This window comes from Papaver somniferum, chromosome 3, assembly GCF_003573695.1.
Source record: "Papaver somniferum cultivar HN1 chromosome 3, ASM357369v1, whole genome shotgun sequence".
Taxonomy (NCBI): Eukaryota; Viridiplantae; Streptophyta; class Magnoliopsida; order Ranunculales; family Papaveraceae; genus Papaver; species Papaver somniferum.
In genome coordinates, this window is record NC_039360.1 from 218,568,526 (window position 1) to 218,628,601 (window position 60,076).

General features: G+C 36.0%; 4 protein-coding genes across 5 annotated transcripts; all 4 read right to left on the reverse strand.

Annotated features, from left to right (window-relative positions):
• Window positions 1-9,479: 9,479 nt before the first annotated feature.
• Window positions 9,480-10,334, reverse strand: LOC113360672 (zinc finger BED domain-containing protein DAYSLEEPER-like). The gene has a single exon (XM_026604157.1). It carries the CDS (start codon window positions 10,332-10,334, stop codon window positions 9,480-9,482), a length of 855 nt encoding a protein of 284 aa, XP_026459942.1.
• A 1,677-nt stretch (window positions 10,335-12,011) lies between these two features.
• LOC113358696 (putative clathrin assembly protein At5g57200) lies at window positions 12,012-15,916 on the reverse strand. Of its 2 annotated transcripts, none has more exons than XM_026602336.1 (15): window positions 15,681-15,916; window positions 15,489-15,558; window positions 15,148-15,245; window positions 14,855-14,993; window positions 14,603-14,727; window positions 14,399-14,491; window positions 14,268-14,318; window positions 13,991-14,056; window positions 13,836-13,901; window positions 13,664-13,744; window positions 13,479-13,559; window positions 13,236-13,409; window positions 13,056-13,131; window positions 12,784-12,905; window positions 12,012-12,686 (listed from the first exon to the last, which is right to left on the reverse strand). In XM_026602336.1, exons 1-15 carry the CDS (start codon window positions 15,768-15,770, stop codon window positions 12,279-12,281), a joined length of 1,740 nt encoding a protein of 579 aa, XP_026458121.1. In that variant the 5' UTR covers window positions 15,771-15,916; the 3' UTR covers window positions 12,012-12,278. The 2 variants fall into 2 exon arrangements, with proteins under 2 accessions (XP_026458121.1, XP_026458120.1); XM_026602335.1 differs by having other exon boundaries at window positions 13,649-13,744.
• Window positions 15,917-16,095: 179 nt separating this feature from the next.
• LOC113358697 (benzyl alcohol O-benzoyltransferase-like) lies at window positions 16,096-17,737 on the reverse strand. Its single transcript, XM_026602337.1, has 2 exons — window positions 17,218-17,737; window positions 16,096-17,128 (listed from the first exon to the last, which is right to left on the reverse strand). Exons 1-2 carry the CDS (start codon window positions 17,692-17,694, stop codon window positions 16,166-16,168), a joined length of 1,440 nt encoding a protein of 479 aa, XP_026458122.1. The 5' UTR covers window positions 17,695-17,737; the 3' UTR covers window positions 16,096-16,165.
• A 1,506-nt stretch (window positions 17,738-19,243) lies between these two features.
• Window positions 19,244-21,007, reverse strand: LOC113362131 (cytochrome P450 71B36-like). Its single transcript, XM_026605109.1, has 2 exons — window positions 20,064-21,007; window positions 19,244-19,964 (listed from the first exon to the last, which is right to left on the reverse strand). Exons 1-2 carry the CDS (start codon window positions 20,988-20,990, stop codon window positions 19,350-19,352), a joined length of 1,542 nt encoding a protein of 513 aa, XP_026460894.1. The 5' UTR covers window positions 20,991-21,007; the 3' UTR covers window positions 19,244-19,349.
• Between the last annotated feature and the right edge of the window lie 39,069 nt (window positions 21,008-60,076).

Below are 60,076 nucleotides of genomic sequence, written 5' to 3' on the forward strand. Positions count from 1 at the left end.
GAGGGCGGTGGGGCCCATTAATGCCCCACCCCTAATCCAATGCAGAGAGGGTGACATTGAGCCGCCAGATCCCCTCTCGGTGCCTATCACGGTACTACACTTGGGTGAGTCTACCATCACTCTAAAAAATAATGCTTTTCATTGTTCTAAGCATTTCTCCATACACCGTACAAGGCACCCATCATTAGGGGTATTTATAGTAAGAATAAAATAGGAAGAAGTGATTACTCATCACTTTACATTTCTAATTAGTATAAGACACGTTCATGTCTTAGTGTCAAACAAGTGTTGCCTACGGTGGGATCATAAATGTGGGCAATAGATGTCTTCCACTTGGTACTTCGTGGGACCCGCATGAAGATGTTAAGCTGGTGGATCAGCCTGCCATCATCATAATCTTTCTACATCCGCTTAGTTTTGATGCCGAGCCTAAAACCTGAAAGACTCCTGGATGGTCCAAAGAATTTGATCACCTCTGGCAGGTAATTTATCCCTTCGCCTCTTTTCTTATCATGTCATGATCTATAAATCTTATTGTTTTCTTTTCATGTATATTCTACGGAAGTAAAATCCTAATAGCGCGTTTGGATATAAATCTTTTACTGACGTCCGTTTTTCCAAAAATCAGAAGTTAGAAGTAAAATTATTTTACTTTATAAAAATTTAATTTTTCAGACTTCTAGAAATTGTTTTGAAATATGACATCCAAACTAACTTATGACTTTTCGATTGCTAGAAGTCGAAAAGTTACTTCTGATGTGCAATTATAGCGTGTTTGGATACACATCCAGAAGTAACTTTTTGACTTTTAGAAGTCAAAAAGCAAGAAGTCAGTTTGGGTGTAGAATTTCAGAGCGACTTCTAGAAGCAGAAAAGTCGACTTTTTGTGAAGCAAAATATCTGGACTTCTGACTTCTGCTTCTGACTTCTACTTCTGGAGAAGCAGAATTGTATCCAAACGCGATATTATTGTTTACTCTTATAATAACTTCAACAGCTTCTTCAAATTGCAGTGGTGGTCTTGACTACTGGTATCTTTTAGCTCAGTCAATATCGATGGGAAACTTGCTCAGCTGAAGAAAAAAACCAAGTCATAAATCAATATCTGGATGATGAGTGGGAAAACGCTGGTTGCTTATTATATTCCAAGTTTGAAGATTTTGATGCAGAAGTGGAGACCTTCAAAGTAAACTCTTTGCTCCTATTCCTATTTGTTTGGAAAATGCATGCATCAAAATTTCAGTAATGAGATTTTTCTTTTCTTGGTTATTAGAAGCTTAATTTGAAGTTTCATGCAGACCGGGAAAAACACGAAAAAGGTTTCTCTTTAATCCAACTTAAACAACACAACATAACGTTTAGTATGCTTGAGGTTATTCGAGTTTTAGTTAAAGTTTATATTTCATTCTGTTTGATCATTTGTTAGTATAGTTTGATTATGTGCAAACATGTAATAAGTCTAGTGTGGGACAAGCTAAATCCTCTTAAACATAATTCCAAATATACTGAATGGATTACAAAACGTTTTGGAAGAAGGAATGAACTTATGGAATGTCTCAAAGAAGAGAAGAGTAATATGAAGTCCTTAATCTTGTCTTTGAAGCAATCTGGAGTTCCATTCACAAAGGTAAAAACTTCCAAGAGAAAGAGAAGCCAGGATTTGAATTTTGTTGGGTTTCAGAGCCATCTACGTGCTAATCTTGCGGAAACATATTAGCTAACTAGAAACACTTGATCTCTCGGATTGCTCCTTAAACCTTACTATGATCTAGGATAAGAAGAAGAGAAAGAGAACCAAATATATGCAAGCCATAAACAAATCAACAAGAAGTAAAGTACTCACGGATTTAACGTGGTTCAACAATATACACAATGTGTGTAATATTGTCTACATCCACCAAACGGCTACAACCTCTTTATTCATTATAGAATCACCACTGAGAATTACAAAACTGATTGACTAAATCAATCCATCGACTCACCACAACGTGACCGAACACAAGAACTCTCACAAGCACTCTATAAGATACAAAGCAGCGTCTTCACCCATACGAGATAATGTTTACCACATTATCTACCACAACGAGACGATCTTCTATGCACACCCTAATATAGATTATCATGGACGCCTTCAGCTCTACACCAATAATCTTATCCAACACTACCAAGATGATCTTCTCCTTAACAAGATGTCTTACCAACATCTCCACATGAATACTCCATAACGACATATCTTCCAACATCGATAAGTATCCCATAAATGCCATAATGATGTACTTCACCATTACATCTCTCACATAACCACCTCAATAGGTGGGATGAATCCCTCACATCTCTCTGAGATTTACATTGAGGATTCCATGACTAAAAGACTTAGCCTACACCTACTTATATAGGAGTCACAAACTTGGTTCCCAAGTATTAACCTCATTTGTTTAGGAAACCAACTCATAATAGGAAACCATGGTCCATTAGGCAACCCATACTATATATGAAAGTTGACCCAATTTAGGAAACCCACCGTTTCCTTACAATTCTCTACCTCGGATCATGCATTCATGCATGAGACGATCAACTATTATCCCTCTATCTTCTGAACATCGATTGCACCATCACTGGTTTCCTACATATCCTCAATAGGAATCAAACCAAATTGTAGTTCATCCAAATTGTTCCATAGAACCTCCACCAGAAGAGAGCAAACCAAACTTGAACGTCACCAACTCAGACTTAACAATCCAACCTACCGGTGATTGTACAAATATCCACCCACGGTGAAAAATCTGACCATCTCAACAACTGTCATCATATGATCATCCGTTATGCAACATCTTGAGAAACACCTTACTCCTTTATGTTCACAACTCGACATTGATCGGTACCATTCTAGGTATATTGCATGCCAACTAAATCAGACCATACACGATCGTTGTCCATATGCTACCAATCGAACTTAGTTACAGTCATTACGCGCCTTTGAGCCTTCGCTACCTCTTGAAACTTTCTCCACCATGAACGCAGCTCCATCTCGGCCTGCCTTGCTCCATCTCGGCCTGCCTTGCTCCACCTAAGTTAATGTTCGATTATTCTGAGCCACTAATTCCAAGTTGCGCACCACACCTGTTAGGGATGACATCCATAACTACTCGATAAGCAAATGAAACTACCACAGTAGCCTCAATGCGTCTGCCTAAGCATTACCTTAGAAGAACCATAGTATTCATCTTCGTATCTAAACTCCAGCCGAGTCAATTGCTTATTTAAACAACTGATCACATACTTGCTCCTTTCCACGAGCATGTCCACCAAGGCGAGTTAATGAGATACTTTGTGTTAGTTTGTAACAAACCAACCTTTATGTTAGCTTCCAAGAAACTAACCATCTTGTATGTACCAAAGCATATTGAGCATGACCCTAACTGCGCATCAAATACAACCAATCCACGGATCATTGCCACTGCGTGCCAATCTCGATCCCATCTCTATGAATCTTGCTTTACAAGCCTATCTCCGATTGGATCATGATTCTACGACCATATTTACCCAATTGAGTTTTACTCCTTTTAAAAAAGCTCATCATATCTTCAACCATTGCATACATACCAAACACGTGTCCAACTTCACAAAGACTTCGACAGCTGACTCACCAATATTCTTCTGCACCACTTCAGCAACCTCAACGGGCATTGACAACAATGTCCATTTTACGAGATTTACCATAATTGTCAAGATAGTCTTTTATCAATTTCTTAAGCAAGCATGAAGTTTCGACTTCGTGACAGTCAAACCATAACACAATCGGACTCGGATAGAACTGTGACCGTCATCGAAGAATTTATTGTTACCCTTGTAACAATACATAATGTCACACATTCTATCTTGTGCATATCCCTTTTCCAATCTTGCTCCAAAAATGTACACCAACGTTCGAAATATGATAATCCGTCCTCACACAAAGACCCAATCACACCCAGCCATAATCTGAAACCTTCGGTAACTTCCTCAAGATCCAAGAAATTCAAGACGCTGTTGTTTTTATAACTTGACGGAAACTATATCGTTGCTGAACAAAATTTTTCAATAGAAATTTCTACCTCCATCTCTACAGGCTCTGTCACTATTGAAATCAATTTCAATAACTATAGCAGATGAGCAAACCCCCAAATATTATCATTGCTATAATGTTTCTCTCTCCAACAGAAAGTCTCACACTGATCATCGGGAAATCAAATAGCCAATGCATAATAAAAGGTTGATGGAAAAACACGCCGAAATTGTATCCCACTCGAATTCATGCACCGTGTTTTCTCTAAGTAGTATGCGCTGGCTCCCGTAGCCACACCACCATAAACATTGTAGTATTGTATCTTTATTCTTTAAACTCTTGAAGTGTCCAAGCGATACCTTTTTAATTCCTCACAATGGGTCTTTACCAAAATAAGAACGTATCCGAAACACAAATAAACAAACCTGTTTCTCACAATGGTCTTGCACTTCAGCCAGCTCCGATCGACTTCAAACGGTGTACAACCAAAAATAACTCTTCGACTGAACTTCATCGACAAGAATCAAAAGATCACAAACTATCAAGCTTCTCCATCGGAAACAGTACGAGAGAAACTCCAAAACATTGTTCTACCCGAAACAATGTCAAACTTCAACACAGACAAACAAACCCTAACAAACTGTGTCGACAAACTGCTTCTTATACAATAAGAAGAATTTATAGCTCCACCACAACCAATATCACATCTCATCCAACGATCACTGTCATGCAACTTATTTGTAACCACACGCTTCAAATACGAAGACTGAAATCAAACTCTTCACAACTGGAACATATCAAACCCTGGCCAACGGAAAATACTTCCAAAATGAAACCTACAACGAGATTTTCCCATATCCTTATCGTAACAAACAACTAAGGCAGAACGCGTATGAATCCATCTTCACATTCTTCAACTTCAGGTTAAATACAAGCAACAACATAATCCAATAGATGACGATTGATAACCAAATTATTGTTTCCTTGGTTTGGAACAATAATGAGACTTTGACATGCTTATATTCCTTCTTTACTTCCACAAATATACAAATCAATATTTGTATCCCAACTACGATATTCTTGCCTTCTTGTGTCTTTCCAAGCAAACACCGATTTATTGAAAACCAATCTACGCAGGTCTTTCAAACAGTTCCAAGAATAGTACGAAGTATAGAATAAATAAACTTACTTGAAACCATGCATAGGGTTTACGCTCCACTAAGTATCAATGTCAAATCTCCAATATATGTTGGAAATTTTGGGTTAGACAAGAGGATGAAAACAGAAACAGAAAATGGTGTACCCCTGACTTCAAGGCTCTTTAGATTCTTTTAGACAATAATTCGACCTTTCCCAATAAATTTGGCGAGTACAAACGGTCTCTCGAATTATGCCTTCAGGATTCAATGAAGCCCTAACACCATAATCGAATTCAAGGATTGTACTTCCTTGACCCGACCAAGAATCACACTGTATAAGGTTCTGATGATGCTTTTTAGAGAAGAAGAAAACAGATTGTTTTTGATGTATTGGAATGGGAGAACATCTTCGCTACTTATAGTGATATTCATGCCTGTTGGTAGTGTCGTTTCATCACCAACAGACGCTTCCAAAAGCCATTAATGGTGGCTTATGGGAAGAGACGCGTCTGTTCAATTTTAAATGGAAACTTCTAGGTTTTACAAAGTAAAACCAGAAAAAAATATAGAGCACCATAAACATCAAGACAACAATTCTTGACCATATCGAATGTAGATCACCTGATATAATCCCATTCCTTTCGAAGTACACTTCACTTTGCTTTGTTCCCAAAACTGATGAAATCAAATCTCATATTAACTTGAAAACATCAAACTCTGCATCTTCGGAAGCTGTAACATCAAATCCTCACATACTTGATGAAACCAAATCCGTTGTCTTTGATATTTTTTTCCAATACAGAAAACCTAAAACTTCTCTTTAAATCTTCTACCTAACCTAAAGCTCTGATACCAATTGTTGGAGCAATTGGTAAATAACATATTGCTCTGGTACCAATTGTTGGGGCAATTGGTATCTAACATATTGCTCTGATACCAATTGTTGGGGTTCAGAGCCATCTACATACTAATCTTGCGAAAACATATTAGCTAACAAGAAACACTTGATCTCTCGGATTTCTCCATGAACCTTACTATGATCTAGGATAAGAAGAAGAGAAATAGAACCACATAGATGCAAGCCATAAACAAAGCAACAAGAAGTAAAGTACTCACGGATTTAACGTGGTTCAAAAATATACACAATGTGTGTAATATTGTCTACATCCACCAAACGGCTACGACCTCTTTATTCATTATAGAATCACCACTGAGAATTACACAACTGATTGACTAAATCAATCCATCGACTCACCACAACGTGACCGAACACAAGAAATCTCACAACCACCCTATAAGATCCAAAGTAGCGTCTTCACCCATACGAGATAATGTTTACCACATTATCTACCACAACGAGATGATCTTCTTTGCACACCCTGATATAGATTATCATGGACACCTTCAGCTCAACACCAATAATCTAATCCAGCACCACCAAGATGATCTTCTCCTTAACAAGATGTCTTACCAACATCTCCACATGAATACTCCATAACGATATATCTTCCAACATCGATAAGTATCCCATAAACACCATAATGATGTAGTCCTTCCACCATTAGGTCTCTCACATAACCACCTCAATAGGTGGGATGAATCCCTCACATCTCTCTGAGATTTACATTGAGGATTCCATGACTAAAAGACTTAGCCTAGACCTCCTTATATAGGAGTCACAAACTTGGTTCCCAAATATTAGCCTCCTTGGTTTAGGAAACCAACTCATACTAGGAAACCATGGTCCATTAGGCAACCCATATTATATATGGAAGTGGATTCAATTTAGGAAACCCACCGTTTCCTTACAAATTTAACAAATGAGAACGAAAAATTTGTTTGGATTAAGGAGAAGAAAAAAGAATGTAAGGTAAGAAAGGCTGTATAGGCGTATACCATTCATGTTTTTCTGTATATCTACTACTACCTCAGTTTCAGAAAAATAGGATGGTTTCATTAGAGCTGTCAACCGGGCAAGCTAGGGTCAACTCGGCCCTAGATTGACAAGCCATGGACGGGTTAGGGTCAGCCCTAGCCCTATTACTGTTCATGTACAAGCCCAAAACCCCAACCCTATCCCTAGACGGGTTGGCTCTGACGGGTTGCGGGTTGGCTGGTAAATTTGACTTTATTATTTTTGTGCTAAAAATATGAATATGGTAAACAACCACAAGTCTAAATACTAAAAAGTGCATACTGAAAATAGATTACAGATTCCACAATACAACTAAAACATGATTGAAATGAACCAAATCAAAGTTGTGGAGTGGAATACATATAGACATAGTTACATACATATATAAAACCAAAAAAAAAAAATACAAACTTCCACTTTTACTGCCCACCAGTTTACCACAGTATCACCTACTAAAAGTCTAAAACACTTCATCACTAGTGAAGAGGAGACCATAATAACAACCAATTCCTGCACAAAAAGTATCATATTCATTAATAAGGAATTAAGGATATAGGTCCAGGATTGTGATTCATATAAGAATCCTCAAAGTGACAGTAACTATTATCTATATTTGTCCTTTTATATACAAAAGTGGACAAACTGAAGTACTGAATTGAAGCTACCGTCTACTGAACTGACTTTGAAATCTTGAATCACAACCTAAACCCTCATATGCAGTCACATATACAATATATATCGTTAGTGTCTCCCTTCATATTTATACAAAAAATAGGAGACAGTGATATCATATGGAAGTCCAAAATATTTCCTAAATCAGTGCCCAAAAAATGTTCTTTTTCCATGTATCTTTGTAATTGTGTGTCTAGAAGTGTATCACTTCAAGATGCTCCAGTATGAATCTGTAATTTCCAGCAAAAAGTATATCAAACAAAAGGATGTGTTAATGTAAATAAATAGAATTTTCATAATTACCCGTTTTATATCGCTGAAGTACAGATACTAATTAGACGCATAAGAACTTACTGCCTCATTGTTGTTTGTTGGCTCAAATGCCAATACATCCTCACTAATATCATTATCTTTCACTTCCTCAACATCAGTTGATGCAGCTCCTACATATAATTGAAAATAAGTAATTATCAATCTCATATATATTGTTAAATAGACTTACAACTAATTTTAAATATTACTCAAGACACTTAGTCTCTTACCGATTCCATATATCCAATCACGAGTTGTTATCAATGCCTTGGCACTTTCAGGTGATAAGGAGTTGCGATATCTGTCAAGTACCCTTCCCCCAAGGCTAAATGCAGATTCCGAAGCAACAGTTGAAATAGGAATTGATAAAATATCGGTTGCCATTCTTGTAAGATTAGGGCATCGTAGTTCTTGGATTCTCCAATACTTCAAGATGTCAAAATCAGTTGACATTGATCCTGATGACTCACTTAGATATTGTTCTAGTTCTGACTTGTCAGATTGTTGACCACCATTTTTTTTTGCAGCGGCAAATTCCTGCATCAAAAAACTTCAACAATTAACTACCAGTTCTATATGGACAGTTATAGAAATGTTCAAGCAGTTAAAACTTAAAGAAATATCACCTGCATAAAAGCACTTCCATTGCGTCCAGAATTCCCACCATTTACAGTACCCGAATTCTGAGTTTCATTGGTTGTCGAACCTCTTAAAGTTGACGCCGTATGATACTCTTTATAGAGTGCCGCCATCCTTTTTCTAATAATATCAACTTCCTTCTTCATTTCACGCTCAACAGGATACACCTTTTCTAAAGTAAACTCTACAAATTCAAACTTCAATCGAGGGTCTAAAACGACTGTCATTGCCAATATTGGACTCAATTTTTTCCAATACTTGGCAAATTTTTCTTGCATTTTCTTCGCCATGTTTCTGATGAACTCAATGTCATTAGTTGTCTCTTGATCTAATAATACTTTAATCTGACAAACCCCATCAAAATAAAAATTAGAAGTAGGATACTTGTTTCCAGAGAATAGAGTCGTGAGGTCATAAAAGACCTTGAGAAACTTCGTGACCACTTTGATTTGCTCCCATTCTTCCCCATTAGGAGACTCTGCATAGTCAGGGTCCACCAACCTCAAATGAGTGAAGACTTTTTCATACGAAATACAACTTTGCAACATAAGATAAGTAGAATTCCATCTTGTCTTAACATCTTGTCGAACACCCATCTTTACTGACATTCCTAAATCGCTGACAGTATCCAAGAAATTTTGTTTTCTTCTTTGTGAACCTTTAAGGTACTTCACTGCTAACCTTATCTTGATTACTGCTGGATCAATCTCTGTCAGTCCATCTCTTACAATAAGATTTATTATGTGAGCACAACACCTTATATGAAAGTTTCTTTCCCAGTATCCGACATAACATTCCTTGCAATGAATCGACTCTTCATTATCTTAACACATGAAGTATTTGATGCAGCGTTATCCAAAGTGATGCTGGTTACTTTTCCTTCAATTCCCCAATCATTTAACATCAGAAATAACTTATCTGAAAGTGCTTGACCAGTATGGGGTGGTGGCAGTGGAGAAAAATTTAAAAGAAACTTCTGCAATACCCAATCTTGATCAACAAAGTGTACTGTTAAACTTATGTATCCAGTGGTGCTGACGGAGGTCCACATGTATGATGTTAGACATATTTTACCTGGAGCACATTGTAATTTCTTGCGAATAACTTCTTTTTGGAACTTATGCATTTTAAGAATATCAGACCTTGTAGTATTCCTTGATATGGTTTCAACATCGACATTCAGATAACTACATAACTCCCTAAATTCAGTCCATTCTACACAATTAAAGGGGAGATTTTTACCAATAATTAGTCTTGCAACTAAATCCCGAAACTTTGATTGATCTATTTTGCGTGCACGAGTAGCCAGTTCTCCATTATTTGTAGATAACAAAAGTTGCCCTACATCTTGCATCTTCAGTCTAGGGCACTTCTTTAAATGCCTTGACATAGTTGATGTTCCTCCTTTCTGACTGTCATAAGCATATTCCTTCCCACAATGCTTGCACGTAGCCTTTTCTTTACCATCTTTGTCTCGTGACCAATCAAAATCATTCCATATTTTTGATGTAAATTTCCTTTTCTTTGAAGCATGCTCTTGAATTGTCATCGACTCTACTACTGTGATATCCTCTTCACTCATGACATCGTCATGGTCTTCTTCAAGTGACATTTTAGGAAGCTACATAAAGAATTCAAAAATCAAAATTAGTAAGCCTTGAGCTACATCACAGGGGACTAGAGCTGTCAATAATTAAAATCCCAACAAGTACACATCCCAAACTGGCAAAGGCAAAGCCAACAAAAGTATGCTTTTTTACACTTTCATGTAAGCCAAAATAAAACATGTGCTTTCTGATCTGACATGCTGCATATGGAGTTCATTTCCATTTTCAGAATCAGTAAACCTTTGTAATTCAAATAAATATTCACAAGCATAACGTAAGCAAGCTATGCATTATTAATTTATTATAGATTGACATTAAGAGATAGATTGACATTAAGAGACATGAGTTAACAATAAATGACACAAATTCGTGAAAAGGGGATTGGGGTTCTAAGAATCATTTCCACAAACACCTAACAGTACTTAAAACAAGTTATGCATTAAAAACTTAGAACTACTCACCTAGATTAGGAAAGTAGAAGTAAAATCATCGGCCAATTTTTCCTATTCTTCTTCAACGGTAGTCTAAAGAAAGCCCTAACCCCTGAAAATCAAACAGATAGTTAGAAAATTTAAAAAAAAAAAGATCATTAAAGTTAAACTTAAAGATCAAAATCTAATCTATAACTTAGAAGTGAAAAAACAACCTAAAGGATAAAACTTGGTTATTTGATTACGAGTAAAGCCCTAACCCTAACCCCTGAAAATCAAACAGAATAACAGATAGTTAGAAAATTAAAAAAAAAAAAGATCATTATAGTTAAACTTAAAGATCAAAATCTAATCTAGAACTCAGAATAGAAAAAACAACCTTGTTTAGTTTTAAGTTAGAAAAAGAGACGAACACGAATACCTCTGCCTCCAGTCCAGACTCCAGTCCAGATCTAAAACTTGAAGAGAAGTTTTCTGATTTCTCTTTCTTTAGAAAACTTAGATAAGAATGAGAAGTACCCGGTTACCTGGGTAGCAGGTGAAATACTACCGATACCTCCGATAACAGGTTATTATCATAATTTTACGGGTTGGCTGGTAACCCGCGGGTTAGACCTAGCCCGGCTTGTTTTCTATTAGGGTCAGATATAACAGACCTAGTCCCGCCCGTTTAGGAAACAAGCCCAGCCAAGCCGGGTTGAAACAAGCTGGGCTAGGGTCAACCCGCGGGCCGGGTTACTAATTGACAGCTATAGGTTTCATGTACAAATTACACAAGAAACCTGCCTATTATTTTGAAACGGAGTATTTTTCTTGAATAAATTTTTAACTTATTCAGTTTGATTCTGGTCATAGGGTTTAAATAAGAAACTAAAGTGCGCATCAGATGAGGTATATAAGTTATGTGATCCTGGCATTGATTGTATGCAAAAAGCCGGATATGTCTTTGCCTACTTGGCCCCGAAGAACCCAGCAAATCGAAATTTTTTATCTGAAAACGTTGATTTACTGGTTAAAGGTGACAGCCCTTTTTCTTACAATGTCTAACATGATTTCTCAGTATTGTCCAACTGGAAACGGTATAGATTATCAACAATTTGTCAAAAATACAAAAAGTGCAGGTTGGCGGTTATAAATTTGATAGACCTGTGTGTGCTAATGGCCTCTCATTTAGAACCTGTGTGTGCACATGGATTAGTTATTAACCACCAAACGAAATAAACTTTGCCAAACGCATTATTGACAAAAGAATTATGAATAAATACATTAAGTTACCAATGTTTAAGCAATGGATTTTAGCATCTGTTTCAGATGTCAGTATAGGAAAGGGTAAAGTAACTACATTTGCTATTTTGAGAATACAATAAGAACCCCTTTAGTTAAAACTTTACAACAACAAGAAAAAAAATGAACACATTTTCCACCTATTCTTTTCACCTCTTAAAACTTCCTCAACGAATAAAAGAATCAATGCAATGCCATTAAAAAAAAACAAAAACAAAAAAGAACTAGCCATTATTAGATCAATCGCTGGTGCCCTTGTGGCGGCGCGGGTTGTTGGGGGAACGTAAATGGATCACCAAATGGGTTAGACGATCCCATTTGTTGTTGCGGATACTGTGGTAAGTACTGCTGTTGTTGTGGCATTAACATCAGAGGTTGCTGTGGTTGATGGTGTTGCATTTGTTGTTGGTGAAACATCATTTGCTGTTGCTGTTGTTGTTGAGCCATTAAAGCCATCTGAACATTAGGTGGAGGGGCTACATTGTTTGACATTGAAAATGGATCATATGGGCTTTGCATACTACCTCCCATTCCATAACCATAACCTATATTTTGTTGCTGTTGTTGTTGATGTTGCTGCTGTTGTCTCCTCGTCGCATCCTCGTATAAGCTGTTAAGTAACAGTTGATCGAACCCGCCGCCCTAAAAATGATAAAAATGAGACCTTGAACATGATTTACACTTGTTTATAACACTTGCAATAAATTTCTGAACTTCAAAAAGGACAAAAGTGACATACCAATTTGCTCTCAGCAACATGGGCGGTGTTGCTGCTAGGATGGGTAACAAGTGCTAGCTCCCATCCTGACCCATTTGTGCCTCTGAAGTCTAACATTCCTGGATTTGTCTGAGGACCACCTCCTGTAAAGTTGTCAATAAAATGAAGAATCAGTGACATAATCCTGAAATAAGTATAAACATAAACCGCGAACCATGGAGATAGCTTAAAGAAATGCGATCACATGCGAAACAACACATTAAAGACGATAAAAGGAGAGGAGAGATGATAACCTGGCGGAACAATGGCAAGGGCAAGTGCATTGCTTTCTTCAAGTTCAGCAGCTTTGGGATTTATCTCACTTAGCCCCTGTATAAAACCAGAGTTGGTATGAGAGAAAATGGTTTCCCGAAGAATTATTCGAACTGAAATATGGCAGGACAAGGAGAAATATGAGAGAAACGTAAGCTAACCAGAAAATCTCCTGTATCTATAAGAGGAGCAGGTTCAGGTTCAGGCTCGGGTTCTGGTTGAGGCGGTTCTTCCTCTACAACTGGTTTTTGTTCTTCTGGTTCTGGAGGTTTTTCCTCCTCTGGTGGTGAAGGTTCTTCTTGTTTCTCCTCTACTTGTTCTTTCTCATGATATTCCTAATTTGACAAATTGAAACATTAGAATCGAACCCGCCATAGAAACATAAGTATGGAGAAAATACTAACCAGTCTTTTATTTGAAACAGACCCGGTACGAGGTGCTTCTCTTATGTAATCTTCCATTGCTGCAAGACATGATGGAGGTGGCTGCATTGGAAGAAAAAAATAGTTCAACGGATGCAAAACTTAAGCAGGAAATTTTGACTAATTAGCAGAACTTGCGAGTTATATAATACCAAATGAAGAAAAACCTGTCTCAAAGTTGGAAACTGGAAGTTCCTAGCCAAATCCAACCCCTTGCAGAACTCGTAAAAATCAGCAAGGTGTTCAGCCTGCGCAAACAAAAAACAAATTAGGATCATAAATAACTTTCAGAAGTCGACGATCCTCTTTTCTTATGAATGCTAAAATGGTTACACAAACCTGTTGACCAGCTCTTTTGTAGATATTGAGAGCTTTAACCGCATCGTGTCTTGTCATGTCAAAGTACTGCAGCAAGATACAGTGAAATGGTTATGCACGAAAAGTTAAGTTGAAAAGGAACGGCACTAATGGGATACTGAAGTTTTTAAGCTTACCAAATCCATGAGATTGATAATGCCATCATTGACAGCACAATATAATTTGAAGCTCTCTTTTAGTACCTAAAATACCACACCAAGTACAAATTTTGAGATATTGCATTGCTACAACTACTCTTACCAAATGAGTTTTCGGGGTTTAAGATTAGCAACAGAATTAGAGTCAGAAACATGAAAAACAATGTTTTGTAAGAGGTTTTGCTATTTGTGTAATCTAACTGCGTACACCAATGATAATAAAGAGAAATGTAGGCAGGTTCAGCAGCTTACGGACCAGAGCCAATGCGTACTGAATAAGATAGTTATGATATGCTCCTCCTTCAGGCTGCAAAAGCGAAAGAACAAGTGAGCTGTTGGTATTGCAAAGTCAGAAACTGTGAATAGGAGTTTTGTACCAGTAATTACCTGGCAACCAATAAGCCGGTATAGCAGTTGCTGCAGTGCAGGGAGGTGTTCCAATAGATCTTCTCTACTTAGAAGCCTTGTTCTGCTATGACCCTATTGACATATTTCGGTTTGGAACATAAAGATTTTAAAAATTGAAATTACTTAGGAAGCAAGTCCATGCTTATTTTGAATCCGTAGTTATTGTGAATAGGGAGCACAAACCTTGGCCATTTTCTGTGATTTAGTCCAACGTTCTGCCTCTATGTCATATTTTAGAATTCTAAAACACTCCAATCTTTCTTCTAGAAAGAGAGCATATGTTCGAACCCATGCAGAGCAATCCCAAGCTGCATCACCAAAAATATAGTCCATTTAAGCTTTTTGGTATACCAAGGGTTAGATTGTGTCAAGGGATCCTATCCCCTTTACCAAAAACTTCGACACAAATTAGGAAAAAAGAAGAGAATCACTTACCAAGAGGACTGGAATCATCCTTGAAATTGGATATTTGAAGAACATGTCCTCTATGTGAGTAGTTCAACAACTCTTCTCTAAACGTTGGATCGCCCTCTCTCAATGTCCTATGAATAACTATCAATGTCTTCAATGCAACCTGTGAAGAAAAAAAATCAAAAAATCGGCTTAAATTGCAGATTGGCGACACATAAGTTAAGTTAAAAAACACCAACCAAATAAGGTAAATGAAAGTAATAACAATGAAATTGATTCCAAAGACACAAGTATAGAAAGAGAGAAAAGAAATATACGATCCAATTGCGGGTCTTATTCAATCTTCTTGACAATGCATGAATACAGTAAGCTACATCCGCCCGTGGACGAACAACAGAAGTCGCGGAAAAGATTTCTGCAACAACATAGAAAAATCAACAAATGTAGCTTCAACCAATAACTCCACAGAAATGAAATGCACTGAAAAATAAGCCAATGACAAAACCAATAACGCGAAAAACATAGTCATTTTGTTTCATGAATCAATACATGCAAATACAATCAAATCATTACAAATCCACCTCCTTGTTAATGTAAAATCAAAATCTCAAATCAAAATTGGAAAAAAAAAAAAAAACATAAAAGAAAAGGAACTCACTTCTAACATGTCTTTCCTTTGGAGGACTCTCCACATGATTTGTTGCTTTGACAATGGCAATATCCAAATCCTTGAATGATCAGCCAAACCATATAACCAAATTAAATCCAAAAATAAAATAAAAAATCAAATGAATTCACCAAAAGGGGTTCTGATTTGATAAATAATCAAAATAATGGGCATTGCTCAAACCTTGAATTCACTATTGACCTTAGCAAGGCCAACTTTGGTGGAATCTTTGAGGGCTCCATATGCTTTTCTCAAGCTCTGAAGCGTCCCCATTAACAAGTAAGACCCCACAGAAGGATTTAAATCGACGATACAACAAATCTATAATACAATTATGAATCCCAGAGAGAGAGAGAGAGAGAGAGAGAATGATTTCTGGTTTTTTTCTTTATTTTCTCTGGTTAATTTTGGATTTTGTGTGAAAAATCAAACAACAACCAACCACCTCTATTCTATTCTCTCATTTGTTACACTCTCTCTCCGTTATGTCTGTTTCGTTTGTGTTTCTGTTTTTCTCTCTAAATTCCTCCAAAATGTGCGCCAAGAACTAACGACATCCGACAAGGGTGTTTTCGTCAACTTTCTCAAATTATTCTGGAATATTCTGCTTGCCGGATACTCGTTACATAAATGCAAGTCCGGTTTTGTGCACACATATAATTAATTTTCTACAGTGCAGACTTTCTATAAATTAAGCTCGTGAGCTGGGAAGTCTTGGGATGAAGGCCTTGAACACTTGGTTTTATCATGGTCATGCTCTGGATCTCAACAACAAACTTGTTCATGGCCAGCCTTGGCAAACCAACCGGAACTAGAATACCTTCGTCTCCTTTGTTGTTCCTATAAGACATGTAAAAGCTTGACATCCAAAGAGTTGCGCATTGATTATCTATGGCGCATCCACCGTATAATTCCTTTCCCCATCCTAAATCAATCATTTCATCTGGAGTTTTTCTCACATCTGAGACGAAATAGGTCCCCTCTGTAGAAATGATAGGTCTCCCTTTTGTCGCCATAAGATCTGCTGTTGATCTAATGTACTCTCCATTCACTTCGTTCTTAGCCTTCTTCACTAAGTCCACAGCAAAACCGAATGGATTACGACTCAACTTCTCAGTTGTTGACACTGCTGCAGGATACACCATCGTGTTCCCGTAATACCCTGCCGGCAGTGGTGGTTTAATTTTCCAACGTGTGTCAACAGCCATCACTACACGTACTCGAGCCTTGGGATCCGAACCGAGTGCAACTGTGCGGCATCTCCACAAACATGCTGTAAGCAATTCAAAGGCACTGCACGCCTGGAGATGAACTGGTAACTGCGCTCTTAGAGCTCCTTCTTCTTTGCCGGTAAAAAAGAAGTAACGGTAATCTATCTCCTGTGGAATTAAGAGAGGGAGCGTGTTGTTGTCTGACATAGTCGCATCGTATTCTCGATGATCAAAGGTGACTTGTGGCGGGTCTCGAGCATTGAGTATGTGTCTTTGCCAAGCCGGAGGGATAGACGGAGATACTTCGCCTCGAACAATTTCGCCCAGAGCTATCATGAACCGGCCTAGACCTGGACCGCCAAAAATGGTGTGGTTAAACTGAACACCAAAGATGAAACCTCCGCAGATAAGACGAGTCACCTGTCACAGTTTACAGTTAGAAATTCAGAATGAATGTAGAGACAACCAAAAATTTGGCCATCTCACCTGAATTTATATAACCATCTCACCTGAATGAACAACAAAGGAGAGTTCAGGAAATCTTGATAACCAGGTGGGACATATAGGAGTTCTTCCAAACAAGGAAATGGTGGTTTTAAGGCATCACCACCACCCAATCGGTTTAGACAAACATCAGCATCAGCCTCGATAAACATTATACCTTCACCAGTGCATTCCACAATTAACTTATCCCCGGGGGCTTCCCTAAGCCTACCGGCAAGTGGGTAGTAGAAAACGAGTACCTTGGCTAATGCTTTCCTAATAACATCCACTGGGTCTTTTCCTTTACAAGTACTAGCCGTAGAAGCATCATCAGTCTTGCTTGGATAGAAGAAAATAGCAGGAAAGTGGAAACGATGACCTTTTCGATCATCGATGTCTGATAGGTACTTAAATTCATGAGGTGTGGGTTTAGACGGAGCTATAAATTCGGGTTCTCTCCTGTGTACCATGAACACAGGAGATGAAGTGGGCAAAACCTCCATGTTCTTCCTGCGCTGTTTCTAGTAAACTGAGAGTTTGGAGAAGAAAGATAAAACAGGTACAGAGACATACAGCTGCTTCAATGATCTCTTTATCTATATAAACCTTTTTGTGTTTGGCTTCCCCTTTGGAGCCCATCACCCTTTTCTCAAGTTGTTACCCTTGGGGAGTAGGTGTAGTGGGAAGGAGCAGTAAGTTTAAGGTAAACCACGAGGTTGTAAAGACTGAAGATCCCTCCAAAACCTGAAAATATTTAAATACAAAACTGCTCTTTGTCAAGGTCAGCTGATCAGGTAGCAAAGTAACTTTATATCGAGGAGTTTCTGTCTTATCACTTGACATTACTCGCGCTGTATCAACTTGCCAACTATGAACATACTTTCTTGAAATTTTCCCTTCCTATTATTTTACAGACATAGAAAAAGAATACACACCCGGTCAAAAATTTAACTTGTCATGTACTGATCCGAATTTTAACTGTTATATAAGGTTACTCTTACTCATAATGGGGTTTGAACATTCTACAAAATGATTAAATTCTAATCAATTTTTATTTTGAGAGCACAAAAATATAACACTAACAAGAAAAAAAGAACACAAATTTGGTTAAAAAGACCAAAATAAATAATTTATGGGTGAAAAAGACATCTAGGTTTTGATACTGTTTAAATGGACAAAAATGTTAAAATAGTCAGGATGTAAACAGTTTCATCCTATCCGTTTTCAAATATTTTTTCTTATTTTTAATTTATATCAGGATGCATCCAGTTTCATCCTCGCTATTTTTTAAGTTTAAGCGGGGATGAATCCAGTATCATCCTTGCTATTTTCTTTTTGTCCATTTCACCCATAATAATTTTTACTCGTCCATTAGAACCATGTTTTAAAAATATTTGGACAAATGACCCATTTTCCAAAAAAAAAAAACTACGTGTACAACCATAAACGTTATTACTGATTTGTCACACCTTTATTAGAGCAAGTTTTATGGTGGAATCCATCCATCTTCCATCTTCCACGCCACCTCAGCAATTGGAACTGTGGATGGAAGCGCAAGTGTAATGGTGAAATAGTAGAAACGCTATTCTTAATGGAGCTAAAAAAACGCAATTAAGAATGAAGCTAAAAAAACGCAATTAAGAATGGAGTTTTTTTCAGCCGTTAGATTTCAACAACTCATTTTAAATCTACGGATAAAAAAAAACGCAATTAGAATGGAGTTAAAAAAACACAATTAAGAATGAAGCTTTTTTTTCAGCCGTTAGATTTCAACAACTAATTTTAAATCTACGAATAAAAAAAAACGCAATTCTTAATTGCGTTTTTTTTAGCTCCATTCTTAATTGCGTTTAACGCTATTCTTATTAGCGTTCAGATGGATTCCACGAAACCATGGAATCTTGATTGGATTTTCTGTGAAAGACCCAATTTGGAAACCACTAGACTTGACATTCCACGATTTTTCCACACTTGAAATAGTTTGGATTCCACCATAAGACTTGCTCTTAAATCGAAAGTAAAACAGATTCCCACACTTTTATTACATCGAAGTTTTAAAGTTTAAATGGACATGAAAAGAACTTCCTACACATGATTTCCCAATATGATTCAGACCATTTGGTTCTTGAATGAGATAAATCACAGTCAAAAACAGAAATCATGGAGAACAATTATACTTGATGGGTACAAGTAAAAGAGGTATTTTCTTCCGAGCGTTAATACCCATTGATTCTTCCATATCTATGTCTTCTTTGTTCATCCCACTTGGCAATACCCAGTCAAAACTGTATAGTAAATTTGCGAGTACGAGCTCCACCATTGCGATTCCTAAGTTAATCGCAGGACATACCCGTCGACCTGCTCCGAACGGTAAGAACTCGAAATCTGACCCTCTAAAATCAATAGAGTTATCGATGAACCTCTCAGGGAGGAATTCATCTGGTTTCTCCCAGTACTCAGGATCTCTCCCCATCGCCCATGTGTTTATAAGGATCATCGTTTTAGATTTTAGTTTGCACATGTTAACCTTACCGTTCTCAGTACTTGGTTCCCGGATCAGTATCGGAGAAGATGGGTGAAGTCGTAGAGTCTCTTTCACTACCATTTTCAGGTAAATAAAATGTTCAAGATCAGCTTCGTCCACCTTTCCCTTCGTTCCTAGGAACTTCCGGATTTCTTCTTGCACTTTTTTCATGGAGTCAGGGTTCTTAATCAGTTCTGTCATTGCCCAAGTAATCGGAATAGAAGTATTCTCACTTCCACTCAAAAGATTCTGAAAGTTCAAGAAAATAAAAAGATCAAACTAAGAAAAATACATATATATACCGATGTGATACAAAATATATATCCCTAAACGAGTGTACGTACTTACCGTAATAGTTCCCTTGATATGAGCTTTGGTGAAACCAAATGATCCAAACTGCTCCTTTTCTAGTTTCATTAAAGCATCTATAAGATCTTCCTCATGCTCCAATTTCGACCTCGCATCAAGCCTGAGATGATCGTTGATGACTTGTTCGTAAAAGGCATCCAAATCGTGGAAGCTCTTCTCAAGTTTTGCGTGCGATCCAGTGAGCCTGTCGATAATCCAACCTACCATCGGGAAAACGTCGGTCGCAGAAAGCCTACCAACCATTTCAATAGCTCCGAAAAGAGTTTCAAATTTACCATTTGCTAATTCTCTAATCTCGTAACCATTTCCGAAAACAATCCGAAAGACGATCTGAGCAGAAAGTGACCTTACTTTCTCAGATAGATTTATAGGAGTATTAGAATAAGATGACTTAGAGACACCATCAACCATATATGCAACTTCCTCTGCTCTCACAAACCCGAAATATTTCACTTTCTTGACACTAAGAAATTCAAGAACACATTCTTTTCGTATCTCTCTCCAGTACTCTCCATAAGGTGCAAATATGACGTCTAGATAATTGTACGAAAGACGTTGAATGCTAACCAACAAAGAAGATTTAATTCGAAAATCAACGTCATTGGTTTTCAAGACTTGTTTCGCAGATTCGACCGAAGAGATTACGAGTACAGGTACACGACCGTAATACAGAAGCATGTTAGGACCATATCTTTGAGAGAGTTCCCATAAAGCACGGTGAAGTGGAGGCTTGCGGATTTGGTATAAGTGACCCAAAATGGGATGCTTTGGAGGGGTAGGAAGAAACTTGTAACTGTTCAAATCCTTTGGTTTACTCAGTAGTATCGGAAGAGTCAGACTAACAATGATGAGTAGAAGAAAGGGTATGATCAACAATGAGGTTATTGGAAGAAGAATAGACTCCATTAGGAAAAGTTAATCTTGTTTAGTCATTTTGGATTTTTTTTTCTTGTTTTGTGTGTTCATCATTAATTTTGCATGTTATATAAACTTTATTACAATGAGCGAGGGTCTTAGATATCAGCCGTAGAAGTCTTGCACATTATTTTATATACAACGCCCTATGTCTGGGGTGTCCGTACATATTGGTTTCTCCTTATTTTCTTCGTGAATATTTTCTACCAATCACTTGATTTCAGGCAAAATGAGAAATGAGGTGATCTTGTTTCTAATTTAGTGGAGAACTGTTGAGGATCCTGTTGGAAAATGGGTTCAAATAGAGGATGAATTAAACACTGAGAAATTGTTGTACTTCTAATTTTTAAGGTTCGAATAGATTTTTTTTAGACAATTATTTCTATCTGATGTAGTTTTGTAGTGGTAAGTAAAGTGTTCGTTGCTCGGATTTGAAAAGATTTTTAAAACAAAAATATATATAAAATTTGTCACAGGATCAAGAAATACTAGGACTCAGGATTCCACCAATTCTTACACTCATGCAAAACAAATATTAATTCTAGACAATTATAGCTTATATTGATAACAAATATCGACTCTTTTCTTTGCGAAAATAGATTTTATAAAGTATTAGATGTAAATCATAAGCATGATGCATCAAGAGTTCCTAGACTAAGCATACATCATCAGATAAATCACAAATAATCAAGAAAAATCATAAATCAACTCATAATAGTGCAAATAGTCATAAAAGAATTAAATAGAATTACTCATGCATAAAGAATGGTTTCCTCCATCTCCCAGTATTGGGGTTTAGCTACTCATAATAATCATGTTCTCAAAATACATACTTGATGCTCAAAATATGATTAAAAGAGTGAAAAATATAAAACAATGAAACTACGACCCTCTATAAGCGTCCAGAGAAGAACGATACGTACTTCTGATGAAGAACAATACTTCAGCGCTGCGGTTGAATAACGACGCAAGTCTGCTGATGCTAGCACTGTTTGAAGAACGACGGCCCTGGAGGGTCCGTTCTTCGTCTTCTACTTCCTCCTCGAGCAGCAGCAGCAACAGCAGGAAACTTTTCCTGCAACTCCTGTTCTTCGCTCCTCCGGTCTCTCTCTGGTCCCTGCTCGACCCCAAATACTTGATAATCTTCTCTCACTTCGCACCAGCCTTTATATACCCAATCAGCTCCAAAAATCCCGAGAAAATCTCCTCTTCTTCCTTTCTTCCAAGTCACGACTTTTCTTTTCTACACGGCTGCTGATCCTTGTTCAAACTCTTCGTACGCGTCTTCTGTTGTTACCAAACTTTCCCAAGATATAAGGGAATCGAATAAGAGAAGATATCCTCCCTAATCCTCCACGCAATTGCCAAAACTGGACCCAACAGAATCCCGTGAAAACAGCATTCCCTGTTGAACTTTGTTCTCTTTTCACAACTTATCCAGCCCAATTTGCTTCGTGAAATCACTTACACTATCCATGTTTAGCTTAATCACTTTCATCCCAACTGTTTCCAGCGATTGAATCTCTTCAAATCTGCTCCAAAATTCGAACCCTAAAAATTGTTCTTCGCTGCCCATAGTTTCCCGCCAAAACGAATGTTTGAAAACGTGAAGAAATGTGACCTTCCCCTATCCAGTCCCGGTCTCCCTTTAGCAGATGCCTGGAAATGGGTCACCCCTTAGTAATTAGGTTACCCGTTATCCAAAGTGAGAGTCCGTATAGTAATTTTCTCCCACGAGCGCAAAAACCACTTTTTAGCCAATTTCGCCGCAAAAGCTTATTTCTCCAAAAATACCTACAGGGACATAAAAAGCCATAATAAATATAAAATCGAGCACTAATAATATATACAATTGAGATTATATAAGACATAAAAATGTGCCTATCACTATCATCCCAATATTAATTGGCGATAACAACAGGTATGCGAAATAATGCCTTCAGGATACAATGAAAGCTCTACAACATAAAATTGGATTCAAGGTTTGTACCCCTTGACCCAATAAAGAGCACACGAGAGAGGTTTCTGATGATGCTTTAGAAATAGAGAAAACAGGTTGAATTGATGTGAAGAGTGGGAGAACATCTTCGCTACTTATAGTGATATTCATGCATGTTGGTAATGTCGTTTCATCACCAATAGACGCTTCCAAAAGCCATTAGTGGTGGCTTATAGGAAAAGACGCGTCTGTTCAAGTTTGAATAGAAACTTCTAGGTTTTCCAAAGTAAAACCAGAAAAAAATTCCACGAGACGTTGTCTCGGACTCTGCTAGGGGGCGTTGTCCCCTAGACCCCCACGAAAACTCTGCGTAGCGGAAAACCTTGAAAATATCCAACAGGTCCTAGGTAAGTTTGGTGCATATGCACCACTAAGCTAAATGAAACCCATTTAGTCCGCGCCTCAACCAATAAATTTCAAACATATTTTCATTCATTATTTATCTAGCAGCATCTAAAAAAGTCAGAGACGTTTCTAAATATCTATCTCATCACTATTATTTATATAAAAATTGTAAATTGTATTTACAGTTTATAGCTATTTCTCTTCACAAAATATTTATGATTTGGTATTATCATTTGTACAATATTTTGTTTTTAATTACCTATTATAGTGGCATTTTTTTTGAAACTAAGAGAAAAAATATGTTGAAAGCTTATAGAGTTACATGACTCGCTTCCTCCTCAAGTTGTACAGTAATTATACTAGAGTGATTCAATAACCAAACATTGTTTATCCTATCAACTCTTGCTAACTTAGACAACATATCCGCTGACTTATTCTTTTTCTTTGGCACATAAACACATTGCCAGGAGATAAAAAACTTAAGAAATTTTTTGACATCTCTAAGTAAATTATGAATTCACCAGTCACAATCAGACTGATCATTATTAACTGCTTCTACCACCAGCTGAGTGTCTAGTTCAAAACGTACTTTCTGCAAATTCATCTCTTTTGCCCATAAGATCGCCTCCCACAGACCCCTACACTCTGCATGCTCTGGACTTGAACCGCAGCTAGATAGATGCATTTTGATCCTTGGTGAGTACCTGCAAAGTCACGAATAATTAGACCAATTCCACCCTTATTATCAAAAAAAGAACCATCATAATTAACAGTAAGAATCCTCTTGGAGGAGGTGACCAATGCACATTAGTTCTGATTTGTCTAGATGGGTTAACTGAGTGTCTATTAGACATTTCAGTAAACTCTGAGATGTATTTTCTGCATCTTTGGATAATAATTTCTGGTGTAAATGAAATCCCTTTAAAAACTTTGTCGCAGCTCTGCATCCAAATGCACCATGCTACAATTTGTATTCTACATATTACTCCCTTCATCTATATGACCAACTTGCAAGTTTGTAAAGTGAGAGCAGAGACAATCCTTGAGGACAGTATTAGGTTGAATGTGAAGACCCATTACTGCAAACCGTACCAATTTCACCAGAGAGCAGTCCAATATACAATGAAAAGAAGTTTCATATTCTTGAATGCAGACAGGAAAAATGAAATATCCATCTTGAATATCATGAAACAGTTTATCTTTGGTAGGAAGAATATCTTTCACACACTTCCATAGAAACTGATTAATTCAGGGAAGAAGGGGTAACTTCCATAATTTTCTGTAAACTCTTTTCATACCTGCATCCACTGTCTGAGTTGCATTTTTTTCTTCAAACATCTTTCTATAGGCTGACTTAACTGAGAATACACCATTCTTTTCCAAAGTCCAAACCATTTTGTCTTTATAGTTTGGGAAAGTAGAGATGCTGAGAATTAATCTGGCAGTTTGATCTTGAAATAGAAAGAAAAGCAAATTAGAGTTCCAAGAACAACAATCTGAAGTAAACAGTTGATGGACAAACTTATATTGAGTATGATTGGTAGTACCCACTTTTGGGAACTGGAGGATCTTGTAATCCCTGCACCCACTTATGTTTCCAGATTAGAATCTTGTGCCCATTGACTAGAGACCAAAAACTATACTTGTGAGTAAATTCCACTTCAGAACTGATACTAGTCCAAGACCATGTAGAGTTAGTTTTCTTTTTCATATCAAGAATCTGTCCTTCAGGAAAATACTTTGCTTACTGAAATTTTGCACAGATTGAGGTTTGATCGGTGCATATTCTCTATGAAGATTTGGCTAAAATATCTCTATTAAAAAGATAAAGATCCCTAAATCCTAATCCTCCTTCCTCTTTGGGAGAGTTCACACTTTTCCATGTAATGAGTTGTCTACCTTTGTTTGTTTTCTTTTTCCTACAGAATTTTTGTTGAGTGGAATTCATTTGTCTGATAGTTGAGTCAGGGAGCTTGAAACTTAACATATGATGAACAAGAATTGCATTTGTAACATTTCTAACCGTTACTGACCTTGCTGCTTCAGACATGTTGGTATCTCTCCATCTTGTAAGTCTAGATTCCATCTTAGAGTTAAGAATATAAAAAGGAATTTTCTTATTCCTACCAATAAGGAAGGGCAAACCTAAGTATTTCTCTTCATTAAGAGCTAACTGTTTTACCTGAAGAATATTACTTATTTTCTAGCAATATGAATGACTCATGTTCTTACTAAAATAAAATGCAGACTTGTTAAAATTTATAAGCTTTCCAGAACAAGAACTGAAGTCCTCAATAACTTGAAGTAGTTTCTTGTTTGATCCAAGTTTGATTTACAAAACATTAGACAATCGTCTGCAAACAAGAGATGGTTAATCTTTGGAGCAGACCTTGAGATTTTCATGCCTGTCAGTTGTTTTGTAGTTTTATAATAATTTAAATTCCTTTAAAAAGCCTTCATTGCTAGAATGAAAAGATAAGGGGATAGAGGATCCCCTTGTCTTATACCTCTGGTAGGCTTAAAAGAAGTTGATGGAGAACCATTAATCATGATTTCTATATGAGTATTTGATATGCACTGAAGAATAAATTGACATAATTTTTCAGAAAAACCAAATTTCCTAAGAACTTCTATCAAAAACACCCATTCCAGTCTGTCGAAAGCTTTTGACATATCCTTTTTTAAAGCTAGATGACCAGTTCTAACTTTCTTCTTCTTCATAGCTTGTATTAACTCTTAAACCAAACAAATATTTTCAGAATGCCAGGCACATAGGTTGACTGCATGGGAGATATAATGTTAACCGTATGCTTCTTGAGCCTTAAAGTAATGATTTTAGATATCAACTTGTACACTGTGTTACATAAAGCAATAGGTCTGAAATCTTCTGGCCTTTGATCTGAGTTTATTTTAGGAATTAATGTAACTATGGTGCAGTTCAGCTTCTTAAAAAGAAAACCAGAATGAAAAAAATCTTGTACCACCTTGAAAACATCTTCTTTAACAACAACCCATTGAGATTGATAAAAACCAGGAGGAAAGCCATATGGACCTAGAGAAGGCCAAGGTGTCATAGACATGAGTGCATTATGTATTTCCTTTTCATTTGGAATGGCCACTAACTCATCATTGTCTTGCTGATTGATACATGAAGGAATTTGTTGGAGAAAATGAAAACTATCTGCTGGACATCCTGAGGAACTTATACTCTTGAAATTATTGACTAATAATTGTTCAATAAAAGATTTATCTTGGCACCAAGTACCATCTGGTACTTGGAGAGAATCTATTCTATTTCCGGTTCTTCTTTGGTTGGCTGTTATATGAAAATACCTTGAATTATTATCTATGTCATTGTAAAATTTATCTCTTGACTTTTGTTTGTTGGAGATAGCTTGTATCTCATTAAGAGAGTCAATCTGCTTCTCTAGTTCTATGACTTTAGTAGTATTGTTTCCTTGAATATCAGTGGATTGCAGATTAGATAACTCTAGCTTGAGATCTGATATTTTTGAAGTAATGCGACCAAAAGTAGATTTACTCCATTTAGATAAGAGGTGTCTTGTATTAGCTTGCTTATCAGCTAAGATATAAGCAGCCCAACCTGCAGTGTTAGTGTTCCAAGCATTTATAATTTCATTTGCACATGAAGAATTTTGAAGCCAGTGTTCAAAGAATTTCTAGTTTCTCCTTGAAGAACTAATATGAGAATAAATAGAAAGCATGATGGGAACATGGTCAGAGCCTAGTTGATATAGATGTTGAAGAGAGGCATTAAGATATTTAATGATGAAATCACTATTAACTAAATCTCTGTCTAGTCTAGACTTAACTCTACCAGTTCCATGGGAATTACTTGTCCAGGTAAATGAATTACCACTAAATTTCATATCCTGCAAGTCAGACTGTTTAATGGTGTTAGAGCATTGCTCGGTCGAACTCGCATGCGTTGCTATCTCAAGTGTGTTTGTCAATGTTAGTGATCAAAACTATAATTCTTGATTTCTATCCTATTTGTAGATGTCTCGGACTAGGACATAGATAGTGTAGTTGAGCTTAAATCTCTCGACTTTCATCTCTTGAAGACGAAGAACTACTAAGGGGAGCTTGTGGAACTTCTTCGACAAAAGGTATGTGGAGACTTGGACTTATCTATCACTTGGAAAGTCTATTTTTACTATCTCCTATATTGAGACATAAGTCGTGCTACGATATAGTTTTCTCTATACACATTTGAGATTTCGAGCTGAGTATATCTCGCTTACATATTTCTCGAAATATGTGTTGGTAAGCTTTCGCTTCGACCAAGTTCATCTTATATCATGAGAAAATTTCCGAGTAACATCTTACATGGTTTGTGTGATACAATCATTTGGTGTAAGACTTGGAAGGTTTCAATAATGATTATTTCAATATCTTGAAAATTGCTTTGATGCTAATAGTGTGTGAAAACGGCTATTGACATTATAGAAGAATGTTTCAATGATTGAAATAAAGAGTTGATGATGTAAGCATCTTTCAATATAAGCATATATAGTGTGTTCGCACATTAGTGTATAAGTCCATAAACTGGAAGCCAAGAGTATGCATATGTGTGTATACGAAATTGGTGAAGGAGACAGGTTAAGTATGCGTACCCGTACTCATACTGGCGGAAGTTATCGAACCGATCCTTTCTGAGTTTGGTTTTAGCAAAACTCTTAACTAGTCACTTTAAGAATGCGTACCCGTACGCATACTGGCGGAAGTTTTTAAACCGAAAATTTCTGCCGAGTTTGGAAACTTTACAAACTCAAAAACCGGTTGCTTAAGTACGCGTACCCGTACTCATACTTAAGCTGGTTACTTTATCAAATCGGTCAAGTCCATGAACTTAAACATTTAAATCATAAGGAATGAAATCTTTGCAAACCGTGGCTATAATATTCATGATTGATTCAAGTGAATCAAACAGATTAGATTTCATTTGTGTTTTCTAGAAAATTGAAAAACTCTTTAACTAGTTTGATTTGAGTCATTTGAACTAGTTACGGTTAAGATGAATAAGGTTGATATGAGAGTAATCATATGGATAACCTCGATTAACTATTTGTGAAACAACATGGTGTACACATTTAGGTATGGTTACATAAACCTAAATAAGGGTACATTTCATTTGTGTGTAACAAGCTAAGTTCGATCTAACGGTTGAAAGATATTAGCTTGGTTGAATCAGGTTTTTCATCTAACGGTGAATATTAAATGCTTTGTTACCAAGGTAACTTGGATTGCAAACCCTGATTTGAAAACTATATAAAGGAGAACTCTAGCAACTGGGAAACCTAATCCCCACACCTCATGTGTGTTACTAGTTGCATAACTAGAGTCTATTCTCCTTAAACCTTAGGTTTCTTCTCGAGACCCTATAGGTTAACGACTTGAAGACTTCATTGGGATTGTGAATCCAGACCCAACTATTATCTTTGTAGTGACGTGATCTGATCTTGGTGTTTCTATCGTGTTGAGTACAATTAAAATAATTGGCTCGAGATTTTATATCTCTGATAGGCAAGATAGAAAAGTAATCACAAACAAACTTCGTCTCATCGTTTGTGATTCCACAATAACTTGTTTAACTATTCAATTAAGTTTATTATGAGGTGATTGATAATACTAGGCTGTTCTTCGGGAATATAAGTCTGGTTTATCAATTGGACGGAACAAAAACTCTTGGGTATTTTTGTGGGAGACAGATTTATTCATTCTTATAGACTTTTCTGTGTGAGACAGATTTTTCTATCAAGTCTTCGACTTTGGGTCGTAGCAACTCTTAGTTGTGGGTGAGATCAGCTAAGGGGATCAAGTGCGTAGTATCCTGCTGGGATCAGAGACGTAAGGAGCGCAACTGTACCTTGAATCAGTGTGAGATTGATTTGGGTTCTACTACAGTCCAGTACGAAGTTAATTGGTAGTAGGCTAGTGTGTGTAGTGGATTAATACAGTGTGGTTTTCAATCTGTACTAGGTCCCGGGATTTTTCTACATTTGCGATTTCCTCGTTAACAAAATTCTAGTGTCTGTGTTATTTCTTTTCCGCATATTTTGTTATATAATTGAAATATCACAGGTTGTGCGTTAAGATCAATCAAGTAGAATATCCAACCTTTGGTTGTTGATTTACATTGATTGACACTTGAACATTAGTCTTTGGTACCATTCAAGTAACTCCTCTTATATTCAATCAGGCTCGTAGATTTCTATTTGCTGATTGAGGATTGAATTAAGAGCTAGAGTTATTATACTCTTTGATATATTTTAATCTAGATTGAGTCTGACTATCTAGTTGATTCTCTAGAAAGTGTATTGGAGTAAGTCCTCTCGGATTTCCAAACGAATTATTGGGTGTGGTTGTTAGACCCCCGCATTTTCAAATGGACTTAATGACTTCTTGGGGAGTGGAATTTGTATTAGTATTTATTTCATTTGGATTCAAAACTATGTTCAAGTTCCCTATAAGGACCCGGGGCATAGACACAGAAGTACTTAAGCCTCTTATATACTCTCATTGTTCTGGTTGTTCATCTATATAGGGAGTTCCATAAACACAAGATAAGAACCAATATCCTAAGGATGGGTCATTGTTAATGACAGCATGAATCATGTTTTTGGAGGAATTCATGATTTCAATCTTGAAACCATCTTTCCATAACAGAATAATACCACCTGCCCTACCTATAGAAGGAACAAAAAAGTGATTAGGAAACCTTAGAGAGTTTGTAAGTTGGGCAATACGATCATCACTAATTTTGGTCTCACAAAGGAAAATGAGATCTGGGGAATGAAAATTTTTTAAGTATAAAAGATGATCACGTGTAGATTTGCCAAGATAACCTTGACAATTCCAACTAATAATCTTCATATTGGTGGCACGTAAAAACTGAAAGAACATGCTACACAAGTTTTTAGTATCAGGGTTACTTAATGACCTATTATAGTGGCATGTTTGACATTCTCGTAAGCGATCACAAAATCACCTTTTTAATTTGAATTTATTGAAAATATAAAATTTAATTATGAAAAATATAGTGGTCTTTAAGTGTAAAGTGATGGATCCTTTTAAATGAAATAGAATATATATCTTTTATTTCGATAGGTTAAATTAATGAATTGGCGTAAATTTTTTTTGTTAAGGAAAAATTATTAATTTAAGTTTTAGGATGACAAAATAATAATAATAATATCAAGATATGTACTAGATATTTTAAGTTCTTGGTTTTTTATCTACTCAAACATTGAAAAATAGTTCTACGATGATACATACATTTTTTTGGAATCTCGCATTAAAAAAATATGAATCAAAGAAATTAAAATTCCATCAACGTGATATCAATGTGGGTTTTTTGTTTCTTTCTTTTTTCTTTGCTAGAAGCATGAAGATCTTGACTTGGAATGTCCAAGGTTTTGATAACAAATTTACTAGATATCATCTAGGACAACTTATTAGGTTGGATGATCTAGATTTCGCGTTTCTGATTTAGACTAAAACTAAAGAGTAAAAATAGAGAGATACAACAATCAACTTATTACCTGCCAAAATTTTTTTATGCATCTATCAAATGATCTTTACATGTTATGAAATGATAGTCTACAAGTGGATATAGTTGTTATGAATAACATGTCATTGGTATGCTTGTTAATTACTAGAATTAGTGTTACTCTTATAAACTGTATGTGAGGAGATCTTACGAGGATAAAGCTTTCGAACAGAATTACTTGGAAAATTTAGCTGGTACTTATAACTGTTCTTGAATGGCTATTAGGGATATGAACTTTGTTACTAGGAAAATAGAGAAACAAGATGGGAATCTAATTCCTCATACTCTGTTAAACTATGTGAATGATCATCTTGATAGACTAGATATTAATGATGTTAATTCCGTCGGAAGCTCTTTTACTTGAACCAATTAAGGAATGAGGATAAATTGATTTTGGAGGGACTAGATAGAGCATTTGCAAATTCAAAATGGTTAAATTTATTCCTAATGTTGTTGTGTACCATTTAGCTATTATTGGTAGTGATCATCCGTATATCCTTATGGTTTGTGTAAAGAGGATAATTCTATTAGAAAACTACTTAGGTTTAATAAATATTGGCTTATGAATAGTAATTGTACAAAGAGGTATTGCTAGCAATTGGGTTTCCAGGGATGTTGGGTCTTATGCTTATAGATTTACTAAATGTCTAGCTAATGTCAAGGCAACTCTTAGGCTTTGGAATCATCATTCTTTTGTTAAAATTGAGGATCAAATAAATAATACCAGATGTAAACGTGATGTGTTGATTAGAGATACTAGCTAGTAATATAAGTGAGAATTTTAGAGAAGTGATAGCTATAGAGGAAAAACTTAAATAATGGTACAATGTTCAGCAGGATTTCATATGCAGAGAGCAGAATGTTCTTAGATTTGGTGATAAAAACAAAAAATATTTTCATGAGAAAATAAAGTTTAGAAAGAGAAGAACTCAGATAAACCGACTTCAAATAATCTAGGGGTTTGATGACTGATAAGAGCATGATTTCTAAAAACCTGAAATATCATTTTAGTAAGATTTTATTTATAAAACCACCAAAATGCTAGTGTCTATCTTAGCACTATAAAAACTTGTATTTCTTATGTTGAAAATGATTTTATGATATATTCCCCATCTTCTGATGAAGTTAAAAGTACTTGTTTGGCAAATGCAATCATGGACTTCATAAGAGCCAGATGGTTATGCACCTGGATTTTATCAGTTTGAAGAGGATATCGTGTCATGTGTTCGTGGTTAAGGATTTTATTATTTTTACTCTGGTCATTCATTGAAACAAATGAATTAGAGTTTTGTGTCTTTGAAACCCAAGTCTAGTAGTCCCAAGACTGCTTACTTTAGACCTATTGGTCTTAAAAATAGGTGTTATAAGATTATACCCAAATTACTGGCTGGTAGGCTTAAAACTGACATGGAGATGTTTATAAATCCTTATCAAGCAGCATTTATTTTATCTAGGCAGATCATTGATATATAATATTGTAATATCACATGAAATTGTTGATAGCATGATAAAGAATATATGTAAACCCGATTAATGGTTGTTAAGCGTTAAGCTTGATATGTTGAAAGTATACAATAAAACTGTGTGGAAATTTTTGAATTTTATTTTGTAACAATTAGCTTTTCATGACCATTAGTTCCAAATAATTGAACAATGTATCCCAACAATTTTTACTTCTATCCTTCTCAATCATTCTCCAGGTGATGTCTTTTATCCTACAATAGGTCTTAGGCAGGGAGACCCCTTGTCCCCTTATATTTACAATATTTGTATTGATGCTCTTGGTAGAATGTTAATAAAAGCCATGGTCTAATTCAAGTAACCAAAGTGACCAGAGACAGTACATCAGTTAGCCACTTATGTTTTGCCGATGACTTGTTTTTACTAGAGCATCTGCCACTAGTACTAGGAATTTAGAGAATATCTTAAGGAAGTTTAGCTTATATTCTGGGCAATCTATAAATTTTGATAAGTCTGTTTTGACTTTCAGTCCTAGAATTTATATTACTAGTAAATCTCAAATAGCTAGCGTGTTAAATATTAGAAGAACGGATCTGAATTATAAGTATCTTGGAGTACCTCTGTTACTCCAAATAAATAAGATGAAGTTTTTTAACCATCTTCTTTACATTTTCCGATGGTAGATTAACAACTTGAAACAACAAATAGTTGAACCGACCGAGTTTAACTGTAATTACTCAATCTGTGTCACGCTCATTAGCATCTCGTCATCTGTTTGTTTTTCCAATGCTAAAGCTATTGAATGACAAGTGATGCGATTTCGAAGAAGTTCCTATGGAACAAGTAGCATTTTGTTAGAGGATTTTATATTAAAATGTGGGACACTGTAACTCTACTTACAACTCTTGGAGGCTTGAACATCAAGAAAACTAAGCATATCAACAATGTTCAGTTGACTAAATTAGGATGTAGGATGTTGAATGAATCAGATGCCTTGTGGGTAACTATTTTAATACATAAAATTTTTCTTAACCATAATCCTTTATGTTATTTTGATGATAAAGGTTGTTCATCGGTATGAAAGGGGATTTATAGAGGTTTACCTGTAGTAAAAGACATTTGTTGTTGGGAAATCAGTCCATTTCAATATGAAAATATCAATGAATACCAAATGTTGATGTACCGTGTAACTACTTTTGCATAATGATATTAAAATTATGAACCAGCCCTTTTTGCAGGATGAGACCAAAATATATTATCTTTTTTGCTTGATGATGCAAATGTGGAAAATATTATGTCCATTAGGTTGCACAACAAGGAACATATAGATGGAAACCTGAAAGAAATGATGGCTTTACAGTTAAGTCTACATAGAAAGTGATATCTAGTAATGCACATGAGAAAATTGATGTGAATTTCTCATGGAAAGCTACAAGGAAATCTAAACTACCACCAAAATTTAAGTGTTTCTGTAGAAATGTGTCAAGAACTGCTTGTCAGTAAGAGATAAATAGTTAAATATGTCTTTAATATAAAGAATGTTTGTCCTCTATGTGAACAACATCATAAGGCTTCTCAACATATGTTGATTGATTGCTCGGTAACTAAAGTTATTTGGTTTTCTTTTGACTCAAATTTCATGAATAACTTGTCTCTGATTGATTGGATATCTAGATGGTTTAGATATAATGGAAAATAAGAAGGTAAGGTGCTTTATTATTTTTGACTTGTGCAGCTTAATATTAATAGCTTTGTGAATCAGGTAAACAAGTTTACTAATGAATGGAAATCTGTCTGTCCTACTGGTAGTATGATTGAACAGTCTGGTGGTATAACAACAACACCCAACAATGGTGTTCTCCAGAGACAATTTATGAAGATAATTTTTTTTATCTTGATGCTAGTATTTTAAAAGATAATAAAATAATGGGATGGACTGATAATGATCTCTGACAGGTGTATGCTAATGGTCCAAATCGATCCTAATTCGCTCCAACTAAGGAGTAAGCGGAAGCTGTTGCTGGATTGAAGACAATAAGATGGGATGTAAACTGTCAGGTGGAGAAATTGCATTTAGAAAGTGATTGTCTGAATGTGGTGCATGCTATCAGTGGAGGAAATGAAGAATCGGGATGACCTACTAATAATGTAATCAATGATTGCAAACTACTACTTAGGCTTAGTTCTATGATGTGTTAATTTAGCAGTCCACGTCAGCTAGGAAAACTTCCTAAGTCTTATGATAGTTCTAATCTAGCATACTAGATGCGCTGAACGAAACAGCGAGGATGCGCTGAATGATTCAGCGCCAGCACATTTTCTTTTTTCGCTGAATGAAACAGCATGAGAGAGATTTTAGCTACAGAAGATTTATACAAAAAAAAAAGACAGCTGTCACGTTCTATTATTCCTAATCTACACGGATCGGACCCACGGTTGTGAGAGTTTTTAATACAATAGAGTTTTCAATTTTCTAATATTCTTAAACAAAACAGCTGTCAGCGTGAGAGTTTTCACGGATGGGACCCATCTCACCTCATTTTTTTCCACGTTTTTATATAGTATAGAGTTTGATGTCAGATTAAACCCACACTTCCCGTAAATCCTGCTTATCAACCGTATACATGTAGGGTAAATTTGTATATCATTGGTTTACTGTAGAATATAAAGTGGAAAAGTTGAATTTAAGCACAATATAAAGTTGAATTCTGGGTTGAATGAAATAACAAAAATGTGTTTTTTGTTGCACTGAACCATTCAACGCAACTATCTCGCTACTAGTTCAACTACAAGCAAATGCTAGGAGAGAACTAGTGTTAACAAATAAACAACACTTTTTTTTGAACTACAACATTTTTTGGCTAATCTAGCAGCTCAATCTAGTCCATAGAACTTAGCCTTAGTAACTTTGTTTCTTGAAAATGTGGTTATGTCCAAGAAAAGTAAATGATGCAGCTGACCAATTTCCAAAAGATGGAAGTCTATTAGACTTAATTATGTTTTCTGGATGAGTGATTGTCCTATCAGGTTAAGACTCTTGTAAAAGAGTGGGTGAATGTTATTTGGTTTAAGATTATCAATAAATTTCTTTTCATATTAAAAAGGAGATAGTTTATACCGAATTCACATCTACGTCTTCATTATTAAGCAGCACATTCCCAAGAGTTAGAATACAAAAAAACTAGCTTATGTATGAGATTGGTTTTGAGGAGGCTCCGAACCTGTTAATGTCACCCTACAAGCAGGATCAATAACATGCTTAAATATATAATTTTTGTTGTTTGGGATGTGTCCATCCTATGTGTTGGGATGTTCTGGTACATCCTGAAACATGTATAGACTGATCCCATTTAATTTTGAATTTTTTTATTTTTTTATTATGGGAAAAGGAATCTTATTAACTAGCAAATATAATACATTGTATTTACAATTTCATTATTATCAAAGATATTAGAAGTAATGCTAGTTTCCTGGATCTTCTATTACAACCTGGTAGAAATATGCTGAATATTTTTGATCCTTGCTTCTTTAGCTAGGAGATCCGCAGCAGAATTAAACTTCCGTATAATAAACTTTACCTCGGCTTGGGGAAGTTCTTTCAACATTACCTTGGATTCCTGCAAAGTATTTTCTGCTGGCCAGGAGAAGCTTGTGCTTACCAAATGTATAGTGTATGTTAGAGTCTTACAATCAGAGACTATTGAAGCCCTTGATAGTGTATTTTCTTTTAGCCAGGTGACAGCTTTTAACAAAGCTATAAATTAGTGGAATTTTGAAATTCCACTAATTTATATTTCGTATTTTGTAAGCTACATGCCTTGAGGGGCAAATATGTATAATGATACTGAATGTGAATTTTTAATGGGGTTAAAGTTATAAAATAGACATAAAGTAAATAAAAATACATCAAATGTACAACATAAATATAAATTTTTTTTTTTGAAATTTTCATTAAAATATTTTATGATTTGGGTTTCACTTAATCAATACTAAAGAATCAACTAAAATTCAAAATAATAAAATCGATTGGTTTCCGGCCTCTGAACTCCCGATACGTGCATACTTTTGTTATGTGAATTTTCCCGTAATCGAGGAAAAATCTCTCCTGTCAACGTCCCCGGACAAATTAGTACCCCATTAACGGTCATGTTTTCTTTTGTGAAAAGGTTTTCGAAATTTGAACAAATTTGAATCCAATTTTCGAAAATCTACCTCATTGAATCCAATTTTCAAAAAACTACTTTATAGTTCACAAAATTGGTCAATTGACCCAGTAACAGCAATTCCTGGATGAAGACATGTAAAATTTGATACCGTTTAAATGGACAAAAATTAAAAAATAGCGACAATGTAAACAGTTTCATCCTACCCATTTTCAAATGCTTTTTCTTATTTTTAATTTACATCAGGATGCATCCAGTTTCATCCTCGCCCTTTTCCAAGTTTAAGGCAGGATGAATCCAGTTTCATTCTTGCTATTTTTTTGGTGTCAATTTCACCCAAACTAATTATTACTCGTCCATTAGAACCATGTTTTAAATATATTTGGACAAATGACCCATTTTCCGTTTATAGTTCGGTATCGGACATGAGATCTTTACTATTTAGTCCAGAAAACCCGACCTGGATTACTGGCTGGTCCAGCGGGACATAACAATTAATGGCTAGTCCAATAAAGTTTAAAAACATGTTATTTTACCTATATGTGATGTGTAAAGTTTTCGTCCGTTTTCTTTTCATTTTTTTCCAGTTGCATTCTCTATCTCTTCTGCAACCTAACTCTCAATTGAAAAACGCAAAATGCTTCGTCTTTCTTCACATTCAGAAAACTGCTCCCGTCTCTCTTCTGCAACCTAACTCAATTAATCACCATTATCAGAAAAGATCGAAAAATCACCATTATCAGAAACAGAAACTGCTTCTTCTTTCAGTATCTGACCTAATTTTCATTAAATTCAATTGAAGAAGAAATGGGTACAAGTAGAAAAATTAAGAGGACGATTACAGAAGAAATTACTGAAGTATCTCCATCACCAGTGAAAAGAAGAAAGAAATCGGACGATGATTCACCAACAGAAGCGTCCCCTGCTTCTAAATCTCCTACACTATTGAAAAGAAGAAGCAAATCTATCGATGATTCAGCAACAGAAACCTCCCCTACTGCTAAATCTCGTACACCAGTGAAAAGAAGAAGGAATTCTACCGATGATTCACCAACAGGAACCTCCCCTACTGCTAAATCTCCTACACTATTGAAAAGAAGAAGCAAATCTGTCGATGATTCAGCAACAGGAACCTCCCCTACTGCTAAATCTCGTACACCAGTGAAAAGAAGAAGGAAGTCTATCGATGATTCACCAACAGGAACCTCCCCTACTGCTAAATCTCCAACAACAAGAAGTATGAGTAAGGTTCCTCAGTAAAAAGGTAAATCAAATCAAAAACAAAGCCAAATATGTACTTCATATTGACATGCAATATTTCCAAAACCTAAAATATGTACTGTTACATATTGAAATGTAGTGTTGTTTAACTAATACATACTAAAATTTAGTATGTCAATTTATATGTGTACTACATATCAATATGTTGTCTGCAATTTGTACTTCATTTTGACAAGTTATATGTTGTACCATACTGATATGTAATGTGTACAAAACTTTTTGATATGTAGTCTGCAATTTGTACTTCATTTTGACAAGATATATGAGTAAGGTTCCTCGGGAAAAAAGTAAGTCAAATCAAAAACAAAGCCTAATATGTACTTCATATTGACATGCAATATTCCCAAAACCTAAAATATGTACTGTTACATATTGAAATGTATTGTTGTTTAACTAATACATACTAAAATTTAGTATGTCAATTTATATGTGTACTACATATCAATATGTTGTCTGCAATTTGTACTTCATTTTTACAAGTTATATGTTGTACCATACTGATATGTAATGTGTACAAAACTTTTGGTATACAAAAACAGCAAAAACCAAGGGAAAGAAAGCAGATGATGCTCCTGAAGCAAAAAGAAAAACAGCAGCGGCAACTACTAAAGCAAAAGGAAAAAAAGTGACAAAGGCTGCTACTCCTTCACCACCAGCAAAAGGGAACAAAATAAAACAAAATAATGCATAATGTCTTATGCAGCTAAAACAAAATAATGCATAATGTCTTATGCATCTAAAAAAAAAACTGATGCATAACCAGAAAAGTGAGAAAAGTAATGCATAAGACATTATGCAGCTAAAACAAAATAATGCATAATGTCTTATGCATCTAAGAAAAACTGATGCATAACCAGAAAAGTGAAAAAAAGTAATGCATAAGACATTATGCAGCTAAAAAAAAAATAATGCATAATGTATTATGCATCTAAAAAAAACTGATGCATAACCAGAAAAGTGAAAAAAAAAGTAATGCATAAGACATTATGCAGCTAAAACAAAATAATGCATAATGTCTTATGCACTAAACAAAATGATGCAGAAGACATTATGCACGTGCATAAAAATCCATAAATCAGAAAAGTGAAAAAAGTAATGCATAAGACAATATGCAGCTAAAACAAAATAATGCATAATGTCTTATGCATCTAAAAAAACTGATGCATAACCATAAAAAGTGAGAAAAGTAATGCATAAGACATTATGCAGCAAAAAAAAATTTAATGCATAATGTCTTATGCATCTAAAAAAAACTGATGCATAACCAGAAAAGTGAGAAAAGTAATGCATAAGACATTATGCAGCTAAAACAAAATAATGCATAATGTCTTATGCATCTAAAAAAACTGAGCATAACCAGAAAAGTGAAAAAAAGTAATGCATAAGACATTATGCAGCTAAAACAAAAATAATGCATAATGTATTATGCATCTAAAAAAAACTGATGCATAACCAGAAAAGTGAAAAAAAGTAATGCATAAGACATTATGCAGCTAAAACAAAATAATGCATAATGTCTTATGCACTAAACAAAATGATGCAGAAGACATTATGCACGTGCATAAAAATCCATAAATCAGAAAAGTGAAAAAAAGTAATGCATAAGACATTATGCAGCTAAAACAGAAATAATGCATAATGTATTATGCATCTAAAAAAAACTGATGCATAACCAGAAAAGTGAAAAAAAAGTAATGCATAAGACATTATGCAGCTAAAACAAAATCATGCATAATGTCTTATGCACTAAACAAAATGATGCAGAAGACATTATGCACGTGCATAAAAATCCATAAATCATAAAAGTGAAAAAAAAGTAATGCATAAGACATTATGCAGCTAAAACAAAAATAATGCATAATGTGTTATGCATCTAAAAAAAACTGATGCATAACCAGAAAAGTGAAAAAAAAGTAATGCATAAGACATTATGCAGCTAAAACAAAATAATGCATAATGTCTTATGCACTAAACAAAATGATGCAGAAGACATTATGCACGTGCATAAAAATCCATAAATCAGAAAAGTGAAAAAATTAATGCATAAGAAAATATGCAGCTAAAACAAAATAATGCATAATGTCTTATGCATCTAAAAAAACTGATGCATAACCAGAAAAAGTGAGAAAAGTAATCCATAAGACATTATGCAGCAAAAAAATAATTAATGCATAATGTCTTATGCATCTAAAAAAAACTGATGCATAACCAGAAAAGTGAGAAAAGTAATGCATAAGACATTATGCAGCTAAAACAAAATAATGCATAATGTCTTATGCATCTAAAAAAAACTGACGCATAACCAGAAAAGTGAAAAAAAGTAATGCATAAGACATTATGCAGCTAAAACAAAAATAATGCATAATGTATTATGCATCTAAAAAAAACTGATGCATAACCAGAAAATACTTCAGTATGTAAATACTTCACTACTGGTGATAGATACTGACATTTTGATAGACTTAACAACATATTTTATTATTCGAAAATAACTACAATAACTACATTTTGATAGACTTATAATGTTTCAAAAACCAAAAGATGTTCTAAGAAACAACAAAAACAGTATTTTCAGTACACTTGTAATGTATGTACTGTAAATGAAATGTTTATTAACCAAATTCAGTTGGTACTGACAAAATCAAAAAGAAAAACGGTAGAATAGAACAAGGGCTAGAGGAAAGAATTGTGGAAAAGGAATCTGACAACATCATCGATATAACATTCTGCTGCACGTTAAAGCCTGTGATAAAAGAAAAAGAGAAATCAGAACACTACTTGCTTAAAAGTACATTGTATTGTATCAAACTTACTTAATTAAGACATTAATATGTATCTGACTGAAATACATACCTAACACAAAATCATTCTTCAGAAAGTTCATACTGTCGGATAAGATTGCATGCAAAGTTCATACTGTCGGGGATTCAACCAGCTCCACATATTACAGATGCAAAATTTCAAATCCTCTAAAGTTGAAAACGATGTAACCTCATATGCAAAATGATATTGCTTATGGTATACATGAGAATAGATGGAGAAGTCTGGTTTGGGAGCAACGTCAGACATGTTAACCCTGTAAATGATCAAAAAATTAACTAAGTTTCTGAATGGATATAAGTTATACATATTGATATGTATTGGCATCTACTTTATTGCACGATACATACTAAGAGCGCAGGCTATATGTAGTACGTATTGGTATGTAACATGTAGAATAACCAAGTCTCTGAATTCCTATACGTTATACATATTGATATGTATTGGCATCTACTGTATTTTAGTAAGATATATTTGCAGGCTATATGCAGTACGTATTGGTATGTAACATGTAGAATATATTTTACAACATATCAATATGTTTTGAGTTTCATCTTCTATAAATAGAAGAACTGCAGCTATATCAAAAAGAGAATACAAAATTACTACACGATCTATCTAACAAAACAAACTTATATCAAAAAATACAGTAAAACAAACTTATATCAGATTACAAAGAAACTAAAACAGAACAACAACAGAGAAAAGGTGATTATAGTAACATACCTTGTTCGAATATGAGATTAACCTAATTCGATTTTAAGATACCTAATTGAAACACACAAAAATCACAATGTAAATCGAACGAAAACTGAATTGAACAATGTAAATCATCACAAAACTGAAATCATAAAAGAAAGATAACAATGTACATCATAGACAACTATTCTGATAGAAATCGGATCAGAATAAACCTAATTATTCATCAACATTCCAAGAACAACAACAGAGGAAGATGATTTACGAGATAAATACCTTGTTCGAATCTGATTTCGAAGCACAAATGATTTACGAGATAATAGCTGTGATGAGCCTAATTGAAAGACGCTACCAGATACTGTGATGAACCAAAACGCAGGAGAAGAGAAAACCAAAGAGAAACAAATCTGAGATGAAAAAAAAGAGAAAGAAACTGAATTTGATTTGTTCGTGGAGTTACAGAAAGGGTATTTTTGGTACTTTTGAAAAACTTGTCTTGTGTGACCCGCACGTTTTAGACTAGGGAATAAATATTCTGGTCCAAAAACATGTTTTTGAACCAGCGAATAATTTTATTTTAGGGGTGGATTAGAGAGTAACCAGTATTGGATTTCCTGGACTACCTAGTAATTCCTAGATCGGACATTATACTTTATCTTTATGCCGGTGTCTGATGGATTATCTGTAGGGATCTTGTTCGACTCTTATTGGCCCGTCCTTGCGTATGAAGGAATGATGACCGACCACAAAAGAAGGCAACATGAAACATCAAGGCATTCAAAAGTTGCTAATAATTGATCCTGACCGTAGTTAATGCAACAAAAAGAATGTTCTAACGTATACCCCTTTTTGACATTTATTACCAATCATATGATTTCTACCTATCCATAATTAGAATGTCAGAGAATAAAATTAGGAGAAAAGCAGGTGAAGTTGCCTGTAATATTCCCTAAAAACACCAGAGAGTAGAGAGACTTCCTGCCAAGATTGAAGTATAAAAAAGATTGTGCAAGCATACGGGACAATTTTGGGGAGGCTGGCATTCATCATAGCCGCCCAAAGCTGCTATATAGCTCCAACCCTGCTAATGTAACCGTGTGAGCAGGATCAATAATAATAGGTATGAGAATATATAGTTGTTGCTGTTATTTTTTCCCGCATTTTCTTTTGTGAAAATCTAAACCTTAATAGTTAATTCTACATACCACGCGGTCACTGACTCCTTCTAGCTCTCATCGGTACGTACGTCCATGCGCCAAAAGGAATGATGTTGAAATATGACCGACCACCAGCTATGGCGATAAGGTCGAATATCCTTGGGCATTCAATGATTTTTCTAATAATGATTGGCGGCCGTTGATAATGCCACAAACAGAATTTTCCCTAATATTTTGTGCCCCATCTTTGCGAATCATTTCTTTCTTTTTTTGATCAATTTATTTATTGTCAAATCATTTGATGGTGGTATTATAAAGATAAAGAATCTGTTCTGGTCGAAAACTGAAAAAACTAATTGGAGTATTATAAGGATAAAGAATCTGTTTCAAATAAAGGTACATTTTAAGTTCTTTTCTATTATTATTATTCTGTGTAAACAATATAAATAATTTATTTTGGTACATCCAAAATAATTGTTGTATGAGAATTCAAAATACGGATCCGATGGTTTGCGACGTTACGTGTTTCATATGAAATTTGGTGCATCCACATTAGCAGATATGTCTTCTTTTGTGAAAAGATTTATCAAAATTTAAACAATTCGAATGCAAATTTTGGAAATTTACCCCGTAATTTATCTGGCTAAATTGGGACATATGCCATTTAATTGGGGCCTATAATTACATGACAAAAGAGGGTCATTAACAAGTAATTTCTAGAAACCCCTTATCCACTATTTATGTTAATGCCTAATATTCCCTTATTAAATTAGTGATGATTAATTAAGTAAATATTTGTTAAATTAATTAGTGTTTGAGTTTGATTATAGTGTTAGGATTAGAGTAGAAATTCATTTTCTTTTTTAAAATTTGGAGGGAAAGAAGAAGTAGAGGGAAAAAAGAAAAAGCTAGGGTTTGTGATTTTCCTAGCAAAAATGAAACTTTATAGTGATGATGGAGACTCTAGTAGTGATGAAGAAGTGGGTGCATCAGATTATCATGATTTTGATCCTACCGAATTGGATAATTTGTTGAATGAAGAAGAGCATGACAACCAAAGAATGCTTGAGGATATTATTCAAGCACAAGAATAATGTCGTCGGGAAGAAGAAGGTGATAATGCTTCTAATAAACAGATATGAGTTGTAACGATCTACAAACATGTACTTGCATGTCCCAATTACCCAAAAAGGGAAAAAATTTCAAAACTTTAACACAGAATCGGTTTATTGGATAGCACCACATAAACCGATTATGGGAAAAATCCCCAAATTTGGATCTATAATCGGTCTTTGTTAGTCACTACATAATCCGATTGTAGTAAATTTTTGGCGCGATGGGTACGTTACGAAAATCGATTTTTGTTGTGTGCATAATCCGATTTCTTCACTTGAATAATCACGTAGAATAAACGAAGTTGACAATTGGTTTATTTACGTGTATATGTAATCCGATTTTGGAGAAAAAAAGTTCCAGGAAAAATGTGAACAAAAATCGGATTACATGATACGAGATATGAACCGATTGTAAAGTTTGAATTTTTTTCGCCAAGTCCTTAATCGGACTTTATAGTTGCACATATAAGCCGATTACTGATAATCGGTTTTCTCAACTGTAACATATAAACCGATTTTTGATCCTCAACTTGTTGATATTTGTTGTAGATTGTTGTGGCGTTTGAAGAAGATCAGCCCAAACCCGTATCTCTGCTGGGTCATGATCCCACTGCCCACTATTTCACCGATTTGGAATGGAAAGAAAGAAACGATACAAAGCAATGGTTTATAGACAAGGGAATAGAGATCAAATGCGCGTTAGTTTTAGGCCGGCATTCAAGTGAAGATCGTTCGGAACTTGTTTGCGAGAGAGGTGGAAAGCAAGAATGTCACTTGGCAAAGGAACGAATGTACGTGAAGACGACGACAAGGGAATACATTACTAAATCAAAGAAGTATGGTTGCCCTTTTAAGATTATAGTTAATAGATGATAGACACATTTTTGTGTCTGAATTGTCCTCAGTGTCTCTATTGCTAGTGCTTGATTTTGTACTTATTATGGTGTTTTTATGTTTGTGTAAGTGTTTTTGGAGTAATACACTTGTGTGGAAAAAGTTGCTCAAAAAGTGCTATTTGGACCCTCAAAGGACATTTGCTATACGGACCCCAGATTTGGATAAGGGGCACCCAGGGTTATGCATAGCCCAAATTCATCCTCAGCACCCAATTACTAAGGGGCACACTACCTGCTATTTGCATCCCCAAAGCGCCACCTGCTATTCGCACTCCACAGACGGATAGGGGCGACCTTCTTCTTCCACATTTAAACAACAGAATTTGGCGGGAAATTTGGCAGCGGAAGAACAATATTAGGGTTTGCGATTTGACCTTGTTTCAGTGAGATTAAAGGGCTGTAATCAAATGGGTTTAATCCTTTGGGCCATACAGGCGTGTTATGGCTGTTTAGTTAGATCAGATTTGGCTGGATATTCCGTTCGAAATGAAACAGGGAGAGTTAACCAAGTCACCTGTGATTTCTTATGGCACTGATTCAGACGAGATTACATTGGATTTTTCTCTTAGTTTGGATATATACCAGCCTGTTACATCACAATAGGATTGGTAAGTTCTTTGAATTCGATCAGAGGGGAAGATTTCGTGTAATCTCGACTAAACAGGGCAAGCACATTTTCGGGAAACTTCTGCGATATTTTGAGAAGGTCTGTGTGTATTTTCAGCCTGCTAAAACTCTTATGGAGCGTGTATGATGTTGTTGGGAGTGTACAGAGTACATGAAGACCCGTGTAGGAGTTGCAAAAGGAAATTATTCCCACGACAGGAAGAAGAGAATAAACAGAGTTAATGAAGATTATATGGAGTTATTACAACGAGTTTTAGGCCCTGTATAGTATATAAAGAGTGTTCGGTGGTCATAGAACGGGAACGGAGAGTTTGGGGAGATTATAGAGCATCACAGAGTCGAGAAAATCAAGTTCCAGAAATATTTTTCTGCTGCTGCTCATCTGAAGAACACGAAGAACATACCATCCAAGACAGTCGTTTTTCAACAGTAGAAACGACACACAGGTGAGGGTCGAGAATCAGCGACAGTACTGTTCTATCGTTCTTTTCAGTTTGTAACACTTATAACTGTTGCAAACCCGGTTTTTAATAGTTTTTCTCCATTTCATCTTTGTAAACATCCTTTGAGCAATAAAAATGAATTTTGAGTGTGTTTCCAACATGATGATGAGCTAATTGTCCCACAACCAAGGCAATGAGGTAGCTATTCACGCATGTATAATGGGCAACTATTTCGTCCTCTCTAATTTTTAATTATAATTTACTCAATCACTTCTCTTGCAGAGTTTTTAAATGTTTACATAATTTTCTTAATTACTTGTGATTCAATTTGATAGATTGTACTTTGTTTAATAAAGTGATAGTTTATGCTTGGGGAATACAACTAATATTTGAGAATATGTTTGATTAATTGTGAATTAAAAAATAAGGGACTTAAAAGATAATTAGAGTTTTGGATTATTTGCCATAACTTATTCATGTGTGATAGTGAAATCAGTGTCTTGGTTATTCCTAATAATCTTGAATTAAGTTTTGTTTGTTTTTAAATTTCATTAAATCTAAAATCTTTTGCTTTCACAAGTCTCAACGAACTTTTTACTACAACTTAATTGAGAACCCTATCAAATTTTGGCGCCGCTGCCGTGGACTTGTCTTTAGGCTAGAGTTTTTATATTTTTTTTTTAGGTTTTTTATTTGTTTTTCATTTTTATTCTATTTGTTCTTCTTTACGTTTTTGGGTTTTTGTCTTTTCCTTACAGAGTTTGGAGTTTGGAGCGAAAGAAAAATTTGCCAAAGTTTTTGGTGAATACTTAAAGATTTGGAGTAAAAGCAAAGCGAAGGGAGCGAAAGAAAAGAAGAATAAAAATTAATTACAAAAAAAAATAGAGAGAGAGAGACAATTTTTTTAGAACTTTTTATTTTTTAGATTATCTTTTTCTTTTGCACTTTATTTTTGGACTTTGGACTGTGGATTTTGGGATTTTTTTTTTTTAGAAAACCCTACGGAAGGGTAGTTTCAATATCAATTATTTGCAGAGAAGGACGACGATTACGATATCGCCTCGGCCCCTCGGGTTCGTACATGAAATAGGAGTCGTGGACCGAGTCGACTTCAGCGGTTCATCCCCCGTCTGGTACGGGAGGTAAGTTTGTCGAAACACTCGTGAATCCCCTGTCAGCGAGTTACTGTATTCCTTCGTTTGCATATATGCTGAGGATTTGAAAACGGCTCATTTAATTTCCTAGTAAATGGCAAGGACTGGCCATACAAGATAAGGTTTCGGATTTCATCACCATTCCCTTCTTGCCCGCCTTAGGAAAACGAAACCAAACGCGAACCTAAGCCTAAAATTTGACTAGAACGAGACCTATAGGGTAACGAGCTTAATAGGAAAGTCATTCGAAAAATATTGGTTACTCTTTTAAGCATGCTTAAAAGTTCATGATGGTTTCTGTGAGTTGAATACGCCGCCTTGTAACGCCGGTGATGCCTTGGGTATCAAAGCTCCACTGAGCTTCCCTCGTCTCGATTCAACTTACTTAAACTCGGATTGATTCCAGAGGGGTTTGCTTAAATTGTAACGAATTCCCTTTCGAAGGATTAGAAGCTGGTCTAGAAACAATCTAAGTGGAGCCATCATGCTTTTTGTTTGCTAGAAATCAGTAGGTTTGCAGTGGTGGAGTCAGCCTTGTTTGTGTTTGCATAGAACTTCCCTTCCTTTTAGGATTTTTTTCTTTTTTTCTTTTGTTTTTTTTGCTAGTGTATGCCCAAAGTTATTAAAGAGCGGTCTTGGAAAAGAAACACTCTAGGTCGTTTGATTAGTGATAAACCTAGTAGATCTTCTTGTGAAGGCGAGGATCTCGAAGACTCTTCTTTTGGGAGCCCTGTCTTTGGAAATTTCAGCTTTGAAAACTTGACAACTAGTGAAGAAAGTACTCCTAGTCTTTTGGTACTACCAGAAATGGCAACTTTGAAAGCTTTATTAAACCCAACTAGGACCTCTCGTCCGTCTTGTATCAAGTTAGATGAAACCGAGGCAAATTATGAACTTAAACCTGGGACTTTACAGATGCTCCCAATCTTTTTAGGAAAAAAGAATGAGAACCCCTATTTTCATGTTAGGGAATATGAGGAATTTTGTAGTACTCTGAAGATTAAAAACCTTAGTGATGATGCGTTGAAACTTAGGTTATTCCCCTTTTCCTTAAAAGATAAAGCCAAATCTTGGCTGTATAGTTTGGCTTCTGAGTCAATTGAATCCTATGACCAACTTATATCTGCCTTTATACAGAAGTTTTTCCCAAGGCACAAAACATCGTCTATTAGGACACAAATCTGTACTTTTGCTCAATAAGAAGGAGAATCTTTATATAGGTATTTAGAAAGGTTAAATGACTTAATATCTCAATGTCCTCATCATGGTTTAGAGATGGTTAGGTTAGTTCAGATCCTCTACGAGGGTTTATATTATTCAACAACAACCATGGTTGAGTCCTTATGCACAGGTGGGTTTGAGAATAAAACTGTTGATGAGGCAATGACATTTTTGAATGAAATCGCCGATAAGACCCAACAATGGGAAAATAGTAGGGAACCCCAGAAAACAATTATTTTAAGTAGAGGAAATGTCAATAGGGTAGAAGGATCTTATGAGTCAGATGCTAAAATAGCAACCATAGCCAAAAGGTTAGAAGCCTTAGAATTAGGTCATTCTAGCGGTAATAGTGGTAGAATAGAGCCTTCTTGGATGGCCATACTGTTGAGGAGCAAGTCAATGCTCTTTATAATAACACTAGATTCGATAACCGACAGAAGTTTGACCCATATTCAGAAACCTATAACCCTGGATGGAGAAACCATCCCAACCTTTCTTTGTCTAAGGGACAGAATCAAGGTCAGTCTAGTAACTCTCAGGTTCCCCCAGGTTTTGGCTATACTAAGAATCCTTCATCTCCGACACAGTTTCATAACCCTTCGGATAAGAAGATTATGAGTTTAGAAGAGTCTCTTGCTTTGTTAACTCGTAACACTGTGCAGTTTCAGCAATCTGTCGCTCAAGGTTTAGAAGAAAATAAGAGAATAGGTCAGGCTAACTCTCAGGCTATTTCCGAGTTGAAAACCCAGGTTAATCAGATAAATGAGTCTTTAAGATAAAGAGGTAAGTTTCCTAGTCAAACTCAACCCAACCCTAGAGGAATTAATGAAATAGGTGAAAGACCATCCGAACATGTAAATGCTATTAAAACCCTTAGGAGTGGTAGAGTGATAGACAACAAGGTTTTCATGCCTGATAGTGAACATGCTGTAGTTCACCCTTCTGAACCAGAAACTGAGGAGACTGATAGAGTCTCTAAAGAGACCAATGAAGGTCATATTGAGCTCGGCTTTGTTCCTGGAGCCCCATTTCCACAACTTCTAGTTCCAACTAAGAGCGAGTTCAACTTTAATGATATATTGGAGGTTTTTAAGCAGGTAACTATCAACCTTCCATTATTAGATGCGATTAAGCAGATTCCCGCTTATGCCAAGTTTCTTAAGGATATGTGTACGCGAAAGCGAAAACTTAGTGTCCAGAATAAATCCTTCTTAGATAGTGATGTGAGTTCTATTATTCAGAATACCACTACTCCTAAGTATAAAGACCCAGGGTCCCCTACCATTTCTTGCACAATAGGTAAGTACCGTGTCGAGAAAGCTTTGCTTCACTTGGGAGCCAGTGTGAATTTACTGCCATACCATGTATACCTTAATCTAGGACTTGGTGAGATCAAACCTACCCAGATGACACTTCAATTGGCCGATAGGTCCTTTAAAATTCCTCGTGGTGTGATCGAGGATGTTCTCATAAAGGTCGACAAGTTTATATATCCTTTGGATTTTGTTATCCTAGATACCCAACCTGTACCTGACCTAGAGAACCAGATACTAGTGATTTTAGGTCACCCGTTTTTAGCTACATCCAATGCGATCATCAACTGTCGAAACGGTATTATGAATTTGTCTTTTGGTAATATGACTATTGAGCTGAACATTTTTAATATTAGTAAGCTACCCTCTGAACTAGATGACTCGAACATAGAAGAGGTGAACATGATAGGAACATTAGTCGAGAAGTCATTACCAAACATTTTGTTAGAAGATCCATTAGAGAAATGCCTAGCTCACTTTGGGATTGATTTTGATGATGATAATTTGATCAATGAGGCGAATGCTTTGTTAGACTCAACCCCTTTGTTAGAAACTAATAACGGATGGAAACCTAGGTTCGAACCACTACCAGTTTCTAAGTTTATCCTAGTTCCTTCATTAGAAAAGCCTCCTAATTTGGACCTAAAACCATTACCAAATACCCTGAAATATGTGTTTTTAGGCCCGTCTGAGACTTTACCTGTGATTGTAGCATCCGACTTGGATAGTGATCAGGAAAGTAGGCTAGTAACTGTCCTTCAGAACAACAAGGAAGCGTTAGGGTGGACCATAGCAGACATTAAGGGTATAAGTCCTACTGATTGTGTGCATCATATCTATTTACAGAGTGACACCAAACCTTCTAGGGAGATGCAACGTCGACTGAACCCTAATATGAAAGAAGTAGTTTGAACCGAGGTTCTTAAGCTGTTAGATGCAGGCATTATCTACCCCATTTTAGACACTAAGTGGGTCAGCCCCGTTCAGGTTGTTCCCAAGAAATCCGGTATCACTGTAGTCCAAAATGAGAACAATGAGTTAATCCCAACCCGGGTGACCACGGGTTGGCGTGTCTGTATTGACTATAGAAAATTGAACAAGGTCACTAGGAAGGACCACTTTACCCTTCCCTTCATCGACCAAATGCTAGAGAGATTAGATGGACGTAGCCATTATTGGTTTTTACATGGATATTGCGGTTATAATCGGGTTGTTATTGCCCCAGAAGACCAAGAGAAAACCACTTTTACCCGTCCCTTTGGTACCTTTGCGTATAGACGCACGCCTTTCAGGATTTGTAATGCCCCTGCGACCTTTCAACGTTGTATGTTGAGCATATTTTCTGACATGGTAGAACGGTTCTTATGGATGATTTTTCAGTGTTTGGTTCGTCTTTCGATGAGTGCTTACATCATTTGTCTATTAGTTTTGACTAGGTGTAAGGAAAAGAATTTAGTGCTTAATTGGGAGAAATGTCACTTCATGGTTCGTTCAGGAATTTTTCTAGGGCATATCGTATCTTCGAAGAGTATAGAGGTAGATAGAGCCAAAGTTGACCTTATTAAAACTTTACAGGTCCCAAAAACCGTAAGACATATTAGGTCATTCTTAGGGCATGCAGGTTTTTATCTTCGATTCATTAAGGATTTTAGCTTGATTTCTAGACCTCTTTGCAATTTGCTTGCAAAAGATGTTAAGTTTGTCTTTGATGATGCTTGTTAAAAGGCTTTTGAGAAGCTTAAGAATTTACTCACTACCGCCCCCATAGTCCAGGCACCCAACTGGAACTTACCCTTTGAGATCATGTGTGATGCTTCAGATTATGCTATTGGTGTTGTTCTAGGTCAGCGAGAAAACAAATTACTTCATGTGATTTACTATGCTAGAAAAACTCTGAATGATGCCCAGTTGAACTATACCACCACCGAGAAGGAACTGTTAGCCATTGTGTTTGCCTTAGACAAGTTTAGACTCTCTCTCTTAGGTTCTAAGATCGTAATATATACTGATCATGCTGCTTTGAAATATCTTTTGTCTAAGAAGGATACGAAACCTAGATTGATTAGGTGGATCCTTTTGTTGCAAGAGTTTTCTCCAGACATTAGAGACAAAAAGGGTGCGGAAAATGTAGTAGCGGACGACTTGTCTAGGCTAGTTGTTGATTCCCCTAATGATCCCCTTCATATAAGGGATAGCTTTCCTGATGAACAACTGTTCTTTGTTACCCAATTACCTTGGTATGTGAATATAGTGAATTATCTTGTTACTGGTCGAATGCCCCATCATTGGGGTAAACAACATCGTTCTAGGTTTTTAGCCGAGGTTAAGCACTTCTTTTGGGATGATCCTTATTTATTTAAGTATTGTCCCGACCAGATTATTAGGAGATGTATACCTGAGAGTGACCAGTCCAGTATTATTTCCTTTTGTCATGATCATGCTTGTGGGGGTCACTTTAGTGCTAAGAAGACTGCTGCTAAGATATTGCAGTGTGGATTCTATTGGCCTTCGTTGTTTAAAGACTCCCACAGTTACTGTGTTACTTGTGAACGTTGCCAGAAATTAGGAACCATTTCCTGTAGGAACATGATGCCCTTGAACCCTATTTTAATTGTTGAGGTCTTTGATGTGTGGGGTATTGACTTTATGGGTCCGTTTCCTAATTCTTTTGGTAACTTATACATCCTTGTCACTGTATACTATGTCTCTAAGTGGATTGAGGCGGTTGCATGTAAGACTAATGACCATAGGGTTGTGATTGAGTTCTTGAAAGATAATATACTTACATGTTTTGGTACACCGCGAGCTATAATTAGTGATGGAGGGTCACACTTTTGTAATGGACCTTTTAGGAATTTGATGAAGAAATATGGTATTACATATAAGTAGCTACCCTGTATCATCCAAAGACTAGTGTTCAAGTAAAGGTTTACAATAGGGAGATAAAACGTATATTAGAGAAAACAGTTAATCCTAATCGGAAAGACTGGTCATCTAGGCTTACTGATGCCTTATGGGCTTACCGTACTGCGTTTAAGACCCCCATTGGAATGTCACCTTATCGACTTGTGTATGGAAAGGCATGTCACTTACCTGTTGAGTTAGAACATAGAGCATATTGGGCTGTTAAGCAACTAAATTTTTCACTAGACAAGGCAGGATCCCATAGGAAACTCCATCTCAATGAGTTGGAAGAAATTCGTAGAGATGCATACGATAGTGCTAAGGAGTATAAGAACAAAATGAAACTTGTGCATGATAAGAATATTTTAAGAAAGTCATTATCTCCAGGTAAAAAAGTTCTTCTGTATGATACCCGCTTGCATCTTTTCCCTGGGAAGTTACGTTCTCGGTGGACGGGTCCTTTATTATTCGCACTGTCTTTTCTCATGGAGCTGTTGAGATTGAGACACCGGATGGTAGTAGTTCTTCGAAGGTTAACGGTCAGAGATTGAAGCCCTTTTTAGATCCCTTTCCTACATGTGATGTTGAGGAGGTCCCTCTGGAGGACCCTGTTTACCCTTGACTGACCATCGAGGCGATTTTATGTTGTATATTAGTTTTTGATTTCTCTCTTCACCCAGGTACTAGCTTTCCAACTTCTCCTCGTGTTATTTTACTTTTGGTACTGCTCTTTCATTAGAAACATTGAGGACAATATAGGATTTAAGTTTGGGGGTGGGGAAGAACTTTTTAGTTGCATTTTTGAAACGTCTAACGTCCCATAGTATCCGGTTAGCTAAGTTTACATACGGTTTCTCACCGGAAAGATGGAAATTGGATATGCTAGGGATAACATTCTTCTGAGACATTAGAGAAAAAAACATTGAGATCTTTAACATTCAGGAGAGAACTTGTTCCTTTTAGAGGGTAACCGTGATGGACCTAACCATCCATGATGCAAAGGCAAGTAGGTCGGAAGAAAATGCTAGAAAGACAAAGAAACCTCACAATGTAGTCTTAGTTACTGGATTACAACTCTCTATCAGTAGAAACTTATCATCATCAACAAGCAGAGCGACATAAAAATATATGAAGAAAGTTGAAGACGTTTAAGGTTTAGAAGCAACAATAGAAAATAATAATTCAAAAAAAATCAAAGTTGAAGATTGAGTTACAAGAGCAAAGAAAATCAAACGATATATGTTGTTGAAGTTCATGATATCAAGACATTACAAGTTGTGAAGATCCAAGTTCTAAAGTCCTTCTCTAATGGCCATGTAAATTGTTGTCTTGTTATTTTTGTTTCCAAAAAAAAAAGTACATTTAAATTTTGTTTATAAGGCCATAGGGAAGTAGAAATCTATAAGGAAGTTTCAAGCAAGAAATCGAAGAGAAGAATTAATTGTCAAGGTTCTACGAAGTTCGAGAGTTTATCATCAACAGTTGAAGACCGAAGAAGACGTTGTTTCTACTGAGCACTATGAGAGAGTCGAGGAGAGATGCATATTGGTTTATTTGTTAGTCCGCTTTCCATCTGGCACAAGATCTTTCTAGCACTGGTTCAAATCATCACACGTAATTAGTCCAGCTGTGTAGCAGATGTCCCTATCATTTTTATCTCTTTCCTAATCTTATCCAGTTGTAAAGAGGACGCATCTTACAATGTTTATCTAGATGTGTAGCGGATATCTCTTTATCTAGCAGTATTGCGGATGTGTCTTCCCTATTCTTTGTTCAGCTTTAGAGCTGGCACCTTTAATTTCTCTGGCATTCTAGTTACTTGGAGATAGGTTGAGAATCTGTATGTCCTCATAGCTCTTTGGATACTAGTGACCAATTAGAAGTCATGGTTTTGTGGGTACACCTCTGGTAAACCCTCCCGAGACTATATCTCGGTCACTAGGGCCACCTAGTGAGTTAGGCTTTTATTTTTATTAGATTTGCTCGAGGACTAGCAAATAATAAGTTTGGGGGTATTTGATAGACACATTTTTGTGTCTGAATTGTCCTCAGTGTCTCTATTGCTAGTTCTTGATTTTGTACTTATAATGGTGTTTTTATGTTTGTGTAGGTGTTTTTGGAGAAATACACTTGTGTGGAAAAAGTTGTTCAAAAAGTGCTATTTGGATCCCGAGAGGACATTTGCTATACGGACCCCAGATTTGGCTAAGGGGCACCCAGGGTTATGCATAGCCCAAATTCATCCTCAGCACCCAATTACTAAGGGGCACACTACCTGCTATTTGCATCCCCAAAGCGCCACCTGCTATTCGCACTCCACAGACGGATAGGGGGCGACCTTCTTCTTCCACATTTAAACAACAAAATTTGGCGGGAAATTTGGCAGCGGAAGAACAATATAGGGTTTGCGATTTGACCTTGTTTCAGTGATATTACAGGGATGTAATCAAATGGGTTTAATCCTTTGGGCCATACATGCGTGTTATGGCTGTTTAGTTAGATCAGATTTGGCTGGATATTCCGTTCGAAGTGAAACAGGGAGAGTTAACCAAGTCACCTGTGATTTCTTCTGGCACTGATTCAGACGAGATTCCATTGGATTTTTCTCTTAGTTTGGATATATACCAGCCTGTTACATCACAACAGGATTGGTAAGTGCTTTGAATTCGATCAGAGGGGAAGATTTCATGTAATCTCGACTAAATAGGGCAAGCACATTTTCGGGAAACTTCTGCGATATTTTGAGAAGGTCTGTGTGTATTTTCATCGTGCTAAAACTCTTATGGAGCGTGTATGATGTTGTTGGGAGTGTAAAGAGTACATGAAGACGCGTGTAGGAGCTGCAAAAGGAAATTATTCCCGTGACAGGAAGAAGAGAATAAACGGAGTTAATGAAGATTATATAGAGTTATTACAGCGATTTTTAGGCCCTGTATAGTATAACTGTTGAAAACCCGGTTTTTAATAGTTTTTCTCCATTTCATCTTTGTAAACACCCTTTGAGCAATAAAAATGAATTTTGAGTGTGTTTCCAACATGATGATGAGATAATTCTCCCACAACCAAGGCAATGAGGAAGCTATTCACGCATGAATAATGGGTAACTATTTCATTCTCTCTAATTTTTAATTATAATTGACTCAATCACTGCTCTTGCAGAGTTTTTAAATGTTTACATAATTTTCTTAATTACTTGTGATTCAATTTGATAGATTGTACTTGTTTAATCAATTGATAGTCTATGCTTGGGGAATACAACTAATATTTGAGAATATGTTTGATTAATTATGAATTAAAAAATAAGGGACTTAAAAGATAATTAGAGTTTTGGATTATTTGCCATAATTTATTCATGTGTGATAGTGGAATCAGTGTCTTGGTTATTCCTAATAATCTTGAATTAAGTTTTGCTTGTTTTTAAATTTCATTAAATCTAAAATCTTTTGCTTTCACAAGTCTCAACGAACTTTTTACTATAACTCAATTGAAAACCTATATCAATAGACCCAAGGGACCCAATGGTAAGGTATACAAGCTCTATAAAGTGATGAATGGTTGTCATAATCATGATGATCCGGAATCTCTTGTTGGACACGCATCTATTTGTGGGTTGAAACCACATCAATTGGAAACAGTGAGGTCGATAAAAGCGTGTAACCAAGTGACATCCTTAGGAAGATTAATGAGTAATATAAGGATAACTTATCCACTTTGAGGCAAATTTACACGGCAAGAGAAGTCTTTAGGAAGAGGGAATGAGATGGTAGAGCGGTTATGGAAAAATCTCAGTGGTTAGCCGATCAACATGGATACACAATGAGGAAGCAGGTATTGGAAGACAAAGTGACTCGTATTTTCTTGGCGCATCCGGAGATGATCAAGTTGGCCCAATGCTTCTATCAAATTTTGTTAATAGATTGTACGTACAATACCCACAAGTACAACATGTCGTTGTTAAACATTGTTTGCCATACTTTCAACATGAAAACTTTCACGGTAGCATGGGGGTTTGTGGATCGGGAGAATTATGTGAGTTTTACTTGGATGCTAAAGACCTTGAAGGAGATATACCATGGCGATCAAACTCCGAGGATCATAGTAATGGATAAGGACCAAGCACTAATGAATGCCATAGGAGTAGTTTTTCCGGATGCTAAGCATTTTATTTGCACATGGCACATAGAATGCAATATTATAAGTAATTGTAGAGGTCATATCCAAAATTCAAAGCCACAAAAAGGTACCGCTCGTGAAAAGGCCGAAGATGAGCGTATTCAAAAACTAACTCCGGAACAACGAGAGGAGGACAAGAAGAAAAATAAAGCGGAGTATGAAGCGAATGGGTTACTATGGAAGGCTTTTCAACATCATTAGGATTTAATGGTACACTCAATGTACGTGGCCGAGTTCGAATCCTATTTGGTGAGTTTTATCGGGCTAAGGAAGAAGGATTATGAGAAATGTTTGGTTTATTGCTTGAAGGAATTGTTGGATCTGTACAAGTAAAATTATGTTTATGCTTACACCTACCAACACATGCATTACGAGAATGAGGAAAAAAGTATCGCGGAAGGATCTCATGGGCGTTTGAAAAGCTTGCCCCGAGGAAGCCAAAACACCGTGGTTACGGTACAAGAAGCCATCCATGAATACACCAAGGATGATATCATCAAGATAACCGCGCAAATGGAAGAGAGTAGGATGAAAATCATAACCAGCTACAAGGATTACCATTGGTTGATTAGACATTTAAACTATAGGGTGTCTCATTGGACAATAATTTCTATAATGAAGGATTACAAATAATATGTGGAAAAAGAGATAGGGAGAAGAAAAATTGTATGTTCATGTATGACGATGACGGCCTTCGGATTTCCATGTCGCCACATGATTGCGAGGTACCATCAAGGAATTCCTTTTGAAATCATTGATCCGTTTTGGAAGCAACTAACTTTCAAACCACCTCCAACCGAATAACCACTCGAATCCTTTGTGGACACGGATATTGGAAGAGAACTCATCGAGAAATTCGAAAAAAAGGATGGTTTGGGACGAAAAGTTTTGATGTACGACTTAAAACTATCCGCTAACCCCCATATGGTACCGGTCGGAGAACCAACGGTGCTACCGCCGACGGGTAGACCACCTACCAACATGGATAGGAAGGAAGAAAAGAACGAGTTTAAGGTTGCAATGAGAAACAGAAAAAACCCGTTATTGAGTCATAAAAGAATTTTTTCTCAACATGAACGTGAAGACGCTAAATATGAAGAGGCGCAGGCTCCAAAGAAAAGAGGTCGACCGAAGAAGGGGGGAAGCGGGGAAAATAGCATACAAGCCAAGACAAATGTTTCAAACGTTCCTTCACAAATTGAGAATGAAGAGGCACCGACTAAGAGGAAAAAGGGTCGACCGAAGAAGGGGGAAAGCGGGACAAGTAACACACAAGCCAAGACAAATGTTTCAAACGTTCCTTCACAAATTGAGAATGAAGAGGCACCGGCTAAGAGGAAAAGGGGTCGACCAAAGAAGGGAGAAAGCGGGACAAGTAGCGCATATATGGATCCAATCTCTCCTTCGCAACATGAGGATCCAATCGATCCTTCTCAATAAAGTCAAGCGCCAAACAATCTAATTGTTCCTTCTCAAGAGAGTCAAGCGAGTACAACACGAGCATCAAGGATACCTGCATGGAAGGGACAAGCAAGAAAAATGGGTTTTATGGTGACTCTAAGGGCCGCTCTTGGTGATGGAAGCATGCCTAGGGATGAACAAGGTAGCCCCCATCGAACGTGTTACACCATATTCAAGGAGTATTACTCGAGACTTCCTGAAATCGTTAAGCCCTATGTGTTATCTATCGACGACGTGGATGTAGATGGGAATTGTGGTTATCACATTGCGTTGGAACAAATAGGCCATATAAGTTTGGCAGACGATAAGAACCTAACCCAATGTCAATACTTTAGAAAGATGATGGCCTTGCGCTTACAAGAAGACAAGGAATTTTACATATCGATGATGAAGGAAGGAAAAACAAGACAAGACAAAGAAGTGATTTTTGAAAAATGGTTGCTATAGTACAAGGGCCAAAGGGGAATTGACCAATTACCCGACAGTATTGGATGCGTATGCCTCTATGTAGTCATCTCTTGGAGGAAACGTGGAGTTGCGTTGTTCATCTATTTGGTAAGGTATCATGCTATACATACGCACCAAAAAATACACAGTTTGGGATGAATCTCTTAAGGATCGGAGAATTGTTTTATTCAACAATAACAACATACATTATATCGGTCTTAGAGTACGTGATGATTGTCCATTACCACCGGTAGATAGGTTTCATGAGGTCTCGGAGGCCACCAAGGAGTGGCTAAAAAAATACGATCCCAACATGAGGCGATGGGAGGAATTGATCGGGCCGGATCAATTCGATGGTCTCCATTTGTTGGAATGAGTATTTTCCTTATGTTAAAAACTTGATCTATCAGATGCTTATATTTTTTTCGCTTTCTTATATTGTATTTTGCAAACTTGAACCAAGCTTAATGAATGCAAATGGTTTTCTTTTTAGGGTACCTTCGACTCCTGAAATTTGTCACATAATCGGACTTCTAATACGTTTATAAAGTCCGATTCTGGAGGTAGTTTGCTGCAGCTTTTTTCGAATCGGTGTATATGGACGATAATGTAACCTGATTGTTGGAAGAAAAAGTTACAGAGATTTTTAACCCAATAATCGGATTACATATGGTCCAATATGATCTGAACCTGAAACAAAAATCAGTTGATGTGTGTATTAGTGTCAACCGATTATAGTTGATGTTCATCACATCCACCCAGAATCGGGTTATGCAGGTGCTTAATAAAAACCGATTGCTACCCACAATCAGACTGATATGGTGAATACATAAACCGATTCTGGATGGATTTTCAGAAAATTTAATGAGTGAATTTCAAAGATTTGGAGGTAAATCATTTTAGAGTACCACTTAGAAGGAATGGTTTAAAGGGATTTAACTTAATCACTTGAATTGTCTGTTTTTGGGTTTTTTTTTTCTAAAATCCATAAAGAAATTAGATTTCAATTGTTGTTTGTGATTTGATTATGATTTAGTTTTCATTTTTATGAAAATTGAAAAAAAATTGAGTTTTGATTAATGATTTTTGTATTTGTTAATTAAGGTATGATTTTGTACTTGTATTTGTGTTAGAATAATTAAGATTTATTTAAGGGTTAATTTAGTATTTTTACAATCTTTTAGACACCCCTTATCATTCTTTATTGGGTGGATAAAGAAATCCATAGGCCCCAATTAAGTGGCATAGAACCCAATTTAGCCAGGATAATTTCACACATTACAATATACTTCATGTTTTTTCTATACTGTATTCCAATGCCCCATGGATTCAGAGATTCTATTTCACTCTTTTTCAGCTTTTATTGGTCCGCCCCTGGGTCTGAAGGAATGATATCGAAATATCAAAGGCATTGACAAAAAAAAGAACTCTATTATTGGAGCTTAAAAAAGGTGGGTTTTTTTGGGGCTTAATGGGGTCATGAAATAACAACTCATAGAACCCCTTATCTATCCTTTTCCGTAATGTCTAATCTACCTTTAATTTGATTAGTTCTAATTAAATTGATTAAACTAACTAATCAGTCTTAGTGAATCGATTAGACTAATCAAAACATTAATCTTTTGCAAATCAAAACTTGATTTTATTGAGTTTTGAAGAAGGAAAAATGGTGATTTTGGTGAATTTTTTTGAAAACGTTTGAAGAAAAATGATGAGACCCTTCATCAAAAAACTCAAGATAACCTTATAATCAACTCCCAACATCAATTTTATCAATTCAAACCAGTCAAAAATCTGAAAAAATCTAGAATTTTCTGCTGTTACG

Bases quoted from the DNA above. Each gene is read 5' to 3' on its own strand.
- LOC113362131 (XM_026605109.1), bottom strand. From the start codon at position 20,990: ATGGAGTCTATTCTTCTTCCAATAACCTCATTGTTGATCATACCCTTT. The intron at 19,965-20,063 runs GTAAGTACGTAC...TTGAACTTTCAG, and splicing joins ATATCAAGGGAACTATTACG to AATCTTTTGAGTGGAAGTGA.
- LOC113358696 (XM_026602335.1), bottom strand. From the start codon at position 15,770: ATGGGGACGCTTCAGAGCTTGAGAAAAGCATATGGAGCCCTCAAAGAT. The intron at 13,560-13,648 runs GTATTATATAAC...CTTCCAATGCAG, and splicing joins GACAGGTTTTTCTTCATTTG to CCACCTCCATCATGTCTTGC. The intron at 12,906-13,055 runs GTTATCATCTCT...ACAACTTTACAG, and splicing joins CCTTGCCATTGTTCCGCCAG to GAGGTGGTCCTCAGACAAAT.
- LOC113358697 (XM_026602337.1), bottom strand. From the start codon at position 17,694: ATGGAGGTTTTGCCCACTTCATCTCCTGTGTTCATGGTACACAGGAGA. The intron at 17,129-17,217 runs GTGAGATGGTTA...AAACTGTGACAG, and splicing joins CTCCTTTGTTGTTCATTCAG to GTGACTCGTCTTATCTGCGG.
- LOC113360672 (XM_026604157.1), bottom strand. From the start codon at position 10,334: ATGTCACTTGAAGAAGACCATGACGATGTCATGAGTGAAGAGGATATC.